At 32.2% G+C, this 54799-nt stretch overlaps 4 protein-coding genes across 10 annotated transcripts in view; 2 read left to right on the top strand and 2 right to left on the bottom strand.

Moving 5' to 3' along the window:
• Nucleotides 1–19803: 19803 nt before the first annotated feature.
• Nucleotides 19804–22505, bottom strand: LOC106776856 (zinc finger protein JAGGED-like). The gene is made up of 5 exons (XM_014664325.2): nt 22217–22505; nt 22020–22111; nt 21502–21630; nt 21126–21213; nt 19804–20591 (listed from the first exon to the last, which is right to left on the bottom strand). Coding segments are annotated over exons 1-5 (798 nt in total). The 5' UTR covers nt 22219–22505; the 3' UTR covers nt 19804–20104.
• A 7730-nt stretch (nt 22506–30235) lies between these two features.
• Nucleotides 30236–30781, top strand: LOC106776855 (uncharacterized mitochondrial protein AtMg00240-like). The gene has a single exon (XM_014664324.1). It carries the CDS (start codon nt 30236–30238, stop codon nt 30779–30781), a length of 546 nt encoding a protein of 181 aa, XP_014519810.1.
• A 6576-nt stretch (nt 30782–37357) lies between these two features.
• Nucleotides 37358–48994, bottom strand: LOC106777829 (lysine-specific demethylase JMJ25). 7 transcript variants are annotated; one of them, XM_014665617.2, is made up of 13 exons: nt 48619–48994; nt 48410–48522; nt 48099–48198; nt 47873–48011; nt 47292–47355; nt 46469–47210; nt 45025–45354; nt 44030–44515; nt 38909–38981; nt 38746–38831; nt 38207–38326; nt 37850–38020; nt 37358–37774 (listed from the first exon to the last, which is right to left on the bottom strand). In XM_014665617.2, exons 1-12 carry the CDS (start codon nt 48940–48942, stop codon nt 37940–37942), a joined length of 2658 nt encoding a protein of 885 aa, XP_014521103.1. In that variant the 5' UTR covers nt 48943–48994; the 3' UTR covers nt 37358–37774; nt 37850–37939. The 7 variants fall into 7 exon arrangements, with proteins under 7 accessions (XP_014521103.1, XP_022643102.1, XP_014521101.1 ...); XM_022787381.1 differs by having other exon boundaries at nt 37854–38020; XM_014665615.2 differs by having other exon boundaries at nt 37875–38020.
• Nucleotides 48995–54274: 5280 nt separating this feature from the next.
• Nucleotides 54275–54799, top strand: part of LOC106777247 (lipid phosphate phosphatase 2) — a 3921-nt gene continuing 3396 nt past the window's right edge. Inside the window, exon 1 of the mRNA XM_014664808.2 lies at nt 54275–54414. The gene's annotated coding sequence lies outside the window, so the exon portion shown is untranslated. The remainder of the gene's footprint in view (nt 54415–54799) is intronic.

Raw genomic sequence — 54799 nt, 5'->3', positions numbered from 1 at the left:
GGGGAATATGTCGCGGTTCTCTGACCAACCGCGGCATATTCCCCTGCCAATTTATTGCAGGGGCTGACTGATGGGGAATGTCAGGAGGTTACAGGGGTATATGTCGCGGTTCTCTGACCAACCGCGACATATTCCCCTGTTATTAAATTTTTTTTCCTGACGTGGCGTCAAAGGTGATCGTTGATTGGGGTATATGCCGCGGTTAAGTGGGGAACCGCAGCATATAAGTTTGATTTATTTACAAAACTGCCACCGTGCAGCATTATGCTGCGGTTTCTGGTGAACCGTGGCATAATGTGCGCTGTATAATCCCAATTTTTTACTAGTGATTTTATGTTTGTTTTATTTCTAATCTATATCTGAGTGTGCAAAATAAGGGAAAATAGGAAGTAAAGTTGGTGGATGAAAACAGGCTAGACTTGAAGAAAGCATGATTCCACGAGAAAAGATTAATTTTGAAGCAAATACTCACATTGAGGAATTGCAACCCAACGTTGAAAACATAGAGAGCAAAGAAAGTTCTAGAGGCAATAAGCAACACATCATGGGCGTTGGGCAGGAAGACAAACATGTTGGGCAAGCCAAGCTTGAACAGGTGGTGATGAGTCACCGACTCTAGGCGGTGGCTGCTGGCATCGGGTGGTGGTTAGGCGATGTTGGGTAGTGCTTTGGCAAAGGTTGTGCCTTTCACGTTTTAACTAATGGTGCCCAACAGTATTGAGATGTTGTCGAGCAGTAGTGTTGTTGAGTTGTCAAAATGGGGTATTTAACCATGTTCTCCACAAGGGTTTTGTGGCATTCCTCATTTTTCATGAGAGAGAAACACTATAGGTGTTTCGGAGAGGCCTTTGGAGGCTATAGGTGTGCTGGAAAGCTTTCCCTCTCCTCCTTGGGTCTCAATCTTCATCCATGGATGTTTCCCCCTTTATAGGTTAAAGAGGAAGGTAGGTTGATATGGATGCGAAGGGGACACAACAATGGAGCTTGGAGCAGTTGTTAGATGCCTTGGGAAAATGCCTTCTTCTTTTCTTTGGTTCCAATTTATTCCTTATCTCTTTAATTTTTAAATCCTAAGTTCTCCACCATGGATAGCTAAACCTATTGTTGCAATTAGATGTAATAAATTGAATTCTTGTGTGTTTTTATTGTTAATGTATATGTTTTTCCATTTCAATATTAGTATTTGATTTCTATGTTTAATGCTTATTATAGTTGATCACCCATGACTTAATAGTTGGTTCTTGAGGTGTGGAAAATGTCTTTTGAACCTAAAACTAAAATTAAATGCCTCTCTATGATAGTTATCATATATGATTGTATCTAGGGACATAACATGATTCATTAGTAATCTTAAGACTTTTGAACTTAAAGCACAATTTAACTTGCTAAGGATCCAAAGAATTAGAACTTGATAATGGAATACGTTTTGGTAACTAAGTGGAGATAAATGAAGGGAGCATAAACTTAAACTAAGGCTAAGAAATTGGAAGAAGAAGAAGAACTTTCAAACTTGTTTTTGCTTTCCCTCAAGCCTTAGACGACATGGGACATCTCATAAAGAGCCATGGCCAAAGAAAATGTAAAAAGAAGATGGAGCTTCAAAGATTCTACTCTTGTAAAGGATCACATTTTAGTTTTCTTCTTTATTTTAAAACACTTTTAGTAAATATGTAATATAGCTCATTTTTAGGCCTTGTATCTGGCTAAGATACTTTGGTTAGCTTTGCTTAGAAGGCTTAATTGCTTTAAGAGAGAGCTAGCTCACCATTAGGTCCTTGGTTAAAAGGTAGCACCTAAAATGGGTTAAAAATGGGTTTGTAAGGAGTTAGTTGTAAGGAGCCTTTGTACTAAATGCTTAGGCTTCTCATTTGATGCTTAGGCTCCTCATTTAATGATGAGGCTCCTCATTAAATGATGGAAAGGCTCTTAAGTATTCCATGTACTCTAACATTCTCCATCACCTTAAAAGGAGAGACACCATTTTGTAATCTTTAGAACTTGATTGAATGTAAAGTCTTTTTACCAAAATTGTAAGACTTCTCTTCTTGAGTTCTCACCTTATGAAATTGTCTTCTTCTAGACTTCTTCATCCCATCTCCTTCATGGTGGGCCTAACCTTCTAGAAGGACATCTACCAAGACCATACAACATCAATATCTTCATCTCTTCATATCTATTTGTTTTGCTACTATCATTGTTCATATGGAGTCTACCCTTTGAAGAAGCTTCCTCAACCTACTTGGAAGATCATCTTATGTTGGAGCAACATCCTCAAAGCAATCTCCACCATTTGGTATCAAGAGCTATGATCATAGGAAATCAATATTTTCTACTATTAACTTATTTTTCTTGTGTTAGATTTAATTAGGGAATTATGCTTAAATGTCCAGTATTTCCTCAATTTTACTAATTGTGTTTAATTTGACCAGTAATTCTTATTTTAATTAATTTGAATTATCTGAGGCTGATTATTTTCATTAGTAATTGCAGGGAAATTTTTGGAATATTATTTTGGGACATTAAGAGATAGGCCATGTCATTTGCCACAACATTTTCGTTCATCCACATCAGCATTGTAGTTTAAATTAAAATGTAATTTTGTTTTTAGGTTTTTTTTTGGCAGACTTAACTATTGGGCTCATTTTTTGTCATTTTTGGGGAAGCCCAATTTTAGAATCTGACCTAGATATGTGTGCCAAAGGGGCCATACCCTAACACTCTCCCTCATTCTACATTTTACATTTCTAGCTTCTAAGGAGAGCTTCAATGGAGGTTCCATTTTCATTTCTCTTCTTTTTTATATTGAACTCGTTTTCTAATTAATTGCAAACCCGTTTTCAATTTTCGTTTCTATTCTCTTGCTCATTTTTGTTTCCCTTGCTTCTACTGTTCTTGGAATTTAGTTGCCACTTGAATCAATTGTTATTGCATTTCAATTCGTTTTTTGTTTTCATTCCAACATTTGGTTTCAGTTTCGTTTTCCATATTAGTGTTAGTGCTAAGGTTTTGTTTTCCACATTGGGTCTTTGTTCTTGCTTTGGGATTTCGTTCTTGAATTGGATTATCGTTTTCTACATTAATTTGGTTTTCCAGATCGCTTCCAGTTCTATTTTGCAGTGTTTAATAATGAATTCTATTACGTTTTGGTGTTTTAGTCTCGTTTTAATGGAAGCTTAATCGGTTTGGGATGGTCATTAGTGATGTTGCAGGGTGTTAGACATAATGAAGCTTGTTTCTCCACACCAAGAGGGGGCATGAATTGGGGTTTTATAAAAACGTGCACTTTAAAATCTTTTTGCAGAAATAGAATGATCTTGAAATCTTTCTTGCGTGGTAAGCAAAGTATATATGAAACGAAAATGAAAAGAGATAAGGAGAGAAGATCAAACACAGTTTTTATCTTGGTTCGACCTCAATGCCTACATCCAGTCACCCTTCTAATCAACCACTGATTGAAGGATATTTCACTATAATGATTGGAGAATTACACCAAAGGATTTATAGTGAACACACTCTCACAACATAAACACCTTTCCCACTCAAACAATCAAATATAGAAACGAATACACCTGCACACACAGAACCATGTGTTCCTGTTGTGGAATCCCTTTAAAAGTCCCATCTTAAAGTCTAAGAGCTCCTCACTCTTCTTCCTGTTGCACACAAACAGGGAACAACACAATCAACAAGTGCAAAATTGCTTTCTGATCACAACAAATACACCTTCAACAGTGCGGATTTGATCAGTCTGCCAAAGCTCTCAATCTTCTCTCAAGAATCTGTCAAGGCTCTTCACAATCTTTGATTCTTGATTATTGGAACGTATATGTAATCTGCAAATCTCTTTAAGATCAAAGTTGTCAGATATGAAAATGTTAAAGTGATCAAAAGTGTTTAGAATTACAAACAACGCGTCAATTTATAGTTACTGTCATATTAGACGCAAAGTAATCGATTACGTTAGTAATGTAATTAGTTACATAAAACAGTTGTAATAGTATTAGAACTAACTCAGCTCTTAATTGAATGCTCAATTAATGTAATCGATTTGCATTTAATGTTAGTCAAACATATTTAAAAATATGACCGTTAAAGTAGTTATGACTAACATGAAATCAATTTTGAAAACATTACAGACTTAATTGATTACATAAAGTGTGTAATTGATTAAGCTTAACACTTAAACCGATTTTGAAAACTTTTCTTCTCAAAACACTCATCACAGCATATTTGAAAAAGATATATGCAAACACACGAGTTTTGATCGATTTAACAACTAATGTAATCGATTCAAACTAACTGTTTTGCCACAGTTCAAAACATGAGTTGTCTAATAACCTTAATTGATTACTACAACACTGTAATCGATTATGCCATGCATATATGCTTTTGTGCTTGTGGTTTTCATTATATAGAGACATACAGTGTGCATACACAGATATAATCAAATCATAATCACAATAGTATGCATAAACAACATAATATGTCCAACATATGCATTTATCACAGTATGTGCACATAACACAGTAAGCATGTACATATTCCACATATGTATTTCATAACACAAAAACCAACATAACAGGGATTGAGTTCAGCGATCACATTGCTCCCCCTATCAACACAATGTTTTCCATGAGATTTTGTGTTGTTATTGCGATTCTGCATTGCTTCTGACTTTGCATCTCTAATCTGTTTGGTTTGTTGCAAATTGGTCACACTTAGTGATTAAGGTTGTGTGCTTGAAGTTGTACTTGCTTAATTTGTAGTATTGAGGTTTTGATTATGTGCAATTGTGTTTTCTTAATACACATTTTATGAAAATTGTGTTTAGTCTTCGCTTAGTAGGCTAATCAGAGTTGGATTAAAGGTCAGTAGAGTAATTAATTATTGGTAATCAGGGATTGGAACAATTGTAATTAAACTAGTGGTAAACTTGTCCTTAATTCGTGTTTAATTTGTATTAATTGTTGTGTTAATTTCAATTAGTAAAACTGTCCAAAATTACCCCCATCTTGTGTATGACCTATTGCCTGAACCGCATTTGGTCCTTGAGAGACAACCTAGGAGTCACTTCCTAGTCTATACTGCACTTAATTGCATGTTAATTTGATTCGGGTACGACCTCGATCAATCATTATCTTGGAAGTCTTCAAGAGATAAGTGTCTAGAAGTTTTTACTCATTTTGTTTACCCATTTGTATTCTTGTGAATTCCTTGTTGTTTCATCTTTTCCGACATGTCTAATATGTTTTTTGAGTAATGAGTATTTGTTGTATGTCTTGAAATATTGATTTAAATTAATTGTTCTTCTTGAATCATCATGTTGTGTGCCTAGGATTTCCAATTTTTCTATTTGTATGTGTACAAAGTTTATGGGTTTGGGTCATCTTTTGAGTCATTTTCCTTGATTTTATGATCCTATTATTTTTTTCATAAGTCTTGTATATCCATATATGTCATCACATCTTTGTTGAACTTGAAAGAAAAATTGAAAATATTGAAAACTTGAAGTCTACCCATTTTCTGAAATCTAGTGCAAAGAGTTGTCTGGAATTCAATTTTTCATAAACTAACTAAAACTAGACCAAAAATGCAAATGCTACGTTCTATATGTCAATGGAAAGCTCTTTGAGTCTATTCTTCAGGAAAAGAATAATCATCTCATTTAGAGCTCTGTAGAAAAATTTATGCATAAAACATTAGGCAAAGGTCAGAGTTGTCCAATTCTAGCATGAAATTTCGATTTTTTATGTTTTGGGTTTTTCTGGGTTTTCTTTAAGTTCCATGAGTGTATTCATACTTGTTATTAGTTCCTAAACAAGTTCTTAGAATTAGGTTTCTATTGAGTCATTTATTTAGTTGTCAAAAGATTATTTGATTCCTTATGATTTCCTACATACACCACTTGAATTAGTCTTGTTTTTTAATGAGTTGTGAAATTATTATGATACTTGTTGTATTCTGAAAAATTCATTGGTAAAAACAAAAGATTCCTATATCAAAAAAAGAAGAAAAGAAGAAAATAAAAGGGACAAAAGAAGTGGAAAAAAAAATTGCCAAAAGAAAAGGACATAACAACAACAAGAAACTCAATTTTGGACTTCAATTTTAAGTGTTGTTTTCATTTTTCTAGCAAGTGTTTTGCCTTGACTAATCTGATTAGACTTGTAATCTTAGTTTTATTTTGATTTTATTAATCTATTATAGCACCTTTCCTTTGGGATTCCTTTTGAGTACTTACCTAATTGATACCCTTAATTTTTTGCTTGTCATTCTTGACTTTCTTTGAAGTATTGTCTCATCTTACTCAATTTGAGTTTATATTTCAAATTGTGCTTTTATTGCTTTCATTCTTTGGCCTCTTTGGTGCTTGAAATCAGATTTTAGTTGGTGCTTTCTTTTGAGAGTTTAATTAACTTTGAAGGTAACATATTGAAGGCTTGAAAGAAGGCTAATAGAAGCATTTCTTTTGACTTGGGAAGAAGAAGTTCTTACATGGATTTGGAGTGAACATAAAAAGAGGATAAACACTAGAAGAAACCAATAAATTAGGATTTGTTTTTGCACTTTTATTTGCTTTTTTGTATCACGGAACCTTTGTGTTCTTGTAATTTTTTTGGTTTCATTTGCTTATTTGTTTAGTGTCTTGGGAAAATGTCTTTGGTACAATCCCATCTCCATTGCTAAAATTGTGTAATAGTTTAGTTTCCACTCTTAGAAGTGAAGGTGTGTCAAGGGGATCTTAAATTTCATTTGCATATTCATATAGGGTCATTAGTTTACTTGTTTACATAGCATTCAATTCCTTCTACTTTCTTTTCACTAGTACAAAAATATTGTATAACGTCGGTGTTTTTTGGCCTTTTACGTCGAATTCGAGGTCGACGTCATATCAGGAGATGTTAAATGGACATTGAATTTTTTAAATTCGGTGTTCATTTACATTAATTGACGTCGGGCATAGAACAATTCGTCGTTCCTAGTAAAGCAAATCAACGTCGAATTTTTATCAACTTACGACGTTAATAAATTTTTTTTTGTTTTTTTTAATTAGTTATAATCCTTTTTTACAACTCTACGAGACTTGAAAAATAGAAAAATAACAAACAACAACCAACAATAACAAACAACAAACAAGTTCAATCAAACAACAACAAACAAGTTCAACCAAACAACAACAACAACAACAAACAAGTTCAACAAATAAGTTCTTCAAAACGAAAACGAAAATTAACCTTCAAAAGGTGGATTTGTCATAATAAAGTGTTGCCACCAGTGAAAGAGAAAGCAAAATGCAGCTATGAATGACAAGAACACGAAAATAATCGGTCAAAACAAACGAAAATCATACCTAAAGTAGTTAATTAACATGCATTTATATCAAATGAAAGAAAGATTACATGTGATGGTCGTCAAACTTCGTTCGAGAAAACTTTGAGCAGAGAAGAGGGTCTCGCGCGCTAAGATAAAGTGAATGAATTTTCAAACTCCCACTCAAATTTTTATTGAATTCACTAACCTTTTGACGTCTAACTCTGGTACATTCGACGTTTTATATCCTTTTAACATCTAATTCTAGGGCATTCGACGTCATACGTAAATACATTTTCACCTTCGTGTCAAGCATTTTCGCAAAATTTACCCAATAGGACGTCAAACTTCTCAATATTTGATGTCTTATAACAAATTGATGTTGAATTACAATTCTAAACGATGTCTAATAATTGTATTTATTTACAAAAATGCCACCGCGTACCGGTCATTTTCAATGTTGTCTATTCAGTATTTGGACGTTGAACACGTGACATTATACGTTGTTTTTGCACTCGTGTTTTATATATTGTCTTGTTTTTCTTTTAAGTCTCTGTGGTACTTAAGTTGTTTTAAAGAATCTTAGATAAACCTTTCTTTGTTTTTAGGAGCATTCTTTGCATTTATTACATCAACATACAAACATCATTTATTAAATGCATACCAAATCCATACCATATACTAGCTTCCCTTAATTGGTTGATGCTCAGACGACTCTAAGAATTCTAAAATTCCTCCTACGACTCCAAGATCTCTATTTACTCCTATAATTCATGACAATTTGATCAAAGTATACCCTCATTACCACTGATCATCAGAGAGTCTTAGGGAAGAATCAAACCCCAAAAGAGTAAAGGAAAACCCTGTTAGCATAAAGCTGAAGAAAAGAAATTTTGATAATGTCTCAAAGTCAAGTCTCAAGTGCTCTTATTTCAAGAAGATCTTCATGAAAACTTGTTTTTTATATTAAAGATTTTGTATTTTAGTAGGCAAAATACAAGCCTAAGAAAAACCTATATTATTCTTTTTATGTTTCTTGTCACTCTTTAAACTCTTCATTCTTACCCTATTTGATAATATCAGTTGTGGTGAGTGATGTTTGAACAACGAGTTACCTTGAGTCCTACTCTTGTCGTTGCACAAGAGTATAAAGTGGTCGACAATGAGATTTGGTAATACCCAGTGAATTCAAGGGTTTTTTTCCGCCTACGTAATGTACTAGAAAAAGGTCTTTTTTGCCTGTGTAAGGTAGTGGAAGAGGATGGGTTATGAGTTGTGCGGTACTAGTTTTTGTGATCATTGTTTAACTTAGTAAGAGAGTCAGGGTGTTGAACCAACCATACAATGAGGTGGTGGTTATGTTTTTTAGTATGTCTTCTTGCCATGCTTCGTTAATATGGGTTTGTACCTTTCCTCTTTTGAGGGGGTAGAAAGGTAGTCACCTTTCGTCTTGCAAAGGGGTAGAAAGGTAGATCTCTCCATCTTTAAGAAGCGATGGAAGAGATTAGTCTCTTCGTCCATGAGGGGTGGTAGAAGGAACAGGGATTCGAGTATTTCTTTTCATCTTGCAAGGGGGTAGAAAGGGATGAATGTCTCGCCTATAGGGTTCCGACTCATAATGAGTTTAGAACTGATATGAACAGTTTTGAGGAGAATGGGAGATAAGTCTGAAGTTGTTGTTGAGGACCACTCAAATTATCTTATTTTGATAAACAAAAATGATGAGGTGAAGTTTGGAAGGAGACATACGTTTAGAGGTGGTTGGTATTGGCATAAGATGCCTTTAATGGACAGGTTGTGTAGAGCTAATAGGATTATCATGGTTCTTTATAAGGAAATGTATGGGTTGTCATTGTATTGCTTGTTATAGTCTTATTATGTGTTGATACTTATTTGATGTGATAGGATTGTAATAAGGATTTAACGTCTAAGATATAAGTGTTGTATTGGTGTTTTGATGTTTATTCTGTTAACTCATCCATATTGTTTGTGTGTATAGTGGTGATCGTATAACGTGTATGTTATATAGGAATAGATGCAAATATTTCAAGTATTGAGTAGACACGTGAGAAAGGGGAAATGTTATCTTGAGTTTCATATGAATTGTATTTTTGTTTTAGAAAAAGGATTTTAAGAATTTATGTATTAGTTTATAGTGAAATTTTATATTTTGTTTGTAAATATTAAATAAAATTTAGATTTGTTATATGTATTCAATTTATGTTTTTGGAAAGTTTGATAACGTTACAAAAGTTTTTAAGTTTAAGACTGTTAATGAGTATGACGTTATACTTTCATTATACCAAACTAATTGAATTAGAGTATTATTTTTTATATAAAATGTATAAAAACAATGTAAAAACTTCTTTGAGCTTTGAAGCTACTAATATCTTAAAATATATATCATTTAAATTTATGAATAAATTTATGAATTTAATTTGAAAGCTATTATATATTAAATAGTTCAAAAAATATTATTTGCAAATAATATAATTCAAGAATTAAAAGTAAAAAATGTTTATTGATTATAAACATTTACAGTTGTACCAATAGTCATCCTATACTTCCTCAGTGAAACAATATATATACGAACAACCCTAATAAAATGGAATATATAATAATTACACATTATTTTTATTAACTTTATTCCTTTTGATAGAATTATATACTTTTTCTTAGTTTCATCTTTGGTTTTATTTTTTAATTTAAAATTTAACAAATGAGAATAAAAATAACTAGCAAATTGTATTAGTAATTTTTAACTGATGTAAAAATATAAAATATAAAATTATAATATAAATACAACCAATTTATTCAAATATGAAATTATATATTTAACTAAAGTTTAAGCAGAGAGGATTAAATATTAAATAAAAATTAAAATATTAGAAAATACAAATGACTGAAAATTGAAAAAAAATGAAATTTAATATAAAAATTTAAAATAATCAGAGTGCTAAGTTGAAGAATAATTTAAAATGAAAAAGTTCGACAACCCAAAAATTTGATTTTATGAAACTACAATTTATTAAATAATTATAAATCCTATTTTTCACAAAAATAATTTCATGTTTTTTAAAATAGAGATCTCAGTTTTATAATATATTTTAAAGAAATTCTTCTATAATATATATATGTATGTATATATTTGTTATAAAATATACTATGATAGTCTTGATTTCCAAGTTATAAATAACAGTGATATCCTAACCTAGTTTTAGGTTACATATTTGAATTGGACAGACAGTTTCACTGGTGTGGAAGATTAATCTAATTTATTTGGTTGAGAAACACGAAAACCAAAAATGACATGTTCCATGAAAGAAAAAGTTATAGTTTCTTTTTCACCTACATAGACATGGAGCAGTTAACAGAACATAAGATCTGCAGGGACATGAAATCAAAAGAAAAGAGAAAAATAAATAAAAGAACAAGACTTGAAGCATGCATGGAGTTAGAGACAGGGCAAACAATAACTGTGAAAGCTGCTGTAAAAGACTACGCATGTGCGTGTTTTCGAACTCCACAAGTTGATGAACGAGGAAAATATCCAAAAGTGATCACGATTTTGGGTTTTTGTTTTGTAAAGTAACGTAAAAAACGAGATATGTTTGTGCATTTGATAGTGATGGAGAATCGACTATGCTCTTTCAACTTTACCTGGGGATGCAGAAAGTAAGCGATTCTCCATCCCCAGCCACACGATGTTTTGAGCTCTCTGCTGTTCAGTCTCCCATCATCAATTCCACACTGTAAAGGGTTTGGTTCGGTGAAAACCATGGTCCAGTTTTGGTTGTTAGCATCATTCATACCTCCATTATTAACTCTGCACACTAAGAACTTCTGCACCAATATGCTTTAATTCTTTATTTTAATGGAGATTATCTTTCCACATCCCACCAACAACTTGACAAAGTTAACCATTCAATCTTAAAAACAATATAATCATTAAAAACAGTAAACTTTTATAATTATGAAAGAAACATCATACATACTTATATAAAAGAACTTATTGACTGTTATGGTGTTTTAAATATTAAATATTAAATAAATGAATAAGTTGAAGATTAAATATTAATTTAAATTATGAAAGGAAATTCAAAAGTCTATAATTTTATAAAATAAATAAACTATTTTAGTACTTATTTGTTCAGAATTTGAACATTTCTGTCATGTGTATTTGTAATTTTATTATATTAATTGTTAGTTCAATATGACATCATATCTATGGCAAACATCTCAGCACCAGTAATAATGTATAGTAGACCATCTTGGTTTCTCGTAATAAGATTAACACAATTAATCTTGGATATTAAGTAACAAGTTAGGTTAACAAAATAATACAGTTAAGAAGAGGATTTGACTTATTGAATATAAATAGCACTTTTTATAAAATAAACTATTGTATTCAATCATTGGTGTAAAAAAGGATTTTGAAGTGGGTGTTTTCCTATCTTTAACATTCAATATGAGGTGGATATTATATAAGAAGACATTAAATTGACATCAGTCTATAACATCAACATTACTTAACGTCGAACCCTTGTAACATGCAATAAATATGTCTTCTCTTGACATCGACTTTTTTGAAAATAGACATCAAGGCCGCTAAACCACAAAATTTTGCTCAACATATTTTCTTCCAAAATACACTTTGTGTGTGAGTTGACGTCGATCATGGTGTAGGTTGACATCAATATACGTATTTTAACATCACGTACATAGTCTGAGTCTTTATAGGAAGGTATATATATATATATATATATATATATATATATATATATATATATATATAAATGAGTCTTTAAATCATCTAAAAATTCAATAAATTTTTATAATTATCTAAAAATAAACAATCTAATTAATTACAAAATAAAACTCCAAATAAAATCTTTTATTCAAAACAAAATCCCAAGTTTCCCAATTTTCTCAATCAATTCATCACTCTAAACAACATCAGAATTATATCTGTATTATAATCTACTCCCATATAAAATGATCATCGGAAACCATAACCATAAACATAGTGGTGAACTAAATGAGAATCAATCATAAACATAATGACATAACTCATAGGTGTTAAATATTCATCACAATATTAAACACGCCAATAACAAACCAATAACTTAAACATGATTACTCATCATTATCACAAACCAGCGGTTTATCCCCATACCCTACCATACCACATGTTCATCAGAACCAACCAGTTCAAGTCGTCCTGCCATCCAGCACCAGACCTGGTCCTACAATCTTCCCCTCTTCTTGCATCCATGGCAAAAGAGAGTGCATCACTCGAAACCATCCTCTTTCCGCATCCACAGCCTAAGAGAACCTCTTTTCTGCATCCATAACAAAAAGAGTGTGCAGTAATTGAACTCATCCTCTTCTTGCATCCACGGGCGAAGATAACCTCTTTCCCGCATCCATGGTCGAAAGAGTAGTCTTTAGATTTACTAAGTAAAACGAGAAGACCTCACAATAATATGTCTTATTTTCACACGCATGCATTCAAACGTTAACACACATATACATAATTCACACACTAAAACATGTTATCTCGTAACCCATTCAAAATCATTCCTACTATCATTCACTACGCATAAAATTCCTAACAAAATCCACCAACCAATTTTACAATAACAATAGCCGATGAAAAGAGTGCAACAACGTCAATTTAACAATATCATAAGATCATATATAACATGCGACCAATTAATAAAAATCAAGAATGACAAACATCAAGAATGTAGGCTTCTCCTACCTCTAATCCAGCAAAGAGTTCTAGATCTTCTAAGCTCTCCTAACAACTTGGCTTCTAGGCTTCTCCTTTAGTAGAAAATAGTGTCTTCTCTCAAACCTCACTATTACTATAGGATTTTTTGTCCATTTTTTCTTATAATTATGGTTTCTATGCTAACATAATATATAAATAGGACACATACTTATCTCTATTTGGTTTATTTTATTGAATTTTTATAAAAGCCCATTATCTATAGAAAATAAACTTTCTTGTTTACCTTAATTGATTATTATAAGTCTCTAAAAAATATATTCTATAAAATCCTAAGTAACTCCCTTTTTTAATTAAATTGTCCAAAACCTTTTAATTAAATTATCAAAATCGTACATGCTAACTTTTATAACCATTGTAGTAATTATATAATAAAATAATATAAAATAATGCATGATATATATATATATATATATATATATATATATATATATATATATATATATATGGGTTTCTAACGTGCATACGCTGTTTTTTTAGTTAGAACATTTTAGCAATGTGTACCGAGTTTTATTAGACAAAAATACCTTTATATATTATGGATTCTAAATTTTAAGGTTAAGGAAAAAAAAAAAAAAGAAACCCCCAAACCCTTACTCATCGCTTTCATTCCTCTCAACCCTTACTCCAACCTTTTCTCTCTTTCTCAAAACTAAAACAAAAAAAAAACCAAACCCTTACTCTTTCATCTCTCTCACTCTAACATTTTCTCTGTCATAACTACTCACCCACACACAACAACTCGCGACACCGCAATTTTTTGCTCTTGCTCTGCTCATTCATTTGTTTTTCACTTTAATAACAAAATAATGGATGATGTTGATTTTTTATTGGAGGGATGTGTTATATATTTTTCCATTTTATTATTATTAAATTTCATTTTTAAATTAAGTCACGGTAAATAAAAAATTCACAAATGACAGAATTTTCATGCATCATTTGAACATGTACACCACATTTCATTATATTTTTATCACAATATACATTTAGTCTATTTATTGATGTGTATACATGACTTTTTTTTAATGATAAATATTAAAATTAAAAAAAATGATACAAAATTTTTGTGTAGTTAAACACACATAGCAAAATCTTCTTATTTGGAAGCAGCAAAACATGGCTGCCACTGGTGCCATTCCAGATGGATTATTCTGGTCGGTGTATGAAGGATGCATTTCTGGCTACGATAACTGCATTGAACGCCGTTCTTTTTTTTTATCATTTAGTGTGAGTAGTTTACATGAAATTCAAATAAGTAATTTCATTTAATACAAAATTAATAATAATAAATAAACATATTAAGATACAATGAATAATCTTACAACATTCCTTTTTTTGTAATACTATGCTAGAATCGAAGTACTTCAAAGAACAATTTATGTGTTTTTTAACATTAGACTTGTTTGCATGAACTTCTCTATAAACACCTTTTCTAATGAGAAGAACATAAGAAAAAGAAAATAAAATAAGTTTCTCTAAGAACTAAAACTAGTTTATAATAAATTAAAAATTGTTATTATTATTAAATGTTATTAAAGTGAAAAACAAATGAACGAATAGAGTAAGAGAAACAAATTGTGGTGTCGCGAGTTGTTGTGTGTGGGTGAGAGAGAGTATGGAAATGAGAGATAAACAAATTGGATAAGTGAGGAATGTGGATTAGGTTAAGCAAGTGTTTCTGATTTGGAGCTTTAGGGCTACATTAGGGATGACCGTGAAAAAGTTGGAGTGAGAGAGATGAAAGAGAAAGGATTGAGAGAAATGAGAGATGAAGTAAGGGTTTCGGGGATTTCTTTTTTTTTTTTTTTAGTTTTGAGAACGAAAATTATTAAAATATCCTTAACCTTAAAATTTAGAATCCATGGTATATAAGAGTATTTTTGTCTACTAAAACATACGTCCGTTAATAAACCCTTATTATATATATATATATATATATCTAAAATTACGGTGAGATAATCTTATAATTATCCTAATTATGTATTTTTTTATATAAAAACTTAGTATCTATATAAGCTATATTTAATATCAAAGTTTATAAATATTTATTTACATACAATAATATTTAAACACTACAACACTACTGAAAACAATTACTCATTTATATATTAAGTACATATATAAGGGTGAAATTATATTATGCATAATATATATCACTATAACTAACTTAATCCATACTAAAATTGTAATTCCACGTTCTTAAATAAAATAAAAATATATTGTAATATATCATGAATCAATAAAACACATTTGCCCCCATAAAAATGTTGTCAATTTTACTTGTTATTTCAATTTGTCTTGTTTTGTACTTAGTTTGATTTTTTTTCCTTCTTGAACATTTAATTTGACTTGTTTTAATGTTAATATTATTTTTCATGTTTTTACCCAATTTGATTAATTCAAAAAGGGAGAAAATATAGTGTATATGTGTTTGTGTTGTCCTTTTTATGCCTTGTTTCTCTTATTTATATTGTGATGTAGAATCAACATTTGTTGTGCATACTCTATCTCATGAACACACAACATCAGATAATTGTTTTCATCAAATAAAAGAGAGATTGTTGTTGTTGTTGTGTGAAGACATAGATATTTAGGTAGTGTGTTATATTGATTTAGATTGTACGTTAGTCTTTCTTAGATAGTTTGATCTTATAATTATCATTAGAAAATTAATTAATTTTTTTTAGAACATAACTTGGTGAAAAGAGAATTTTAATTTATTAAAAGATGTTTTATTTCCTTAAAAGGTTAATATTTAAGTATAAAATGATTGCATATAACATTTTAATCGATTATATATTCATTTTAATCAATTGAGATTACTTAGAACCATGGGTTCTAAGGAAAATTTGTTAATCTATTAAGACAAGTTTTTAATATATTAAAATTTTCTTTTCTTTCAAAATATTTTCTATTAGTCTATTTTAATATGTTAAAAATCAGTTTAATCCATTAATTTCACAAGTGAAACTAACACATTGAATTGAAATTTCCAATAAAACTGACAATTTAAAATCCAAATAACTCTCTCATTCTAACTTCTTTTATCATGATTTTTTAGTAAATATATTTTTAAATTATTTAAACTTTTGAGAGAGAGTTAATATTGAGCATAAACATATTTCTGTTATTTGAAGATGATTCTCTCGGTGTTAGACAGAAACATATATTTTCTTTTGTTGTTGTCTTGTTGTGTCTCAGTTGAATTTGTTTCGTTGTATTCTCTAGTTTTTCATGTTTTGTTTGTGATAGAGTTTTACACGTGGTAATAGAAGTTCTTATAGGGTTCAATATCTTTTCTATATGTATTATTTTTCTTTATTATTGAGGGGTTCTTGTAAAACTTGAAAAATATGGTGGATGTAACTCTTGTGAAACAGTGAATCAATATAAACCTTTGTACATTTCTTTTATCCTCTATATTATTTTTAATCTTGTTCAATTCTTGGTTTTGAAGTATATATGTATAAAAGGAACTGAATCCTAAAGCTAACTAGACTAATAAGATTTCATTCTAAAGATTTTGAAAAATATATGATAGTTCATTTCAACCCCCATCTTTTGAACTTATCCTTTTACTATAACAATTTTTATGTGATGTTAAGTTTTTTGCATCTGGTCTAATGCATAGTTGTTTGGTTTGTTTTGTGATCGTCTGAGTTCAATAGTCTGTTTGTCTAATTGATAGTGTTGAGATTGTTGATAAAGAAAACACCGGTTTAGCTAACCTTAATCTCATAGTGTTTTATTTACTCAGATTTTTTATGATGACAACACATTTTTAATAACACATGTATTGTTGATGTGTTACATGTTTTGTTGCTTATTGATTGATATCTTATTGAATATGTTTTGCGTTGATTTTAATATGTGAATGCACATTTACTGAGCTTGTATATGTTACATCATTTTTTTGTTGCATTACACATATTTTCGAAGAAGAAAACCACATGCACTTTTGTAAACATAAACTGTGTGGCAAATCTGCAAGTCCTAAGTCGACTCCATTATTAATAGAGCCGATTAAGACTAAAGACTTTGCACAGATTTTCAAATACTATGCTATGTGAGATTTTGCATTGAAAAGAATTTCAATATGTGCATATGTGTCAAAGTCGACTGTGTGCGCTGTGCATTCAACTTTATTAGTTGTTTTATTTGGGATTTTGTTATGCTTCTGAATAGCAATGACTATATTTTAGAAGTTAGTTAAGCATTGAATGAGAGTCAATTGTATTAAATGTGGAATTAATTTGTTTGACTTGATTGCTACTACTTTGACCTATCTGTTATAATTGTCAAGAGACGGTCGACTGTATTAGTAGCTTAGTCAACTACAGGAGCGTCTGATTTATGGAAATCTATAAATAGACGAGACCTGAGTTATTCAGAAAACTTTTGGAAGAACTAACATTTTCATATTCTGTTTCAGATTAATTCTCTATGATTTAGTGCTCCAAGAACTCATCAAGAAGACTGTAGATATCATTCTTTGAAGAGTTTATGAAGGAGAATTCAACTACGCTTACTGCTTGATCATTATCCGCACAATTGAGGTGTTCTTTGGTTGATCAAGGATCATTTTGCATTTCGCTATTGATTTGTACCTGTTGTGATTACAGGGGTAAACTCATGGAGTATGGTATACTTTGAGGATTATTCAAAGTGGGTTGCAGATTGCAGAAGAGTGGATATCTTGATGCAGATCTTGCTATTTGTATAGCCTATATTTTGGTTATTGGGTTAGAGAGATGTTTTATATTTTTGACGTGAAGGTCTCTATAAAAGCCTTGTGGTAAAAACCTTGACCATCATAGTGCATTTGCTTCCTGGGATTGGAAGGACACTGGATGTAGGCATTGAGGCCGAACAAGTATAAATCTGTGTTTGAATTCTCTATCCCTACTCTTTTACATTCAGTCGACTCTGTAATTTGCGTAATCTACTTTGATTTTCCACTACACTTAAATTTCTATTACTTGTGATTCAAGAAATTGTGTAAAGGTTTCTACTTTGTGAAAAAGATTTTAAAAAGACTCTGATTTTGAAACCTCACCAATTCACCTCATCTTGGTGTTGAAACGAAATCAACCTGTTTTTCAAGATAGGTGACCATCCGGTTTGGTGCATGGTTGTTCGGTCTATCAAGTGATTGTCCAAGTTTACTGAGGTGGTAATTGACGGTTTGGTAAATGGTTGTCCGGTCTATTTGACAACTTTATGAGTTTAATGACATGTTCAATAAATTAATAATTAACCAACTAAATTAGTTTACTATCCGAGTTATAATTGATTGAATTATAAGGAAAAAGAATTATAGTTAGTTGAAGATCGAAGATAAAACTAGATATTTATGTCAACTACGTAAGTTTTTTTTTTTCTAATCTAAACGATGAAAGAATTATTACAAATTTTAAAATCACCGCCACGAATCTTTTTGGATCTCATTTTGTCCAGCATAAATCATAGTCGTAGATTTTTTTTTTTTCTCATTCAATCCTTTTATTACATTTATAAATAAATACAAATGCTAAAGGATTGTCAAAGTGAAAAGAAAAGAAAAAAAAAAGTGCATTGAATCTTCTTTATGTAATACCATTTATCCGAACTAAAGGTTATGGTTACGAGAGATTTACAATGGTACATAAGTCTAACAATAAAAATGTTGTTAAAAAATAAACAGTTGATGTTGTTTCTTCTAATTTGTAAAAAAGTTAATTGAATTTATCTATGTCGTATAATCCAATTTGTGTAACTTTAATTTTTTAAACTAGGTCAATATTTTTATTTCTTCAATTCTTAAATTGTTATTTGTTTACTATGTACTTTAATTTTTATCTTAAAACATTAATAAACAAAAGACGAAAAAGAAAAGATCATGTTATTTCTGGTTCTTCAGATTGATAATATCAAGATAAAATCGCTCACAATATTATTATGATTATATACTATAAATTAGATACATATACTGGTTACTAAAAGAATGAATCATTTTCTATTTTAAAAAATATCAACGAAGATGAATAATATTTTTTATATGAATATATATTCGATAAATTACTTTATTAAACTGTAAGATATGATATATTTAAATTGTTAATTATATTCTTATTAAAAATATTTACTTAACATTGATAAGTTTTAGGAAATTAGATATAATAATATAAAATGATAGTTATAATAAATTATAATTTTATAAAAATATAATTTATCTTTTGTTTAAGTTATTTTCATATTTAAATAAACATATACAATGGGTGAGTATTATGCATAACTCAAAACAAAAGGGAACTACACTAATTTTCTCACATATTTTACTTCTGAGAATGAGAAGTTCTCCCATACTTTGAAAAACACAATATTATGTAGTAAAATCTTGTATTTATGTTGCATGCATTGGTGTAAGTGATACTCAAACAATTGTGCTATTGTGTTCTATAATTTAAGAAGTAAAATATCCTTTATATAAATCAGAGTAACTTGTAATGAATAAAGACACCTTTCTGAAAGGGTACTTTAGAGAGTTTTCTTTAACAAAAAAAAAAAATATTTTAAAATTTGTTTTAACCTCTTATTTTTTTCTTATTTATTTTCAGAAAAATATTTTATCAGTTTTGTTTGTAATAAAATAATAAATAAAATGTAGTATGTTAAGCAAGAGAAAGAGAAAAAAAAAATTGAAGAATAATAAGGAGAGGTTGGTGGTGGTTTAGAATTGAAGAGGTGCATTTAACATGTTATTGTTTCTCATAGGATTTAGGATACACACAACAAGAAGAACATAAAAGCAAAGAGTTGAAATTTCGCAAAGAGCTTGAAGCCAAAGTAGCTGAGCCTATCCATGAACTCAAAAGCTGTGTCCATTAATTAAGTATGAAACCGAAACCCTTTTCTCTCTCTCAATTTCCTTTCCCCTTCATGACCCCATGTGTCAGTTCGTTAAGTCTCTCTCTTTCTGAATAGCATGTCTTTTGTGATGCATAATAAAATCGTCACCACTCATTGAAACCCTTCGTGACACCGATTTATCGCTGAAGGAGTATCCAATAGCTGCCGTGTTCCTGCATAGCCCCGTCCCCAATTCAACGAATCCCCCTGAGGAGTCTGCAGTGACCTGTCTTTGCCACCACCCACCAATGTTTGTCCTACGGGTGCCCCGATGCAAGTGCAGTCATTCAGGACGTGATTCTTGGTGCTGCTGCCCAGAACATGACCCACATAGTAGTCGTTCACTGCATGATGATGCTGCTGAGAATACGAAGCTCGTGGAAAAGGAAGGGGTGGTGTCGGAGGTGAGGCTATCAAAAGATGATGCTGAGATGGTTGATGCAGTTGCAGCTGGGGTGGTGGAGTTGGTACATGGAACGAAGATGAACCTGAACCCGAACCCGAACCCGATATGTATCTTGGGAACCTTGCATGCATTGTTGGGTCTCCCATGCTACTTGCAGGATGATAGCCCCCTGATGCTATTGGTTGACAGCATCTGAAACAGTTGAGCATGGTTATAATTTACTTTTGCAAGAGACCAAAAAAAAACCCATAAAAAGCAGGTCAGTTTTATCGGTTCTTATTAATGAGCTCTAACTTTATATATTTTATTATTTTTTTATTAACATTTTTTAAATTTAATATTAACTAAAAAGAACCTCTTCAGTATGTAATTATCATGGGTAATTTTTCATTATTTTTCCATTACTTTATGCTATTTTGATTCAATGTATACATTATTTTATTTCTATGTAATTCTTCATTTCTTTATTATTTTCTCTGAAGTCCAATAGGATTCTCTAAAATTCATAGAGTTGATATCATAGAAGACTTTATGTTAGCATTATTATTTCGATAAAAGACAATATATGTACCTAGGGATGTTAAAACAATTTCCTTAAAACTGGATGGTTAATGATGTTTGACAAGAACAACAATAAGAGAAAAAACGATGGACCAGTTCACAAGAATACATGAAAAGGACTAATAAAACAATACTACTGAGTTTAGAGTTAGGTTGAGTACATACCCTAGGTTGGGGGCGGGTTGAGTGCTTAGGCTATGATCGTTACGGTAGACCAGCTGACGAGCATGGTTCAGTGTCTCTGTTTCCCTCTCTGCAAAACAGGCTCTCACGCATCAGATGAAATAAGGAAACAAAAACAATTTTCTATTATTCAAAACAAGTACAACCACTTCCATTTCAAGAATTTCAGCAATCCATTCAATTTTATCATTGAAATGACCACGTCTCGTTGTCAAATCATCAACAACCATGCATTTTTTTATTCAAGAAATACTCAAAGACTGTTGTGTTAAGGTTTGTAGAACTGATTTTTTTTTTTTTCTGGAGAAACAGTAAAAAGATAAAACAACAAAAGTTATGAAGATAGCAGCTATCTAGCCTTGTCGGTGACGGTTCATGTGTCCCCCAAGAGCCTGTGATTTGAAGAACTTGAGGGAACAAAATCTACACTCGTAGACCTTCTCACTCTCATCATCCTTCATACTGTCTTTGTTTCTCTGATATCCTTCTGCAAAACGAAGCAATTTAACAATATCGATCCATGAGATCCATCTTCCCTCATTATCAGTTAAACTAAAAAATTTAAAAAAAAAAAAAAACCCAACAAATCAACATTTAAACCTAACTTTTTTTGCAACCCTTTCTTCTCATGGATTTAACTTTCCATAAAGAAAAAGAGGCGATGAAAGAGATGGGTGAGGGAAAAGAAAATATGAAAAAAAGAACTTTAAAAAAAAGAAATGGGGGTCTGTTCCAATTTTGTTTCCTGATATATGGCCGAAAAAGATTAAGTAGTATACTGAAAAGGAAAACTAGAAAACAGTATAAAGTTTAATGTTGTTTTGAACTTTTATAGTAACATGCATGTGGTATAATGATGATTGAGAGAAGGATTACCCGAAGAGAAAGTGTCTTGGAAGAGTTGATTGCCATCTCTGGAGTAGTCATCGGGAAGGTTGTTGAGATCCAAAGGGTTATTTTCTGGTCTCCTGTCAAGCAACAACAAAGTGAAGAGAGAGAATAGGATGTGTGTTGAACAGTTAGAGAAGATAATGAATGAGAAATATGAAGGTGTTGTGTGAAGGAAGACCTACATGATGCCGACAGAGAGAGACAGAAAAAAGAAAAAAAATAAAAGGAAGACGTTGGGGTGCAGTGGGGCAAACACTTTGTTTCAGATGGGAAGATAAGACTAAAGCATTTTGTAGAACACTTCAGTTTGAGACTGCCATATATAGATGCTATCAGCTGTGAGTGATGGTGCAAGATAAAAAGACCTTTGAAAGTTCTCTATCAGTTCCTCTGCCAACTCTCTCTCCCCTTTAAACATAAAATTAAACTAAAAAAGGGACAACATCGTCTCGTGACTATGGAAACAAAAAAAGAAAAAAAAAAATTCCATGGATTCAGACTGTAAAATAATGTTTTCATACTTCTAAATTACTTTCCGCAATAGTAATTGCGGCCGCAGTGTTACTCAGTATCTCCCATAACTTCTTATTTTGAATCACAATTTTTTTTATTTTTTTAACATTGCTCTATTTCATTTTTATCAGAATTGCAATATCAAACTTTGTTCTAACTTCTGATGTTAATGGTGGAATGAATGTTGTGTGAGATGTTGAGAAAGTGCGAGAGACACCATGGTGAGATGCATCCTTCTTTTTCATTTTTTTTATTACAAGAAAAAACAAACAAATGTTCTAAATTTAATTTTTTATTTTAACTTTTAAATGTAAAATATATGGAGTGAGTAATTGTAAGGAGTAGCTGAATGCATTATTGTTAAAGAGTAATTCTAAAATTATTATATATTTTACTAATTATACAACATACAATAAAATCATGGTTCAACAACAGCAATTTACATCCTAGTAGCAACTATAAACCACAATGACAACGGCAATTTAAAAGTAAAAATACTTGATCTTACGAAGTTCTAAAAATGATTTAAAACATGATTATAATGATATATATTTCTACATTTGAATATGCAGAGTGGAATTAAAAAGGAAAAATAATCGTGCTAGTTTCCTTCTAGTTTGGTTGAAACTAAGGAGAAGAATGAAAACATTGGCCGGAAGTGGATTTGAAAAACGCTGAAAAGGTTTGTCTTTATGTTAATTAATACAAATTATAATAATTATTTTTATCTAATATTATAATATGTAACAAGAACACGGATTCTCCTCTATACCCACTAGTATATCTGGCTCTATCTGGGTCCTTCTTGCCCTAGTGTTAACAATGAGTGGTCAAATTTATTGAAATTAAAGAATTATTTATGAAAAATTAATAAATTAATAGCTGAAAAGAAAATGGTTCTCTCATAAAGGCAGGCTTAAGAATGAAAGATGAAATGTATAGTAAGAAAAAAAGGAAGAGAATGCATAGAGTGAAAAGAGATATTGTGTTGAAAGAAGGGCACATAACATAACTGATAAAATGGTCCACAATCGATGAATGCCTCCTGAAAGGGTTTAAAATTTGATCCAGGGGACTTCGACTTGCATCGAGGAAGGGTTGCTATCAGTATCTATCATTAGGGTTTTTGCAATCTAGCTGGTTCATAGAGCCAACCCCACATATTGTTTTATTCTTTGGAAGTTGTGATATCTCATAGATCACATACACATAGTCCTTTTCTCTTCATGGTTATGGATCTCAACAAGTGAATTTCAATTTTCATAACTCTTCATATATATATATATATATATATATATATTGGATAATGATATTTAGACAATATTTTTTTGACAATATTTGAACATTGATTACGTGTCAATATGTGATTGGTCAAAAATTACTCCACTCCACAATAATGTTTATAATGTTTATGATTATTATATTTTCTTTCATTCTTTCTTTATATTTCAACTAAAATGCATCTGAAAAAGAATCTCATGTGTTGGCTTTTTCTTTTTGTTCAATTATTTAAAGGGAATATGCTAATACCAAAGTCATAGTTTATAGTTTATGATGTTTTGGTTATTCAAATGTGACATAGAGACTACTATTGAATCCAATTAATAGTTTAAAACTATCACACTTGCCTCTGGTGTGCTTTTTATTGGCCAAAAAGATACATTATAAGAAGATGTGTCAACAGGTATACATATAAATGATGTCTCATTTATAACTATAGGGTATGATGCACCGTTACAAATTGAAGTATCCTACATCATAATAATATATATTACATAAATTGAAGTATCGTATATCATAAATTATAGATTATAGTTATTTAAGAACTACTATCTTACCATTCTTAACTCTTAAATATCTTAAACACCTAAACCTTTTTAAGTACTTCTAAAGTTGATATAGGAGAACACAAATTTTCACACGCCTTCAATGTCAAGGACCACCTTATAAATTAAAGTCACTCACATTTCGTTAAAACCGATAACTAACCTCCTTCATCTTTCAAGCCATGCATATTTGATTTAACCTTTAATGTCACAAATATATGAATGTGAAAAAAAAAATGTATACTTTGACACACCTATATTTTTTATATTCATTTGATACTACCCTTACTTACTTTTTACTATTTTCTTTCTTGAAAAACTACAAAACTTTACACTTTTAGAACTATTTTATCCTTGTATTCTATGTCAAATGAATGTAAAAGTGTGTCATGGTATTATTACTCAAAATAAAAGTAGTTATTCAAACTAACTATAATTTAAATGTGAAAAATGAATTCAGGTTTGTCCCTTTCTAGTCTTAAATCACACATGACAAACTATCGTTTTAAATTTTCATTGTTAATTCCTTGCATTCTTAACCGTTTCAGTTAGAGATTTACATCAATTAAAGATAAAATAAATTTACATAATATAAATGAATGCAAACAATCATTTTCCATTGAGTTGGTAGTGTTGAGTTCATTTCTTAAAATGGTATCAAAATAATCAAAAAGTTTATTTTAATGAGATTTGTTATTTGAAAATTTATCATGTCATCCACTATCAAATTACTCATTAATATTTAATCTCATGCTCTAAATATATATGTCTTGACATAATAGAATGTATTAGAAATCTCACGCAAACTAAAAATAAAAAAACTTTACAATATAAAAGAATATGCAAATCTTATTTCATAAAATTGAATTAAATTTAAAGTTTACCTTTTTTTTTCAAAGTTTTCTCCTTATGATCCAATGTGATTAATTGTTTTGGTCCCTTGGTTGTAACGTACTCCAAAAAGTTTGTTTTATATAGGCAAAATTATATTAATTTGAAGGAAAAAAACAAGACATTGCACAAGAAGGCTTTCTTATATCCATTAGGTGTAATTGTTGGGGGAGGTTCGACACACACATGGTAAGATATTGTCTGCTTTGGGCCAAACCTCCACGGGTTTGCTTTTGGTACCACTCCAAAAGGCCTCTTACCATTGGAGATATCTATGTGTATATAAACCCTTGACCAGTCCTTCTTTCACTTAATGTGGGACTTTGTTTGCTCTCCAACAGTAATGACACAGACCAAAGCAATCGAATTGTGGTTTTATGTTGGCTTTTTCTTGCAGGGAAGTCACATATGCAAGATAATCTCTTGACACATTGCGGGCTTTAATTTGATAGGTCTGAATGATGTTTGACTCATCGAAAGCCAACTTGAAAAGAAGCTAACTCAAAGATTAATTTTACATGACTAATTTGAAGTGTACTTTTGCATTTTCCTCTCTTCCCTCCCTTTTGGCCCAATCATGAGGTAAGGGTAGTGAAGTTTCTTTAGTGAGCTTAAAGAGAAGGTTAAAATTTCTTAATCCTATAAAGTTTTTATTTCATGTGTCTCAGGGTAGTTGAGCACATATTTTTGTTTATCTGTGATTAAAAACTTTATTCAATGGATTACTAAATAAATGTGTGTGATTTTTATGCACATTTCTGTAAAATTATGTTATAAGCTAACATTGTAAAATTATATTATAAAAGAAAACACTGAATCATTCATGAAAATAACTATTATTATGTTTATGAAAAATATTTGAATAATTTAGACCCTGTTATTAAAATAATTAATTTCACTTAAATTCATTTTAAAAATACTCATTTGAAGAGTTTATATTGCTCTCATATATGACTACAGATGGTGATATATCTCAAATTCATCGTGCATATTTTTAATTCCTATAGTTGTGTTTCAATTTGGATATAGATTAATCAAGTATGAATCAAAAGTCTGGTAATAAATTTATCTTCAATGATATATAATATTTTTTTTATAATATAGTTGTTATGTGTAACAAAGGAACAAATTTATTAATTTTTTTCAAACATCTTTAACTTAAATGTAACATACATTTTTTGTGTTTGAATTTTATTTACTTAGAAGAAAAAAAACAAAAGGTAAGAATGACACATCACTCTCTCTTTGTCATAATACAATAAATGTCTAATTGCTTTTAGTCCCTTTGGTTAATTTTGTTTAGTTATGTTTCTCTCATCTTCTATATAATTACTCTTATATCCTTTTGTAAACACACAATACACATGCACATAAGTGATATATATTTTACTCTTCTCATGGTGCTTTCTCTCTGTCTTCTCTCTCCTTTGCCTTGTAAGTTGTTTTTCCATGTGCTACAATGTCTGTGAATGTATAGATGCTCCGATGATGGTATCAGAGCTCTTCATTTTGAAGCTCTTCATTTTGAAGAGCTCTGTTGCACCACTCTGACCATTTTTTTTCCCTTCTTTTCTTTTCTTTTCTTTTCTTTCTCTTTCTTGGCCTTCTTTTTTTCTTCTTTGTTCACTCTTTCACAGGTTTCTTGCACAATGATCGACAACCATGCCCAATACTCTCGCTTTCGCTACCTTCATCCAAGCAAAATCCCTGTTGTCCCTCTTATTTCCCCTCTCCTTGAATCTACCAACTACCATGTCTGGAGCAAATCAATGCTCACTACCCTAAGCGCCAAGAACGAAATTCAATTCGTTGATGTAATCGTTGTACAACTGCAAAAGGAAGATAGCATTTACGGTGTCTGGAAAAGATGCAATAATATGGTGATCTCATGTTTCGTTCATTTTGTTTCTCCAGACATCCACCATAGAATTCTCTAGATGGATAGTGGTCAAGCCATTTGGGATGATCTGAAATCAAGATTCTTCCAAGGGGACCTCCTACGTATCTCTGAATTACAAAATAAAGCAGCGTCTTTGAAACAAGAAGACAATACCGTGATTGAGTTTTTAACCAAGCTTTGCGTTATATGGGATGAGCTTGAAAGTTTTCGTCCTGAACCAGTTTGTTGTTGTGAGGTTAAATGTTCCTACAAATTTGTTTCCATTCTCGCACAAAGAAAGCAGGAGGATCGGGTCTTACAGTTTCTCCGTGGTTTGAGCGAACAATATGGTAATATTCAGTTCCATGTTCTTTTAATGGACCTTATGCCTCCTATTTCAAAAAAAAAATCATATGTTGTGCAGCAAGAAAGGTATATCATGGATAATACCTTTCTCAATGGATTACAAATAAAAAAGTGTTGTCGATGTTAGTACCTCTATTTGTTCTTATTGTGGCAAGAATGGTACACAGATTCAATTTGCTTCAAGAAACATGGTTTCCCCAATAACAAGAATTCTACTGGAAAAAAGACTTGCTCCCATTGTGGGGGAAAATGGTCACACCATTGACATTTGCTACAGGAAACACGGGTTTCCTCCTGGCCATGAATTTCACAATGGCAAGAGCCTTCTGACCAACAGTCAAGATGACAAAAATGATGACCCTAGTGAGGCCCTTAATCCAGAAGTTCGTTTGACACAACAACAATATCAAACCTTCATGGCCCTTATCAAACATCCTAATGATATAGGAGCAACACAAACTAGCCAAATCAGTTCCATGATCTCTAACTCCACTAATTCAGGTACAACCACTTTTAACCTTAATTCACATGAAGGCCACCTGGATCTTGGACTCTGGTGCAACAGATCATGTTGCCTCCTCTCCTACTCACTTGTATTCTCATGAAAAGATTACTCTTGTAACCATTAACCTTCCTAATGGCATGAAAACAACAGCTTCTCATAAAGGAATTGTTAATATCAGTGAACAAATTCTTCTCAAAGATGTCCTTTTTATTCTAAATTTCTGTTATAACCTCATTTACGTATTATATTCACTAACTCAACATGTTTTATTCAGGATTTGAAAACAAATAACAAGATTGGTTTAGTTGAGATACATGGAGGATTGTACATCTTTTGTGGCCCTATCCAAACGAAACACAAATTTACTCATTATGCAGAAAAGCATCATATACCTAGATTGGCATGTAAAAATATCTAGCATAATCGCCTAGGCCATTTATCTAATAGCAGATTAGAAATTTTAAGACAAAATCATAGTTACATAAATTCAAGAACTGATAATTGTAATGCATGTCATACTGCTAAACAGAAAAGGTTGGCCTTTCCTCATAGTACCTCTCATAGCTTAAATGTTTTTTATCTTATTCACATTGATATTTAGGGACCTTGTTCCAATCCTTCACTGCACTCTCATAGATATTTTCTAACCATAGTGGAACATCATACTAGACACACTTGGATTCACTTAATGAAAAGAAAATTTGAAACTCGTTAACATATTATTCATTTCATTGCATATGTTAAAAACCAATTCAAAGTCAACATCAAGACCATTAGGTCTGATAATGGCAATGAGTTTGCTATGACAAATTTTTTCAGTTCATAAGGCATTATTCATCAAACATCTTACATTGAAACCCCTCAACAAAATGGTATAGTTGAGAGGAAACATCAACATATTTTAAATGTAACTAGAGCTTTACCTTTTCATTCCAAAGCTCTCATTCATTTTTGGACCTATGCCCTTAACTATGTTGCTCTGCTTATTAACATTATGCCTACCCCTTTTCTCAATAATAGCTCACCACATGACGTGTTATATCATAAATATTTTGAATTTTCTAGATTAAATTTTTTTGGTTGTCTTTGCTATGTTAGCACCCTTCAAGCCAATAAGAAGAAACTTGATCCCTGTTCCAAACCTAGCCTATTTCTTGGTTTGCATTCCACTACAAAAGGATACATTACCTATGATCTTACCACTCATGATATTAATATTTCTCGCAATGTTATTTTTATTGAATCTGAATTTCCTGATACAGCACACAATGATGTTACTTACCTCCCCTTTTCTTTGCCTATACATAATACTAAATTTTTTTATGATGATGATCACATTCACCCTATTAGTTCAGCTTATAATCTACCCATTCTTGATTACCATGTCCAGAATAATACAAAAACTGAATATCACATTCCTAGACGGACCACTAGAGTTAGAAAACCCACTACCTACCTAAAAGATTTTCAGATATCTTCTTATAGCACCACTAACACTAAATACCCTATTGACAGTGTTTTGACTTTTGATAGATTATCACCTGCATATAAATCCTTCGCTTTTTCTCTAAATAGTCTTGTTGATCCCCGGGATTACAAGGAGGCCCTGAAGCATGCTCATTGGCAACAAATTATGCAGGAAGAAATTGCTCCTCTTGAGTACAACCACACCTGGACCATCACCACCCTTCTCCCTAATAAGAAGGCCATAGGGTGCAAATGGGTGTACAAAACAAAGCAAAAAGTTGATGGGACCATAGACAAATTCAAAGCTCGCTTAGTTGTCAAGGGTTACACTTAAATGGAGGGTATTGATTATTTGACACTTTTTCCCCTGTAGTTAAACTAACCAGTGTTCGTTTATTCTATCTTTAGCAGTGGCTCAAAATTGGAATCTACGATAATTAGATGTCAATAATGCCTTCTTATATGGCGATTTAAGTGAAGAAGTTTATATGCAGCTGTCACTAAGGATCACTACCCTAGGTAAAAACCAGGTTTGTCTTCTCCACAAATCCCTATATGGATTAAAACAGGCTAGCAAGTAGTGGTATATGCCATGTTATCCTTTTTTATTTTCTCTCACAATTTTTCACAAACATCTGGTGACCACTCACTCTTTACCAAACATAATGGGGATAATATCACTATAATACTTGTTTATGTTGATGATATCATACTTATTAGCAACAACATTCATGTTATTGATACAATTACTGCCATGCTCAATGATCAATTTAAAATAAAGAATCTTGGTAATTTGTCTTACTTTTTGGGTTTCGAGGTTACTAGAAGCAAAGAAGGCATACTTCCATCACAGCAAAAATATGCCTTGGACCTCCTCATCAAAACCAGGATGCTTGATGCAGCACCTGTCAACACTCCAATGAATTTCTCCACCAAAATATCTTCTGAAGGTGATCCTCTTGAAGACCCTGTTGCGCTTAGATGCTTGATCGGAAGACTTATTTACCTCACCAACACTCACCCGGATATAACCTATGTTGTACATCGTCTAAGCCAATATGTCGCTGCCCCCACCGAACTCCATCATCAAGCAACCTTCATAATCTTGCGTTATATAAAGCAAACTCCTGGTCAAGGTATACTTCTAACTGCAACTAACAATCTCACTTTGCAAGCTTACAATGATTCGAACTGGGCTAGATGCTCTACTTCCCGCAAATCAACCACTGGATACATTGCCTACTTGGGTAACTCGCCTAATCTCCTGGAAATCCAAAAGGCAATCAACAGCCTCATGTAGCTCCTCGAAAGCAGAGTGTCGCACTCTTGCACAAGTTGTTTGTGAACTTCAATGGGTCACCAATCTTACGAAGGACCTTCCATGTCTGCCATTAAAATTGCCACCAACCAAGTTTTCCATGATCGTACGAAGCATATCTAAATTGACTACCATCTCATTCGAGAAAAGGTTCAAGAAGGCATTTTCAAGCTCCTTCCTATACACACTACACTATAACTTGTTGATATCCTGACCAAGCCTCTTCCTCCTTCCACCTTTCACAACATCAACTCCAAGCTTGGCACCATCAACATCTATGTCAAGCTTGAGGGGGGCTGTCAGAATACAATAAATGTCTAACTGTTTTTAGTTCCTTTGGTTAATTTTGTTTAGTTTTGTTTCTCTCCTCTTCTATACAATTACTCCTCTACCATTTTATGTGTGTGTGTGTGTGTTGTGGAAGGGTGATAGTATGAGAGAAGAAGTGTGTGGAAAGATATGTGGTATGAGGGAGAAGAGATGTGTATGATTGTGTGTAAAGATGAAGTGAAGAGTGTATGGGTATTTATAGAGTTATGGATGGAGAAAGTTGATGAATAAAAATAATATAATAAGTGGGTAGAAAATTAGATGAAATAAAATATAGTAAAAAATGTAAATAGTAAAAGTTAGTGTGGAAAATAAGTGAAAGCATTAATATAAAAAGTAGATGGAGAAATTAGGTGAAATAAAATATAAAAAAATGAATAGAAAAAGTTAGTGTGGAAAATAAGTGAAAGAACTAATATAAAAGGTGGGTGGAGAAATTAGATCGAGAAAATTGATGAAGAAAATAATAAAAAAAGGTTGGTGGAGAAGGTGGTGAATAAAATATAATTTAGAAAAGTGAAAGGAATAAACAAAAGTTAGTAAGAGAAAATAATATAAAAGTGGGGTGGAAAAATAGATGGAGAAAATGGATGAAAGAAATAATAAAATAAGTTGGTGGAGAACGTGGTGGATAAAATTTAATTTAGAAAAGTAGATGGAATAAATAAAAGTTAGTAAGAGAAGTTAATATAAAAGTAGGGTGGAAAGTATATGGAGGAAATGTATAAAAGAAATAATAAAATAAGTTGGTGGAGAAGGTGGTGGATAAAATATAATTTAGAAAAGTAGATGGAATAAATAAAAGGTAGTAAGAGAAATTAATATAAAAGTAGGATGGAAAAGTAGATGGAGAAAATGGATCAAAGAAATAATAAAATAAGGGGTGTTGTTCCCTCCACCACCACCCATTGCTCCCTCCACCTCCCCATTCCTATTTTATCCCTCCCTCCACTTTTCTATTCCTGTTTTATCCTTCAGTTCAATTTTATTTTTAGGGTTTACCCACTCCAATCTCCTACATGAATGTGATGGTTTGGTTTATGCTTAATCAACAAGCATTTGTTATTGACAATTATGTTGTTTCTTTCTCTCTTCGATCTCATCACCCAAACAACACAACCATTTTAACGATGAACCCATGTTTTCATGTTTCATTTTCTTCTGTCTCTCTCTGTTTTTTATGCTTCTTTCCATTGTTGTATCTTTCGAACTTTCTGATTGTTTATCTTACCCACACCAACGTACGAAGAGTTAAGAAATATCACATAAAAAAGATGTTGATATATGAGGAAGAAATATATGTCCCAATGTGTCAGAAAAATATATTGTGGAGGATAGTTAATTTTATAAAAAGGTTGAAATAATTTATATAATCATTTAAATAGAAAAAGTAAAATTTTAAAAATTTAAGAGAGGAATTTGATCATTTAAATTTAGAAAATTTTAAATTATAATTAAATAGTAAGAATTTTGAACTTTAAAAAAAATTAATTAATTCATGTATACATTTTTCATTTTTTTTATTACGTTATCGTTTTGAAATTGAGACACATGTATTTTGCAATCATTTTTTTTACCAACATTAATGATATATGTTTCCATTGATGTACATTTAGAATTTTTTTATCAATGTCAATAAAATTATTTTTTTATGATATTAATCATAAAATATTTATTATTGTTAGTCAAAATATTCATTATCGTTTGGAACCGTTGCACCGTTGAATGACCACCACAAACACCTCACACCGTCGCACCACGAAAAGTCAAACCACCGCACCATGAAACCAAACAGATATGGAGACATGAATATGGAGAAGAACCAAATGAATATAGAGAAGAGAAGTAAGAGTTGGGAGATGAGAAGAAACAGATCTGGTGAGAGTTGGAGCGGGTGTGAATCTGGAAAGAGAGAAAATGAGACTTGGGAGAGTGGGGGGTGGGGTTGCATGAGTGAAAATGGGTGAGTAAAAATAGATAGGAATTTATGGTTTCAGAATAAAGTAAATAAATAGGGTTAAAAAGCAAAAAAAGACTACTTTTGTAATTAAAATTTTTTTTATAGAGGATTGGGGAGGTGGAGGGAGAAGGGGTGGTTGTGGAAGGAGCAACACCCTAAAATAAGTTGGTGGAGAAGGTGGTGGATAAAATATAATTTAGAAAAGGTAAGTGGAATAACTAGAAAAGTTAGTATAGAAAAATTAATATAAAAATGAGGTGGAAAGAGTAGATTAAAAAGGTGGATGATGTGGAAGGTGATGTGGATGGTGATGTGGAGGGTGATGTGGAGAGTAGGGCATTGGAAGGAAAAAGGTGGTAAGGAAGTAAGAAAAGTGTAGGATTATTTTGGGCCATTGGACTAGGGGTTAAAAAGTTAATTTGGGGGTGCAAATAATAAAACAAATAATATTTCTTTTTATTCTTTTTTTATTTATTTAATTTTGTGATAAATTTTATTTTTTCGGAAAAAATTAGGTGTTGACATATACGAAACACATTTCAACACTCTACCAACGTATAGATCATTAAATGGATGTATGTATTGTACTTTGTCTACTATGTTTTTTTCTCTTTATCTATGCAGATATTGACAATCCCAAAAGCTATACTCAAAATCATTGCACGAAGATCAAAAAGACGTTGTGAAATAAGAAGACATTCTTAGAATGTTTTCTATGGCTTTATGTCCTGCCATAGTCGTATAAGCTCTAACTGCGAAAGCAACATTGCTCTTCCCAAAGTGTAGAAAGGTACATATCTTTGTACGAGAAGCCAGCTACTTTCAACAAAGGCAATTATCTCTCAGTAGTGGCCATCTCTCGAAGAAAGATACAAAAGGAGGACTCGCACAAGAGAATAAAAGAATGTTTGTTATCATTGTATCATTACGTTGTTATTCTCTCATTAAGCTTACTTTGTCTGAGTCTATTCATATAATAAAAGAAAAGAACTTCATAAGTTCTCAAATTTCTTTATATTGTATTTATCCTTTCATTGAGAGCTATCAAAATTTGTACCTTTAAACCAACAATAATTGTATTTGGTAATTCTGAAGAGAATTAAAACACTTGCATTGTTTAGCTTAGGAGAGTTAAATGTTCTAGATAGTTGTCTAGGGTTGATACCAGAGGTGGTTAGAATACTTGGATACCAGGAGTGGTTAAACTCAGACTAGTCAGGATTGACTAGAAGTACCAGTAATTATTATACCAAGAGTGGTTTATACTCAGTTATAATATTGGATAAGATTAATGGAACCTCTCAAGAGTTCTTGAGGAAGACTGAACATGGCTTAGGATTGAATGAAGTAGTATAAAGTACTTATGTTATTGTTCTTCCTGTTTAAAACATTTTTCTTAAATGCTTTATTTAGAACACACGTCTAATAACTATTGTAGACCATTTAAACCCTGCAACAGTTATTAAACGTTGACTTCCAAAAAGTTTTAAAACACTATTCAAATAGAAGAATACTAAAAGAATGAAAATTTTCAATGTCTTACCTTTGATAAACTTCAAAACACGAGGTGCTAACTAGACAGTCTATTGACAAAATCTTATGTAGTCTGCTCAAGTAGTGTAGACCACAAGTGACCGCTCTAAGAACATCAAAGAATCATGATGGTATGAGCTTAAAGGAACTAGCTGGAATCCTAAAGGTACACGAGCTTGAGCTTCAAAAAGGTGGAGTATTGAAGAAAGAAAGAAACGTCACTCTGAAGGCGTAAAAGCCCACCAAAAGAACACCTATAAAGGAATTTAGTGTTCATGAATCCTTAGAAGAGTCAAACATTAAAGATTTAATGAGTGATGAGGAGAAAGATGAATTGTCCTTCATCTCGAGAAAAATATTTTCCATGTGGAGGAGAAAGAGAGGCGCAACTTCTAGAGGTAGACACATTGGATCCATTTCTTGAAATGACAAGATGGACAACAGAAAGGAAGGACCAATGGTCTCCTATGAGTGTAGGAAGCTGGGACATTTCAAGTCAGATTGTCCAGATCTTGAGAACGCCAAGAAGAAGATGGTATATTCAACAAAAAGGATAAGAAAAAGGTTCTCATCCTGGGAGGACCTGGATGCATCAAAATATGAAGAAGAAGAAGAAGAAGAAGAAGAAGAAGAAAAAGAAGTAAATCTTTGTTTCATGGTAGACAGCGTTTAATACTAGTTAGATGACTCTAACGAAGAGGCATACTTATATGATCTTCATTCTATTATTCATGCTTATCATGAGTTATTGTCAAACTTGTCAAGGCTATCAGAAGCCTATCAGCTATTACAAAAACAAAATAAGAAAAGTTTTTTCAAAAAACATGACATTTTGAAGAATGAATTAACATCATCTAATGATGATGTAAAGTCCTTAAAGCAAAAAAGTTAACAACCTGGAAGGGAAACTAATTGTTTTAAAAAGGGAAAATGAAAACATCATTTCGAAAAACAAAAAGTCAATAGAGAATACAACTATTACTAAAGATATTAAACGTGTTGATTCACTCAAACAAGAGAATGACACATTTTATAAAGTGTTAGACAATACATTTGAAGGAAACAATTGTCTAGGACCTTTACTCAAGGGTTGTAAACATCCTTTTGATAGACAAGGTTTAGGGTTTAAAGGAAATAATACTCAGTATATGTCTAAACCTAGAACTAATCGTTTTGTTAAAGCCACAGAGAAAAATCAAGGTTGCACATCAGACTGTGAAAGAGGAAGATGGTTAGACTCAAGTCTGCTTTGCATATCTACATACATTTATCAAAGCAGAGCTTATACGATGTGACAAAGCAAAAGACTTCAAGGGAAACATTCCCGTAATGTTCTTCATCTCTCGCGTCTTTTTCTAGGTGTAGTGATTTTGATCATATCTATATTCTTTAGTGATCTACACAAATATCAAGAACAAAATATATAAATATCAAAACACTTTTTTATAACGTGCGTTAAATATTTTAAATATTGATAAACATTACATCGTATTACGTGTTCAAAACTTTTTATCACTAGTCATTTTATTAATTAATGCATTATTTGATAAAGTATACAACATATATAATCATCACATGGTATAAAATAGTATATGCTTTATTAAAAGCTATATGTAGGTGTAACATCTAATGGTCATATGTTCGACCATTCATTTCATAAAATGTTTTACTTGAATTAACACTTTATTTGAATAAACATTATTTTAATATTTAGTGTTATCAAATAAATGTACAATTTTTGTTCATAAAATATTAGCTTTTAAGACTTTATTTGATTAGACACTTAGATGCTATTTATAAAACACTATTTATAGTCCAAATCATCTTATTAGAAAATATAATAAAAAAGACATTTTCTTTTCTTCAACACTATATGTTTAACACAACTTTTCATATAAAACAATATTCTGTTTAATATTTTTTGTTAAATTGCAAAACTTAAATTATTTGGATAATATAGTCTCTAAATGATTTTATCTTAACATTCTCTCTTTTTATGATGTTTGACAAATTTACATGGTAAACAATATAATTTTGAAAAGATTTTTAGAACATACGTGTCAGAACGAAAATATATTTTGTAAAAGTGCCAGAGCATTTATAAATTTTTCAAGGATATCAAATTTCTTTTAAGATTTTCAAAATGTTTATACATCCTATCAGAGCATAAAATGTAAATATCAAACAATTATATCAAAAAAACATTATGTATATAATAAAGCATAAGTGTATTAGAGTAAATTTATAATTATCAAAACAATTATATTAAGGCAAGTAAATATAATATCAATTTTTCTTCAAATATCAGAACATATCATCATTTATCATTATAGAGCAAAAGTTATTTTTAGTGTCAAACATTAGAATTACGAAAATTAAAACCACATTAAATATCCAAAAAAAATAATATCACATTAATCAGAGTTAACGAAAATAAGGACAAAGAATACTTAAGCCTTCCACAAAAATTTGGAATGAAATATTCAAGACTATATAATAACTTCATGAGAACGAGGGTGTAAGGAGCAATCTCAAAGTGCATCAATACATAAACCCAACATCCCTACCTAAACAAGAAACCAAAGCAGGATGGTAAAGAAGACGATTTTGACGTGTCTTCGTTTACAATTTTTCGGCTTACTCCTAAAAATATTAAAATTATTGAAGTAATTTATAAAACTAAACATAAAACCCAATCAATCAATCAGTACTCCAAACACTTTGGCACACTGAAATGCAACAGGGGCAACTTCGAATCTCTAATCATTTATGCTAAGAAGTTCAAAAATACAATGCTCACATCAGCATTTGCCCACAAACTTTAATTTGGAGATGCTGAATTGGAAGGATTATGTACTGAAATTCGTAAATAAAAAAAAAAGTAATGTGTCAATGCGATGTATCGTTGAAGAATCTCACATTGATTGGTGGGTTGTGGATGCGCTTAGGCATACAAATGGAGAACCGACAATTACATGTGCACCGTTACAAGTCATGCATGATGTTTCAAAGAAACTCTTCCAGGTGTGCTCAAAAACAAATAACATTACGCATAGAATTCAACATCAGCATTACACGTGATTAAGCTGATGACATAAAATTACACTTCCAATGGCTTCGATTTGTTACTAAGAACCCTGATTTACCCGGACCTGTAAATTGCATAAAAATAGTCAGTTTCACAAGTAATAATCGAATTAAGATCTTTAAAGAACAGATAACCATACATAACATAAAATTATCTAAGATTGCCTTTGCCTTTGACAGCCGTACAACGTTCTCAATAAATGCAAGAATCGCAGTCCATGCCCAAAGGGTCAGATGTCTGCAATCTCTAACCTTGATTTCTCCAACTTTTCAACGACATCTTGAATTGCAAATACTGTCATTTTCTTTATCTGTTTCAAAATCAGCAATCAATTGGAAAAGTTACACAAAATGACAGTGCAAACTGTTGATATGACAATATTATTCAGTGAAATATCAGTCTAATGACACATTACATCAACAAAAAAGGATATACTCAGACTTGGTATTAATGATAAAAATGCCAAAATCAAATCACAAAAATTAGTTTGGCATACCTCCAATTTGTCCTCTGTGGACTTGTGATTTATTGGAAGTGTGCGAAATTCTTCTGTCAACCGAAAGCACTCTCCAACATTTTCAGGGGACACAAAATCCAGCGCAACTTTTATACATGACTGCAAAAAGAAAACATAAACTGTGAATCCTAACATGGAGTTGATACAATTTGAAGATTAAATAAAATCAATCAAGCGACAAAAGGTTGGCTAGCAACAAGGAATTTGAGTGGTATATAAGATATCAAAGATTCAAACCTCCATGTTGCCATTTTATCATAAAACAAAAATAAAAATTACAATTAAAATAAAAAAGCAATCAAATTTAATGCATCAAAGAACACCCTACGGATGTAAAACCAACAGTTTTCACTTCCTGAAAAGTCTTTCTTTGCTGATGAAAGATTTAGGTTTAATTTTAGATGCTAAAAAAAGATACTACCGATGATCGTTAGAACCACACCTAAAATAGTAACATGCTTAGCATTTATACACTTCCGGACAACAAGGATACCTCAAGCCTGCAATAAACAATCTACCTTCAGATTTCTGACTTGGTGAGGACAACCAGCAGGAATAAAAACAGCATCTCCTAACTTCTGAATAAAAGTCCAGGGCTCAATTCCTATAAGTACATAACTAAAAATTTAGAACCAGCTGAACAACTCTACCAATCAAAATCTGAAAAATCATGTTACTGACCATACTCCTCCTTAAGCTTCCTCTTATGCTCCATAGTCAGATAAAAAGTCTGGTCATGAATGGGGTGAATAACCTACATTTCCAAAGATATGTCATTCAAGAAAAAATAAAGCATAATCTTCTATGGTCTGCCAAAGTGAGGTAAAGAAAACATAATTATTTGAATAACTAATTGGAATTTTGGACTGGTAATTACAACACCGATGTTGAAATGTAATAAGGTTAGTTTATTCATGTGTGTAAACTTAACTTTAGGGTTACGGTTGTATTCTGCCCACCTTGGTACATTATAAATATAGTAGCAAAGTTATAACATTGTAAGACACATAAGTTGACTGTTTTTAGTTATTTCTAAGCTCTTCAAGTTAGTGTCAAGAGCCAAACCATTGTGCCTTCACTGGCTGTCATCGGCATCATCATCCTTCCATCGTTTCCGCCATTCGCCACTACTATCTGTCGTCATCGGCGTCAACCATAGCATTTTCTCCAGCAAAGTCAAGAGTTAGGTGCCCCTCAAGAAGAGCGACTCAACCCTAGTGGTCTCCTCAGCAGCCTCCGCACGCGCCGCCTCTCTCCTGCCAGTCTCGAGCGTGTTTTTTCACACGATGCCTTCCTAGTGTCGGAGTCACACCACGCCATTGTCGGTCGTCTCGACGAAGCCTCCTAAGTGTGTTTTGGTCCCTATTTCTCTATTTCGTTAATTGTGGCTCATGTATGGGGTTTTCTCCCTCGAGGCTATTTTGCTTGTTTTGGAATCCTAAAAGTTTTTTCTCCACAACTTTCTTTGAAATGACGTCTTCTATTGGAATAACTTCCTCGCTATCTGCTACTCCTATCAAGAAATATGCAAAACTCAACTGGAAAAATTATTTATCATCCTCTTATGTGGAATTATGGTTTCTTGGTCACGGACACCATGATCACCTTGAACAAGACATTTCTACGGTTAAAAATGAAGAAAAACCTTAATGACAGAAATTGGATTTCCAGTTATATGTTGTTCTATGACAATCGGTTGAGCAAGAGGTTTTAGACATTTTGAGACCTTATAAGACATGCTCCTCTTTTTGGTAAAGGGCATGATATTTTTGTTAATGATGTGCAACAACTCTTCGATGCAACCCAAAGAGTAGTATCTCTCAAACAAGCCAATCATGATACGGTTTCTCATATAAGAAAAGCTCAGACTATGGTAGAAGAATTAAAGAACTTCTTTGTAGTTGATTTATAAGAAAGTATCAACAAAAAGCTTGACAAGTTTTACATGATCCTAATTCTGAGAATTCTACACAAAGATTTTGATCATGTATGTGATCAAGTTTTAGCTAGTTATCAAATCCCATCAATGGATAGCTTAGTTACTAAACTTCTTCGAGTACCTACGTTGGTAAAGGATGAGAATTCAATTGATGTAATTGAAACATCAACAATTGTAGCATCACAAGGAAGAGGAGGAGGTAGGAGTAACTGAGAAGGACGTGGTGGTCAAAGTGGGTGTCTTCAATGCTTATTGTAAGAAAATGAACCATACCCACAAAAGATGTTATTCCCTTACATGGTTTTCTAGATAAAGTTGTGCATGCGTTTAGATATGATAATTCAGAATCTAGAATCTCTAATGAAGAGTACCAAGAAGTTTTAAGGTACAAGTTTGAAAAATCTACCAATCTTGGTTAATCCTCTTCAATGTCAAATATGTCAAATGCATGCATCTCTCAATCTGTGGAAGGTCAAATTTCAAGGATTCTTGATTCAAGTGCCTCAGATCAAGTTTTTGGTAACATTCCTTCATTTTCCTCCATTTCCTCTTAGAAAATTCCTCATTTCATTACGTTGCCAATGGATCCAAAGTGACATCTCAAGGAATTTGCAAAGTTTCCTTATCTCCTTCATTAAATTTAAATTCTACTTTGTACATTTCTCATTGTCCTTATAATTTAATTTCTTGGAGTCAATCGACTCGTTCATTAAATTGTTCTGTACCCTTTACTACTAATTCCTTTGTCATACAAGAACATTGTATGAATCATCTTATTGGAGAAGGACATGAGTCACGAGGACTTTATTTCCTAAAACCTAGCTCCTCAATTTCCTATTTCTCAACTTCATCGGCTAAACTTTTGCTTGATCTTTTGGGTCACCCGAGTTTGTCTAAGTTGAAGATGATGGTTCCGAGTCTCAAACACGTTCAAGTCTTAGATTGTGAGTCTTGTCAATTAGGAAAACATGTTAGGTCTTCCTATCCAAAAAAATTTGAGACATTATGTAATTTTGCTTTTTCTACCATTCATTCTAATATTTGGAGACCAAGTCATGTTACTTCCTTTGGTTTTAATTTTGTCACCTTCATTGATGAATTCTCTCGATGTACTTGGATTTATCTACTGAAAGAGAGATTTGAACTTTTACCCATATTTATGTCTTTTTTTAATGAAATTAAGAACCAATTTAAGAAAACAATTAAAATTCTCGTAAGTGATAATGCTGAGGAATATTTTCTACTAAGTTTTCGTCATTCTTATATTCCCAAGGAGTTTTACACTAGCCAATGTGTCCTCACACTTCACAACATAACGGCATAGCAGAAAGAAATAATAGACATCTTATTGAAAGGGCATGTTCCCTAAAGTTAAATACTAATGTTCTTGTCTTGTTTATTGGGGGATGCAGTCCTATTTTTTGAACAATAGGATGCCTTCTTCTCTTGACAATAAAGTTCCTCACTCTATAACACAATCCTCTATACCATGTCCCTCCACATGTATTTGGGAGTACTTTTTTTATTCATAATGTCTGCTGATGTCACATTCTTTGAGGATAAACCTTTTTTCTTGTCTTCCATGGAGGATCATTCATTTGTTCAAGAGATGCTTCCTATACGAGATGTGATCCCTTGGTTATTTCTGCAACTCAAACTCAAAATGCAAATGACATTGTTCAATCATCCTCGTCCTCTCTTAACTCAAATCAAGATTGGCATATTGCCATTTGAAAAGGTATTTGATTTACTAGTAATCCATGTCATGTTTACAATTTTGAGTTATCATTGTTTGTCTCCTCCATATTTCTCCTTTGTTTCTTCCTTATCTAACATTAATGTTCCTAATAACCTTCATGAGCACTTGGTCATCCTGGATGGAGACAAGCCATGATTGATGAAATTCAGGCACTTGAACACAATGGTACTTGGGAACTTGTTCCTCTTCCTCCTAGTAAGAAGCATGTGGTCTATAGATGGGTTTATGCTATTAAAGTTGGTCCTATTAATGCAATAGATCGTCTTAAAGCTCGTCTAGTAGTTAAGGGCTATACTCAAGTTTATGGCCTCAATTATTGTGATATTGTTTCTCCTGTGGCTAAAACAAGTATTGTTCGCCTTTTTCTTGCCATGGCTACCATTCATCATTGGCCCCTTTACCAATTGCACATTAAAAATCTCTTCATGGTGATCTAGAAAAGGAGATAAATGGAGCAACCTCTTGCATTTGTTGCTCAGGGGGAATCTGAGTTACTTTATAAATTACATCATTCATTATATGGCTTGAAACAATCACCTCGAGCTTGATTTGAAATATTTAGTCGTGTTATGTAGTCTTTTGGATTGAAACGATGTGAAACGGATCATTCATGTTTTATGGTCATTTTTCTCCTGACAAATGTGTTGATCTTATGGTTTATGTTGACGATATTGTGATTACAAGAAAAGATGTTACTAGAATTGCTCAATTAAAAGATCATTTGTTCAGCCACTTCCAGACCAAAGACCTAGATCGTCTAAAATACATTCTTGGTATTGAAGTGGCACAATCAGAAGAAGGTGTCATCATTTCACAAAGAAAATATTTCCCTGATATTTTGGAGGAAACAAGCTTGACAAATTGCAAGCCCATTGATAGTCCTATGACTTAAATCTAAAGTTAATGAGAGACCTAGGTGAACTTTTCTTAAACATAGAGAGATACAAAAGGTTGATTGGAAAACTCATCTATCTTATCATAACAAAACTTGACCTTTCTTATCATGTGGGAGTTGCAAGCCAATTTATGCAAAATCCACACATTGATCATTGGAATGCCACGATTCACATTCTCAGATATGTAAAAGGGAACCCAGGACAAGGACTGTTGTATGGGAACAAGAGAAGTACTCAAGTCGAAGGATATTGTGATGCAGATCAGGCTGGTTGTCCAATTGACAGAAGATCTACCACAAGATATTGTGTATTCCTTGGACGGAATCTTGTATCTTGGAAAAGTAGGAAACAAAGTGTTGATAATTGATGACTAGCCTATATAGGTCTAACTACAAGTGTTGATAGTTGATAATTGAAGATCTACCCTAAACCATAAAAAAAAGATCTACGACACTAAGTTTAGAAAGCTTTGATGACTAGCCTATATAGGTCTAACTACAACTCAACATAATTGACTTCAGTAAGTTAGTTACAACAAAATTCGGCCATGAACCTACGACAATAAGTTAGTTACTCCATCAAAATTCTTGTACCTTCATACTTTTTACCCTAGCAATCCAACCAATTGGGTTTGCCCCCAGAAAGACTAGTAGCTTCCCTTAGGCCCAAATTCCTCCATCTTTAACACTATCTTTTCCTTGAAGATCCGATAGGGAGAACAAATTTTCTAGAAACCAAGAATTGAAATAAGGAAAAAATATAGAATAAGGTAAAAAGAACAATGAACATGACATAAATTGTCCTAAAGTTTCCCTTTACAAGGAGTCAATGCTCAATTTAGATTAACAACAAATCTCTTCTATCTTATCCTTCTCTTCTACAAAATGCCCATAATGTCGTCAAAGTGAACAGACCAATACCCAAAAGAAACAAACAAAAATAATTTACTTTTATTCTCAGCATAACTATTCACAACTACCAATTAGCAGCATTATCTTCAGCCAATCCTTTTTGAGGTGTAGATGTAATGAATTTGTTATCAATTTAAAATAAGGGAATGGAAGAATGTTCATATTAAAAGGGTGCAAAGCTCCAAACATTACAAACATAACCCAGCAGTAAAAGTATTGACTAGGAACTAAGTTTATAAATGACTCAAGTTGACACGGTATTTAGACAGAAAGCTGGAAGACATTTTACTAATTTACCTGATTTAAGGGGCAGCAATGGACATGCCTGAACTCTCGGAAATGCTTCTTCAGATATTCTTGCAATTTAGATACATCCTGCCTCCGAAAAATATCCCAGAGAGCACCTTCAGCAGCATCCCCCCCAAACAAATCATTTTTTAGTTTTGTGTCCACTTTGTCAACCTCTTTGACTTCTGACTCACATAAAAGACCATCCTCCCTAGCAGTGGCAATCTCACTATTACCAGATTGATGAAACTGATTGACTGCACTCTGATCACATAATCCACCTTCATGTTCAATGAGTTGAACAGTATTCTGGTTGTCCAAAACATTTATGGTAGAAGACGAATTATTAAGCATGTCAGTATTAGTTTCTACATCATGATCATTACCACATAACTCTCTTTTGTCTTGTTCAAAATGCTTTTGTTTCAACTCCTCAATGGCAGTAAGTTGCTCAGAATTCCATTTCACTTCAGCAATGTGGGTCAAAACATTTACCTAAAACAGCCAAATTATTAAAAATGATATGCCAGTTCCTTCATTGATAAGCATTCACACTTACAGCAATAAATACAAAACACTAACAAATATATGATCAGGAAAAGCTATGCAACTGACAGAAGTATATATACCCAATTTACAGATTTTCAATTCCTTTAAAGAACTAACGTGAATGTATGATGATTCCACAAATCATAAAAAGAGTACTTTTTATAATTATCAATCAATCATTAGACCAACCAGAGAAATAACTAATCAAATATAGAATCAAATGAGAGTTTAAGCAATCAAAACAAAGAAACTGACATGGAATTGAAGCCACAATCAACTTTAAAAAAACAGAACAGAGAAATGCAATGTCTAATCATAGAAAACAATCTATACATCCTACAAATTATGCATGTCCCAATATAGAACTCCTTAAAATAATAACTTGAAAAGTTCAAATGTCAGAATATAATTTTGAAAATAACAGGACAGCAAAAGAATAAGCACAAAATGCGTACTGCATCTGACATGTCACAATGGATCTTAGTAACAGAATCACCACGCCCGAGCTCTGAAGGAAATCCATAAGCAATATAAGACTTTGGCCCCATGTCTGGCTTTAGAGAACCCTCAGGCAACTTCACAGCAAGGTTAAGAGCACCTCTGAGAGGATCAGTATATTCCTTGAAGGGTAAGGATGATATGAACTCAGCACAATGACGAGGCAATTGTTCCTCAAATAAATTAGAAGGTGGCCAATCCTTTAATTTCAAAATTTGAGGCCAACCACGCCAATCCATTCGACCTTCTGTATACCCAGTAAAGAATTGGTGGATATTAATTCCCCCCTGCATTTAACCAACAACTCAGATGAAAAATGCAGAAAATCAGCAGCAACAGAATAAACAAGTGAATTTAAAGCAGTAAAGAATGTCTTCAACAGAAACAGACGTATATGATTTACTCTAGTCTGATTGCAAAAACAGAAACAGGTTGAAAATAATACTTTCAACAGTAGCAACAAAAACTAAAAGGTGCATTTTACCCAACATCATTTGAGGAACAATGATATCCCACGAAAACACATTTGATCAACAGAGGAGAAAGTTTTTCTCGACCAAGTGTGAGGTTATATACAAAACACATGGTACCAAAAACATGTGAAGGAAGACTACACAGAGGGTAATGAGGAAAAAGTACAAAGTAGAATACCCAATCATTAAGAACAGATGATGACATTACACAATGAAGATGACTACGTAGAAGAAGTGTCCAAGCAGTTTCAATAAGATGTTTGTTTTGGTATTCAGCTACTCAATTTTTTTGAGGAATGTGACGGCACAAAGTTTGGTGAAGGATGCCATGAATTGTTGGGATTTGTGAGATGGATATTCAAGGGAATGTCACACACAAAAAAAAAGAACACATATGGATATATCAAACTGTGTTTTTTATTTCATTACAAAAAGTTTGAAATATAGAAAATTTTTATTGATTAATCATTAACCAAATTCATAATTTGGTGTAACATGATAGAACCAAAAAAAATAAAATTGATCCAACAGTCCACCTTGTACTTATATCTCTTTATGACCCAGATAGTACAACATCTACAAACTGTTTCTTGAGTGGAACTATCCACCAAAACATTATAAATTTTCAGTACTTTCAAAATTATTTCTAGGACACTCAGCACTGATAACTATGGAATTCAGTAATTAACAATTTAAGAGTACCAAAACAACACCCAATCCAGAAAACAAACATGAAGTTACTTAATTCAGGAAACATGTAGGATATTCAACAACATAAATATTGGGACAATTAAATTATATTACAAATGTCATTTTCAACTGTAGTGGTCCAGTATAAATACGTAACATCATCAAATTAAATAATCAAGCATAAGTTTCATAAGCTCTGCAAGGTCTAAAAAGTTAAAGATTGAGAAATTAAACAGACCTCACACCAGTCTAAGCAATCAATTGTTTCCACATCCAAATGTTGACCACGTTGGGTACCACTAGCTACATGACGTAATGCACGCCACATGACAAGAGGTTCCCAGCTTAAACCAGAAGTGCACTCAAGCACATTGCTGACAATGACAGGTTCCCCCTTTTCCCAGTGCCACTGAAAATGATTTAAATCCTTGTCCTGTAGATCTACAGCCTTAGGACAGTATAAATAGTTGTCAGCTAAATTATCACGAGAAGCAGCCTTCCTCATATTACTATTCCTAACATCTGTGTTTCTATCCAGCCCCAAACACGAACAGAAGCTGTCAGGGGGCTTAAATACATTCTGAATCTTGTATGCCTGCACAAGTTCTTTCCCTTTACAAACTAACTCAGAGATAAAATGTTGACCTAATATACTTCTCAGTTCAAGAAAGCCATGGTTGCATTCATTGTTGACTTTTGGACAAGGAATGCTACCATTATTATGGGAATGCCACCTGGATCTTGACCATTCGTGAACCTCAGGCTTAGCACCAGCATCTGATGCAATTTGGTTTACCACTTCAATTTCTTTTTCACCATGCAAGTATTCACGTCCTTTGCAAACAAACTCCAACACTATTGGATCTGCTCCACCTACAAGCTGCCCACTACGAAGCTCACGGCAACAGATGAGACAAAGGTCAAAAGAGCATTTTGTGCAGCTTCTGTGGTAATCGAATATTGAAGTTTTGCAGTTGTCACTACATGAGAGTGTTAAGTTAACAACTAAGGAATATGGGATAACTGAGGAATAAAAGATCAGAAATCAGAAAATTCCCAACCAGTACACACGCTCTTCTAAAGAGAAATCTGCCTTAAATATATTTAGCTCGGAGACTGGGAGCCCTGTAGTGCACATCCCAAAAGCAAATTATAAAATGCAAAAATATGGATATTGTACTGAACTGAATGGGGTGTGAGATGACATATAAACTCAAGCTATGCTGCTAAAGTGCATAAAAGAAAAAAAGTTCAAAATATGTAACTGATTCAAAAGAGAGGGAGGGAGAGAGAATTAATTCTGAAATAAAGAACCAAGACCAGTAAATACTCGCTAGAATAACAAACTAGAAGGGAAACTAGAAAAGTAGGACATGAAACAGTCGGCAGTTCAAAAGCTAAAAGGTTATCCATGATTGTGAAACAGATAACTCTCTCTTATTGCATTCAAACTTCAGTGCATAGAGATCTGTGGCTTCAGGCATCAATTAGTTGTGTGTAGCATAACTTGTATTGTAATTTAGCACAAATATACACTAATCAAATCTAGCTTTGCTTCAGCATTAATTTAATCTCTTTAAAGAGGCAGCATGATTCACACAAGAATAAGCTTAACCAAGTCTCCCACGGGAAAACATAATACCTTGTATCTTAGCTTCTGTCTCTTTCTCAATCATCTGTTCTTCATCAAGCTGCCTTAAAAACGGAAGAAGTACTTGCAGCAAATACAAAGAGTGTTCAACCTTCTCACCCTCATCTTCTGTAGCCTTTTTCTTCATTTTCTACAGTAAACCGAACAGTAAAATTTCAATGCAGAATACAGAAAATCACAGGAAAAAGCCAATGTATAGAACGGGGGGAAACCTAACATTAATAAGTTGAACAGAACTCAGGCATGCTTTGCAATTGCAATTACCACGGCACCCAGGACATGCCTTAGCAATATCCTTCTCTTTCAAATGAGGATACCTTAACAAGATCAAAAAATGAAAACATTGGTCAAGTAATCATCTTTCATGACAAAACTCCGCATTAACTTCTTATTTCAGGGCAATGATCTCGCAACTGTCCCTATCATTTAAGACTTTTCACCCAACAATAAGAAACAGTAGCTAGCCGCCCATGCAATATTATAAACATGACAAGAAAAGGAGAAAAAGAAAGAAAGGCAAAATTATACCAAACTTTTAAGCAGAGTAGGCAAAATTTTTTTTTACAGTGCGAGCACCCTACAACACGACCTTTATCGTTTCTCTTACATTGGTGGCAATTTAAGCGCCCATTTTCACAATCCTGTTGATTGAGAAACAGAATCAAGACATCAAATGCAATGCTTTGCACAAAGACAAACTCAAACAGCATCCACATTTGAATAATAAATCATGTCACCTTAGCACTTTTCTTGATGCCTTTTGACATCATCTCTTCGTTACAACCCCTAAGACCATATGGTTCCTCAGCGCCAGACATTTGAAGCTCACCATTCCCATCGTCCTTCTTTCTTTTCCTACTTGGTCTCTGCACAGAAACCCCACCCTCCTCGTCAGCAGCATCTGACATTTTCTTCTTTCTCATTTCTTGCTTATCCTTTTTACTTTTTCTGCCGGGCTTCTTTTTCACTCTTTGAACACAACCGGAATCTAAAGATTGTGTTTCTTCGTGACTGGGATTTGCATTTGCATCCACACGAGGATCTGGATTCCCTTGCCCCATTGGAAAGAGACAACAAGTTTCAAACTGAACCCTAGCTTCGTTTACCCGGGTTTAGTCCTATGTCATCTCACAACTTTGTTGCGCACACGTGGATCCAATCTTTCGTCCACACGTGTTATATTTCTCTCCTAATATTTCACTTTATCACCTCATAACACTAGTAATAATACTATAAATATATACGTATATATATTTATCTTTTTATTTTATAGCGTTTACCATCAATTACAAAATGAATTAATTAGTAATATTATATTTCTAATTGTATCGTTTACATTATCAATTACTTCTTCTTTTTTTCTTTACTAAATTGATATTCAACCTTTTATTCAATCATACTAAAATAGTTACGAATTTCTTAAACAAACAAAATTTTGTTGCTTTGTTTGTAAAACTTTCATTTACATTACTCCCTATCTTCTCCAAATACTCCAAAATATTATTCTTATTTAGCATATGTTCAATTCTTAAAAAAAAATGTATATTTCTTCTAAACAAAATATATAAATAACAGGAAATTTTTCAATATATATATATATATATATATATATATATATATATATATATATATATATATATATAATCATGGCAGATGGACACAAAAACTAATAGTAAGTTTATTTATTTTTAAAAGTTATATTATAAATTTTTATAAATATTAAAATAAATTTTGTAGTAATTATTGAAGATAATTAAGTTTCATGAATCAATATATCACATCACATGGTATCATTCATGCGGTCATAATTATTTATTAAAATTTTAACATAATCTATATTCAATTTTAAGAATATACTTTGAGTTAAATACTCATGTTAATCATACATTTGTCATGATTTATTAAATTTAACATCAACAACAATATTCTTATTATACAAAACTTAACATTCTTATTCCAAACCACCATGGGTTAATTCTTTTTTGTGTCTTCAAAGTTACGGTATTATTTAATACCGATTTTGCAAACTGAAAATTTTTTTCTACTCTGATCACTGAAATCGCATTATGTATATGAGTATGAGAGTTTAGTTGAATTAGGATAAGTTCACTCTCTAGATTCAAACTCGATATAATTGTACCTTATTAAATGTGACATTTCTCCTTAGGAATGATTATATTAATAAAATTCTCACAGTATATTCGCATTCTCTCACTCCAAGAATTCTCATATCATTTATTTTCACTAAGTCATAAAAAGTCATCATAGAAAATTTCATATCATTTAAATTAAGTTGCAATAAGATATTAATCATTCAACTCATCCTTTAACATTAGACACAAATAAACTTATATGACTCTAATTTCAAAGATGTATACATATGGTATTGATGTTCTTGTAAAGTCTTGCACATATCATAAATTTTTAATACAATAGATTCAACATCAACAACAGTATTTCCCCTTATCCTAAAATAATTATTCTTATCACAAATACCACCATGACAAGCTTACCTCCCTTCCATCCTTTAAGTCACAATATTATTTTGTACTGATCTTGTAGACTAGGAGTCTTCTTTAACTCTCACCGCCTAAATTTCATTCTCTATGTAAGTATGAGAATTTAGTAGAGTCAAAATGACTTCACGCTAAAACACTATTGAAATTATAGGAAAACACTAGAAGGGGGTTGAATAATGTTATGGAAAAAAAATTCGTAGATGGACGTTTAACAACCTTGGTAACGGTCTACACAAGTTGTTAGACACTTGATTTATAAGGCATTATTTAAACCACAATGTTCAAAGATAGAGTTTTTTTTTTTCAAGCGTTTAGCAAAACTACTGCAACATTTAAGAAAAACAACTCTTAAGGAAACTATCTTCTAATGACACGAGCGTTCATCAAAAGTTAACTTCGTAACCAACTATAGTGTTTATAAATAAGATGTTTTATACTAAAACAATAAACACACAAATATTTTTATACCGGTTCACTCAACTAAGCTACATTCAATTCTCCTTTAAGACCTCTTAGATGGTTCCACTATAATCTCAATAAGATTACAATTGAGTATTAGCATCACTCCTAGTTATGCTAGTCAATCATGATAACACCTTTTAAGCTGACTAGAATTGAGTATTAACACCACTCCTCGCTACACTAGTCAATCTTGGTGACACCTGTTATGTTGATTAGAACTGAGTTTACCCACTCCTGGTTTCCCTTATACTTGTCTAGTAGGCATTTAACTCAACTAAGCTAACCACCAAGTGTTTGAATTCTCTTTAGAATGTAAAATCAATCAGATTATTTACAAGTCTTAGATGATAACTCTCATAGAGAGGATGTGTTTACAATACAACTCAATATAATAGACCTTGTAGGATTTTCTCTCTACTTACAGATGTAAGTTTATGACTCTATAAAGCTTGAGAGTGTATACTTAGAGTTTTTGTTCTTGCACGAGTGTGAGTTTTTCTTTGATTTTTTTTCGTTGCTCATGTGTTTATCCTTTTTGATATTCTTTCCAAGGGATCTTCTATTTGTAAGTTTTATGGGAAAAGATCTATTAGACAATGCTTGTCTTCAAACTTCAAATCTTCGTAGCCTTTTTGTAAGTAACAACCATAGGTTGAAGTCAACATGTGAGAGCATACATGTTTTTTGCAGTACATTAATCAAAGTGGGTTGTACAAAATCTTCACCACGACTTTTGATGAAGAGAACATTTCATGGATGTCTTATTTGTCTTTAACGTCCACTTCTGACTTGTTCATAATAAAGTAGGTAAATACATGTGTTAAGACAATATCGTCTATAACATCTTCAATTTTGAAGTTTAATAAACAACATTATTTAATATATATTTTACATATTTTACAAATTTAATTAAAACAATTATAATTAATTTTTATCTACCAATTCAACACTTTTTAACCCACAAGCACAAACTACAATAAATTATTTTAGTAATAAAAATATATTTTATTTTTCTGTTTTACGGATCTTACATTTTTTCTATACATTCACAAACATATGTAATAGTAAAATCATGGTTTACTATTTATATATTATAGTAATATTTCACATTTGACTATTTATGATAGTTATGACAAACTTGTTGACTTTCTATAAGAGGGTTTCCTTATCCAAAATACAAAAATGATATTTTTCTATTAAATATCTTTAAATGTAAATTTGAATAGTTTGAATAAAAGATATCATCTTAAAAACATGTTGTAAGATTTTAAACTCGATCCAACCGTTAACGAAACTGAAATCAAATTATTATTGAAATAAAATAAAATATGAATGATGCTAGTTTAATCTACAAAAATTATTTCTCTAACAAGATACTTCTAAATAAAAATCCTGATGGTGAAAATGAAATATTATATCTTATCAATTCATGATACAAAATTTCATCCAAATCCAATAAACAAGGAGAAATAAATTTCTTATCTAAACAACTCGTAACTATACATCAAATATTTATAACATAAAGATGGTCACATATTTAAATCTCAAAACTATTTATACATACAACTAGGGATAAAAAATAGGAAATAAACTACCCATCCAATCAAAATAATTGCACACTGCACTCTTTCTTACTACAATTACTTTTTTCTTTCTTTGTTTTTCATACGAATATAATCGGTAATATGTATTGCTTTTTTTTTATTACTTTAAGGTTTAAACCATTTAAGCGTCCCTATTTTCGTTCAGTCCTCTCATTTTGGTCCTTTTCTTTTAAACTTTCTCAATTGAGTCCTCAAAACTGCTAATTTGAAGCAATTCAGTCCCTGCCGTTAAAAATCGTTAATGGCCGTTTAGTATTGATGACGTGGCATTATAAATGAATTTTATATTAGAAATTATTAATGAATAGAAGGGCAAAGTGGGAAAAGGAAGACTTTCTTCTTCCTCCACATTCTCTTCCATGGATGCGTTTTGGTTCTTTGGTTCTTTGAATTGGGAATGCACAAACCTTGAAGGTGGTTTCCCTTACAGGTTGCGATTGGGATTCTAGTTTGGAGGAGGTGGATGGAGATTCACAGTAGTACTCTGAATGCTTTTTGAACGTTTATGTTGTGGCCAGATTTGGGGGTTTTTGAGTTTTTCTGGTTTGGCTTTGCTGGTGCGATGATGGTGGGGAGCGGTAGTTTCACTGATTGCAATTGGAGCGTGAAGGAGATTGACAAAGAAATATTTCCTTTCTAAATTTAAGAATTTTAAATAGCATTTAATACTGGCAGGACATCATGTTATTCCTTACCATTTCCTACAATAAATTCTGATGATTCAGTACACAGTAATTTGGCAAGAAAACGATTTGGATCTCAAATTGAAGGGCATATTTAATGCAATTTTGGAAGGCAAGCTTGATTTGGAGAGCGCACCATGGCCTTCTATTTCAGCTGCTGCAAAGGATCTGATCAGAAAAATGTTGAATCATGACCCTAAGAAACGCATTACAGCTGCTGAAGCCCTTGGTAAGTATTTCACTGCGGCGCGAGGGTGGTAGAGACGTTTCGCTTTCTGGGTTTTCTATGGGTTTTGATTGCAGGTGTAGCAATGGTTGATGGAGAAGAACGTTGTTGCGATTAGAGACGACATCCATGGAGGGTTGGTTCGCTTGGTTTTTCTGAGTGCAGGTGGTGATGAATGAAGGAGAACGACGATATTGCTCAATCGCGCGACGATTGAGATTGAGATTTTTCTGCAGGTGTGTGCAAGAGCTGTCATCGCGTTTCTGGGTGCTGTTGGGTTTTCTCTAGCAGGTGCGATGGTGGCGGTTTGGCTGTGTTGATTGCTGCGGGCTACGGCGGCTTGGTGGTGGTCCGGTGAAGCGGATAACGCATGGTTGAGGTGGAAAGGTTGCTGACGGGCATGCGAGGAAGAAGATGGTGGATGGTGGTCGGCGATTGGGGTTTGGGTAATGTAGAGGAATTAGGGTTTCAGAGGAAGAAGAAAGTCTTCATTTTCCCACTTTGACCTTCTATTCATTAAAAATTTTTAATATAAAATTCATTTATAATGCCACGTCATCCATACTTAAACATTTTAACAGCAGGGGCTGAATTGTTTCAAATTAGCAATTTTGAGAACTCAATTGGGAAAATTTAAAAAAAGAGACCAAAGTGGGAGGACCGAACGAAAATAGAGACGCTTAAATGGTTTAAACCTTACTTTAATTCAAATTATGAATTACGCATCAAATAAAAAAAAATATTTTTAAATAAATAAATTATAAATTATAAAAATAAAATTAATATGAATATAAAATTTTAAGTTAATAAAATGAAATAATGTAATAAAAATATATAAGTGCTTGTGTTTTCTTCAATATATGTATATATAAAAAACAAAAGCGTCATTTTCATTCTCCATATAGGAGGCTTTCCGCTTTTGTCACTTTCCACATAAACATGGAGGCATTAACCATAGACTTCCTTTTTTTTAAATTGCTCATTCTCTCTCCCACGCGGACACTCTTCCTCTAAATTCTGTTTCGCCAACTTCTTACAGGTGAGTCCCTCCCTCGATTTCTTATTCCTTTTATTAGCATAGCTCTTTATGCTCACGCAATTTCTAAATGGAAATTATTCACATTCGTCGTCAAAATTCTAAAATGAGTTTAGCAAGACACTGTAGGGGCGAATATGTAATTTAACTGTCAGTTATTTTCTCGGTGTTCATGTCTCTGATCTGAGAATTTTGGTTTTCTACCGGTGATTCTTGCTATAATGTGTGGAAAACTCAGTTGAATTTTGTATTCTCTGTTAATATGCGGGCTGTGAATTTTTTTTGGCGGAAGGTCTGTATAGTTGTATGGAAGATCAAATCCTATCTGTAATGAGATTCTAGAGTTAAAATGGCAACGACAGTTAACATTATTGCATTACATATTTTT

This window comes from Vigna radiata, chromosome 11 (assembly GCF_000741045.1).
Source record: "Vigna radiata var. radiata cultivar VC1973A chromosome 11, Vradiata_ver6, whole genome shotgun sequence".
Lineage (NCBI taxonomy): Eukaryota > Viridiplantae > Streptophyta > Magnoliopsida > Fabales > Fabaceae > Vigna > Vigna radiata.
The sequence above is the reverse complement of the archived record's forward strand: the minus strand, read 5'-3'. Positions and strand labels throughout refer to the sequence as shown.

Excerpts from the sequence above, each read along its gene's own strand:
- LOC106776856 (XM_014664325.2), bottom strand. Across the intron at positions 21,631-22,019 it reads CCAAGACACTTTCTCTTCGG|AAGGATATCAGAGAAACAAA; the intron begins GTAATCCTTCTC and ends TTCGTTTTGCAG. Across the intron at positions 21,214-21,501 it reads CATGAACCGTCACCGACAAG|AGAGGGAAACAGAGACACTG; the intron begins GCTAGATAGCTG and ends CCTGTTTTGCAG.
- LOC106776855 (XM_014664324.1), top strand. The coding sequence starts at position 30,236 with ATGCTCAATGATCAATTTAAAATAAAGAATCTTGGTAATTTGTCTTAC.
- LOC106777829 (XM_014665617.2), bottom strand. The coding sequence starts at position 48,942 with ATGGGGCAAGGGAATCCAGATCCTCGTGTGGATGCAAATGCAAATCCC. Across the intron at positions 48,012-48,098 it reads GTTCTGTTCAACTTATTAAT|AAAATGAAGAAAAAGGCTAC; the intron begins GTTAGGTTTCCC and ends GGTTTACTGTAG. Across the intron at positions 47,356-47,872 it reads GACAGAAGCTAAGATACAAG|GGCTCCCAGTCTCCGAGCTA; the intron begins GTATTATGTTTT and ends TGTGCACTACAG.